General features: G+C 48.7%; 2 non-coding genes across 2 annotated transcripts; both read right to left on the bottom strand.

The window, feature by feature from the left end:
* Positions 1–45,699: 45,699 nt before the first annotated feature.
* Positions 45,700–45,774, bottom strand: LOC120962171 (small nucleolar RNA SNORD36). The gene has a single exon (XR_005753019.1). It is a non-coding gene; the product is annotated as a small nucleolar RNA SNORD36 (small nucleolar RNA).
* Positions 45,775–45,964: 190 nt separating this feature from the next.
* Positions 45,965–46,044, bottom strand: LOC120962168 (small nucleolar RNA SNORD36). Its single transcript, XR_005753017.1, has one exon. It is a non-coding gene; the product is annotated as a small nucleolar RNA SNORD36 (small nucleolar RNA).
* Positions 46,045–72,089: the final 26,045 nt, after the last annotated feature.

Here is a 72,089-nt window from a genome sequence, read left to right as displayed (position 1 = left end):
CTGCCTCACAATGTCGGCCACCGTCTCGCACAAGACACCGTCGACCTTCTCCTCCGGCAGGGCCGGGGCAGCCACGCACAGCTCCCAGCTCATTGCTAGCTATGGAACCTGACCCTCACCGGCACTCACTACAAAAAAAGACACATCCGTGACATTTTGGGCCGAACGAATTTTTTTTCTGTCATACTTCTGACACTTCTATGATGATAATTGTGAAAAAACCCGGTATCATCATAGATGTGGTGGGGTCCTACTTCTATGACAAAAAATCATGACAGAAAATGAGCTTTTCGTCCTGGGCGGGCCGGAGACGCAGCTCCATGACATTCTTTGGGCAGTCCATGACGGAAAAAACCGTGGTAGAAGCGAGGGCGAGGAAATTATCGGGGTGTTCCCGGTTACAGTGGGTGGTCAGAGCCGAGCGATGCGCGTTTCTCTCATACACGCACGCGCGTGGGTGCGAGGCGTTGGGCTCTAACTGAACCCGAGCGAGGCGTTGGGCTCTAACTGAACCCGAGCGATTGCACTGCAGGCTACGCATTACTGAACCCGAGCGATCGATCGATGGTTGTTAACTAAACCCGATCGAGCGATTCCTTCGCTACTGCTGCTAACTGAAGCCGATCGATGTTGCCTCTGGATGAACAGTGAGCGTTGCTGGGCGGGTTTGGATGAACAGTTCCCGGTGGGGGTGGATGAACAGGACCTCGTGGTGTTGCCTCTGGATGAACAGGACCCCGATAGATCGAGCTGGTTGGGGCTGGATGAACAGGACCCCGTGGAGGGCTGGATGAACAGGACCACCCCATGGAGGGAAGGATGAACTGTAGACGGTGGAGGGCTGGATGAACAGTAGCCCGTGGAGGGGTGGTTGAACAGGAGCCCGTGGAGAGGGCTGGTTGAACAGTAGCCGGTGGAGTAGCGCGCGGTGGAGGCTGGATGAACAGGAGCCCGTGGATGAACAGTCGTAGGTGGAGGCTGGAGGAGGTCGACGGTGGATGAACAGTAGCCCGTGGAGGCTGGAGGGGATCGACGATGGAGATGAACAGTATCCCGTGGAGTCCCGTTTTGCGGTACGCCACACCCCTCCCGATGAACAGGACCCCCGTTTCGACCGTAGTGCTCCAACACAAGTCTGTCTCCTCCGTTTTGCGGTATGCCACACCCCTCCCGATCAACAGGACCCCCGTTTCGACCGTAGGAGGTCTGTTTGCTCCGTTTTGCGGTACGCCAGACCCCTCCCGATGAACAGGATCCCGTTTCCACCGTGACCGGTCGAACACAAGGCCGTTTACTCCGTTCTGCGGTACGCCAGGCCTCGTTTCCATCGGCTGTTCCATCCAAGCCCTCCCGATGAACACGACGACGCATTCCGTTCCGACCCAGCCGGTTGGCTCCCCATGAACACGACGGCGACGCAGTTTCTCCGTTCCGACCCAGCCATGTACACGAGCCCTAGCCGTACGTATGCGCGAGTAGGCGTTCGAGACCCTGCCCGTATATACATATGTGGCCGTATTTTCTTTCTTGCACACTGGCCGCTGTACGTACGTGTACATGCTACATGCGCGCCTCTACTACGACACGTGCGCGCCTCTACATCGACCAGTATGTACGTACACGTTCGCGACTCGAATGACAATGCTACGTACGCTTCGACCAGGTGGGTCCCGACTGTCAGGCACTTCCTTGCCTGCGAAGATGTAGCTGGTGGGTCCCAGCAGTCAGGGGGGCGAATCGTTTTTTTTGCCCTGACGCACTTCCTTGCGTGCGAAGATGTAGCTGGTGGGTCCCAGCAGTCAGGGGGAAACTTTTTTTCACGAAATACGGTGGTCCGTCCGGTGGATCCCTGCTGTCAGGTGGAGGAATAATTATTTTGCGCGTAATAAGGAGGCACTTCCTTGCGGCCGCCGTGGACCCAGTTGTCAGTCTCTCCACGTACAGTACTCTTCCGATGGAAGTCGTTCCTTGACCACGTTGACCACAACGCGTCGAGAGCACCAGGGCGATGGACGACGGCGAGGCCTAGGAAGGGGATGACGCGGAGCCAGGGAAGACGCGGCAGTGGAAGCCCGCGCGGAGAGGAGTACGAGGGTTCACTGGTTCGGCTGCGGCGTGAGGCTGCCGTCGCCGCAGGGCCTGGCCAGCGGTGGGAATAGTAGGGGCGGTGAGGCCTCCGCGGCAGCGCAGTCGGCCACGGGAGGCAGGAGCATGCGGCACGACCGGCGCTGCTTTGGGCGGCTGGAGCAAGAAGACGAGAGGTTGAAGAAGCACTATGGCCGTTGGATGGACATCGTACGGTCACTGGAGCTAGAATCGTTCATATTGACTAAGTTGACAAAGCACTCTGTCCCCGTCAACTTAGTAGGCCCACAAGTCAGCCTCCCACCAAGGTGAGTCCCAACTAGCAGGGGGAGTATTCATTTTTTTGTGCGTAATAAGGAGGCACTTCCGGTGGGTCCGAGCTGACAGCGCGGGGAACGTATTTTTCGTGAAATACGGTGGCCCGTCCGGTGGGTCCCAGCAGTCAGGGGGAAATGTTTTTTCGCCAAATACGGTGGCCCGTCCGGTGGGTCCCTGCTGTCAGCTGGAGGAATAATTATTTTCCGCGTAATAAGGAGGCACTTCCTTGCGGCTGTCGTCGACTCAGCTATCGGCCTCTCCACGTACAGTACTCTTCTGATGGAAGTCGTTCCTTGACCACGTTGACCACGCCGCACCGAGAGCACCAGGGCGGTGGACGACGGCGGGCGGCGAGGCCTAGGAAGGGGACGACGCGGAGCCGGGGAAGACGCGGTAGTGGAAGCCCGCGCGGAGAGGAGTACGAGGCTTCACTGGTTCGGCTGCGGTGTGGGGCTGCCGTCGCCGCAGAATAACAGGGGGTGTGGGTGAGTGGAGGGATGGCCTGGCCAGCGATGGGAGTAGTGGGGGCGGTGAGGCCTCCGCGGCAGCACAGCCGGCCACGGGAGGCTGGAGCAAGCGGCATGACCGGCGCTGCTTTGGGCGGCTGGAGCAAGAAGACCAGAGGTTGAAGAAGCACTACGGCCGTTGGATGGACATCGTACAGTCACTGCAGCTAGAATCGTTCATATTGACTAAGTTGACAACGCCCTTGGTACGCGTCAACTTAGTAGGCCCAAAGGTCAGCTTCCGAAATGGTGCGCCCCAGATGTCAGGGGGAGGAATCATTTTTCGAGCGGGTGAAGCTAGAATATCCGACATTGAAGAAGAAGCACAGCATCCGTTGGATGGACATCCAACGGCCACTGCTGCTAGAACCGTGTGTTGACTATAATAAGTTGACAAAGCCTTGCATACGCGTCAACTTCTTTTTTTAGGGGACGCGTCAACTTAGTAGGCCCACAAGTGTGTGGCAGAGAACTTATAGCCCATTTGCGATTTGTAAGAATGTACAACCCATTTTTGAATTCTAATGGAATTTACAACAGCCCATTTATAGTTTGTTAAAAGTACAGTCCATTTTCTATCTAGGACAACGATTAATAATTTCAGCCAACCGTTCAAGACAGAATTCAATAAAATTTCCCACATTTTGATGGGATCCGAAATATTTTTATCCCAAAATTTCTAGTCAGATTAAATATAAATTTGTATTACGTAAAAATCTAACGAAACATTGCGCGCGCAACAATTAAAAATTAAGATTTTCAAAATCCATAAATAATATTTTATAAACTAATTTCGTGCTTGGTGCATTTTTTATAGTTACTGCCCAGTTTTTATAATGACATCCCATTTATTATTTTTAAAGCCCATTTTTCCTGTTAAGCCTAATGCATCCCTCCTAGGAAAGATTTGCAGCCCAGCGGGGCGGAGAATAACAAGTTGACCTTGCCTGGGTATTCCTCAAAAAACCTTATAGCTGGGCTAGCCATTTTCATCTTGAGAAAAATTAATATCTGGGCTGGATATCTGTCCTAGGCTAGACGGGCCACAGCCCGCCCAGTTAATACCCTGCTCTCCCCTTAACAACAACGAAAACATCGCCAAGAAAAACTCTGCAGTGCTCATGCCTCAAAAACACAAATACTGCTTGAGCTGCCTGGTCCCAGCTGTCGGCCGCACCTTGTGCAATTCTCTCGTTTATATTGACTACATAGGTTGACAATGGTGTGGGACCGTGATGTCAGGAAACCAGGAGGAAGCAAAAAAATATAGTTGTACATAATAAGGAGGTACTTGTGTACGTACGGCTATGGCCCTAGTGGGTCCCTACTATCATCCAGTCAAAATAAAGTCATTTCCTGAATCCTCATGTTCATTGACCATGTTAACAATGCTCGGCGCCGCGGCGAGCGCAACAACTCGAAGGACGACGGAGAGGGCCTCGTGGGCCCTACGAATGGTCTGATACAGCGCCCGCTGCTCATTGAGGAAGCCATGATCATGAGACACCTATGAGCACCTTCGAGAGACTAAGACGACATAAAACGGTAAGGCTACGCTTGGGAGCTCTGGTTTATTTCACACCTGTATTAAGATACAAGTGTAATTTACTCGTCATCGGAAACAACGGGTAAAATACAGGCGTAATGAAACCGGGGGCCCGAGGTCTGTAAGTAAAACCGGCGGGTTACGCGTGTAATTTGAGAGACCGGTGTATATTTTACTAGTCGAAATCGACCAACCAAGCGCTTCGCCCGAGACCATCTGGTTTTATTTACAAGCGTCAGTTTTACAACCGGTTTTGGTTGGAAAACAACGATCCAATCACGGCCTAAGATGATGAGTTGGTCGGAAGATCATATGGTTTCACGTCTAACCTACCCGACTTGTCATATAGGCTATGAATGAAACAGAAGACGATGAACTTCTTAAGCACGGAAACAACAGAAGAGGATGATCTTCCTAACAAGCAAATCACTGGCATTAGATCGACATGCAAAACAATACGAAGCATTATTCTCAGGAGGCACGGTGAACAGCTCGTGATGCGGCATGCCACAACATTCCAAGCTCAACTTTGCAATCAAACACAAGGCCTGGCATTACATAGATAATATCCAGAACAAACTCTTAAAATATCTTACATAAGTAAACATTCATGTGACTATGCATCTCAGCAGAGTAAATATTTACTTCTGAACTGAAGACAGGAATAGGAAAAAACGATCGACGTTGCTCACAGCAAAGGGCGTCCCACTGTCACGACCGGTTTTTCCCCGATGGCAGGCGAATGCATAGTGACTGGTGTATGGCACATGGCATGGGAGGTAGCGGTAGCGGCGAGTCTTCATCGTAGGAAGGATGTCCCGCAGACGAGCTATCGCCTCACGGGCAGCCATCTGCATGGCATGCCTCTCCGTAGGCATGGCCCTTCCCACAAAACGGAAGTGGCGAGCGGCAGAACGTCCTCCCTTGAATTGCACCACAGCTTGGTGCATAGACACGTCATCGCTGAGCTTGTGCTGATAAAGTGTGAACTCCGGGCGAGTCGCTGGTCCGAGCGCGAGCTTGGTGATGGAGACGAGGAGCTTGACAAACCCCTCGGGCACGTTCGTGAACACTCGATTCTCACAGCTGCTGCCAGCCATCTACAAAAGTAGGCAAAAATTCTGAGTAGTCATGTCATAAATTTATGATGACCAACAGAAAATAGCTACAATTGCAAAATGCTGAAAAAGCACAAAAGACGCTAATAACCGATTAGCGATCGCACCTAGTGGCTTCCTACAGTCAGCCTGGCTCTGATACCAAGCTTGTCACGACCGGTTTTTCAATAAAATATTTATTGAGAGACCAATCCCTTTTACGGACCAGTAAGGAAGGATTCCTTCTCACTGGTAGACAATATCTTGGTCACAGAAGAAAAATACCAGGAGTACTGAACACAATACAAGGTTGGGCGGAGACTGCTCAACAATTTATTCATAGGAATAATAGTTAAACTGGGTTTACCACTCGAGCTTGTTCGCCGGGGATAAAAATTCCACGAGGATAGATATGGATATACTAATTACTCTAATTGCTCATGATGACTTGAAAGGATTTGACTCTGCAGAGTTTGTACTTAACCACAGCCAACGGATTTCAGTAGTCACGGGGACTAGTTCCGTTTACGGTGTTTTGGAAGAAACACGTCTAACCAGTACACACCCATTCAACATTCCGAAGCCAGGGATCACCCTCGGCAACGTTCAAGAAAAACCTTGAGACGGGGAGGCTACAACCTCGCGTAGCATGGGATCAAATTTCTATACGCGCGCTCTAAGGGGGTGCCCCCTCTCGGTCCCAACCGGAAACACCCATGCCCCCTGACCGGATGACTGGCTTTAATCCTGGGCCAAGGAACCATCATCCCGGCCCCTCTGTTTGGTGTGTACACGGAAAGAGGTTACCAACTTACTAAACCGCATCCTGGCAAAGAAACATGTGGTAGCACGGAAGGGGAAAGAACGATAACGTGACTCCGTCCATGTTATGTCGGAATTTGTCGGATGACGCAAGGCTGGTATGCTACAACAGTACCACCTTGCTGCCCTTCATGTCACCACATGATTAGGCCATCCTTCACCAGAGATCATCACAACTTTGGAACATGCGGGTAGTTGCCTCACAAGCAACGGGGAACTCACCGATACTCATATGCCACGCACAAACTTTCACGCAAACATGCAAACACCTATCATATCAAAGGTTCAAACATGCTTGCCTGGTTCGGAGAAGTCGGAGTCTAGCTCGGCGAAGTTCGCGGCTCCGTCACCTCTTCCGGAACCTACGGCATAACGAAAACGGGCACTAACATGAAAACCAACGCGTGCATAAAAACTCCTCCAAAATTTTTCCAATTAAATCCTATAAAAAACTAGACAAAATTTTAAGACTGTCAGAAAAAGAATCACCCAAAAATCACTTTTCATTAAAATGTTATAAAGGTTTCTGTCCAGGGACTCATCTGTAATGAAACAGAAAAGTTCCAGGGGTTTAACTGAGAAAACAGAAAACGCTTGGGAAAGAAACGCGCAAGCTCAAAGGGAAAGCGTATTTGCCCGAAGGCGCCAACAGAAAACGGTTCGAGGGAGAAGAGAATAGAGGCTGACAAGGGGGGTCCACATGTCAGGTTTGAAAAGGCTCGCTGGCACCCGAAGACTGTGGTGGTCGCCGGCGTCGAACCACGGCGAGACAGAGAGATCGGAGTGTACCAAGAGCTTCAGCGTGTCCTTCCGCGTCGGTGGGTGGTGGACTCGACCGTCGGAGAGCACCACGTCGACGGTGACACTTTCTCCGGCGGACGGCGGCTCGGGTGATGGTGGAGAACTCCAGTGGTGAGCTGCAAACTTCGGATTGAAGCGCGGGTCAGAAGGAAGGATGCACTAGAGGGCTACTGGCAAGAAATGGGAGGCAGAGGCGCACGCACGGGAGCGAATCGAGCTGGATCCCGTGGCAGATCGCGGCGGCCGGAGTCGAGGAAGGAGACCTCCTCGGGGCTCTTCCGGTGGCTAGGCGTGCTCTAGGTGGAGTGCAGAGGTGGTGTGGGTTCGAGTTGAAGCTCGGGGCCTCTATTTATAGGCGGATCGAGGGGGTGGCCGTGAACGGAGAATCTCCGGCGAGCAATTACGGCGATGCAGTGGATTGGCAGGAGGTTTGAGTGGCCAGGCAGCATCAGTGGGAGTTACTGGTGTCGTTCCCCCGCTAATCCCGGTTGGTCTTGGCGAAACGACGCCGGTCCACGGTGGGGTGGCCGCACGGGCACAACGGCGGCAGAGAGCGCGCTCCGCGCCCAGTGGTTCACGACGAGAGTGGCAGCGTGTTCTGGAGAGTGGAAGGCCACGCGGCGACCTCCGGTGGCTTGGGCGGCGCTGGGTGGCGCCGTAGCGCCGCGCCTCTCTCTGGCGGCCGCAAAGCCGCCGCTGGCGTCGGTCACGGGGCGGCGCACCTCCTCCAGCACGTCGCCGACGTCCGCAAGCTGCCAGGCGTTCGTGCGGTGCAGGAACAAGGGGGAGGGGACGAGGAGCAAGGCGACATCGGGGCACTGTCGAGATCGACAACAAGTTCTGAAGAAAACGACAGTAGATCACTGAACTGTTCTCTGAATTTCTGAACTTGATATTGACAAAGCACTGCAGGTGTTCGACAGAATGATTTGGTGTGAAGAAAATTTTTCCTAGTGCTGGGTCTTGGTGAGGTGACCTCTCAATGCACCCAGGGGCTGCCTGATTTTACTCAGAATTTTTGGAGAGGGATTTGAATGGATTTCACCAAATTTGACAAATCTGGTCCAAACTTGCAGCAAGTGTAGTTTGAAAAATTTGAACTGAAGACCAGTGGATCTTCATGGATCTTGGTTGAGGGTTCAAAGGACTAGGAAGGGAAAAAGGTTTGAGGGCAAAAATCAAAGCAGAAAGAGTAGTTCCTTTGTAAATCTCCAAGAGCTAGAATAGAAGATAGAAATTGTTTTGATAAGGTTTTAAAGGAAAATTAAATATATGGAGAGGTCCATCTTGCTGGATTTGCAGTAGATCATGATCCAAAAATGAGGGAAGGTTTAGGAGAGTGGATTTGTAGTAAGGCCATGGCAAGAGAGAATTGTGGAAAGTGGTAAAGGATTATTCCAAAAGCCATAGTGCATTTTCAAAGAGATTTTCAAAAGGCATTTTTCTCAAGTGAAAAGCATTTTGGTTTGAGTCCAAATAAAAGCAAGAACCTCCAAGACAAAAAAACAAGTCTTGGGTGAATCCAAATAGAACTCTTGCCATAAAAAAATATTTTGAAAGGGAGGGTTCTTTTGAAGAAAAATTTAAATCACCTCCCTCAAGTCAAATAATTTTTTTTGAAAAATCCAAATAAAATTTTGGGTGTCACACCCACTCAAAAATATCAAATGCATGTCTTCTGGCTAACATCAATGAGCAAAAATTGACAAGTTTTTCCAATTCCAATATATTAAACTAATGTCAACTTTGACAAGCTTTTCCCATTCAAAATATGTAATGCCTATGATTGTGGAACGGGCAGGGTTTGTCATCAGTTTGTCGTCTGATAGTTCGGTGGCTCAAGGTGACGACGAATGATTAGAGAACCATTCGATGTATTGTGCATGATGAAGTATTATGGACATTTTGTGCAGTTCCACTAAAATCAAGCTGAGCATCCCTGTGGATTTCGTATTTATATGCTGCCAGAAAACAAAGACACATCAGCACACACATGAATATTGGCCCCAGTGTCAACCCACCAATCGGTGGACTAACAAACTGAAAGTACGGTAAACAGATTACCATACCCAGATGCCCCATCATTGTTGCTTAGAGTGACATTGACAGACTTGGAGTCATGTCCTGGCTTCTTGGTACTTGTTTGGGCACTTGTTTGCCCAGTGTTCCACCGAACCACAAGTAAAGCAGCCATCTCTCTTTTTGTCTTTCTTCTTACCCTTCGTAATGGCTGACGCTGGCAGCACCATTCAAACATATAGTCCGGTGGCTCAAGGTGACGACGAATGATTAGAGAACCATTCGATGTATTGTGCATGATGAAGTATTATGGAGGACACAAACCATCTGGACATTTTGTGCAGTTCCACTAAAATCAAGCTGAGCATCCCTGTGGATATCATATTTATATGCTGCAAGAAAACAAAGACACAACAGCACACACATGAATATTGGCCCCAATGTTAACCCACCAATCGGTGGACTAACAAACTGAAAGTACGGTAAATAGATTACCATACCCAGATGCCCCATCATTGTTGCTTAGAATGACATTGACAGATTTGGAGTCCTGTCCTGGCTTCATGTACTTGTTTGGGCACTTTTTGCCCAGTGCACTCCACGTGTTGTAGAGTTTCCTATGCTCTGCAGACTAGTCATGTCACCAGCGTCCACTAATACTCTGTAAAGCTTCTCGATCATTCCTTGTGTAATGCAGCGCAAACAGTGACTGCTTCTTTCTGCAAAGTGGTAAGACCAACTGGACCCACTAATGCAGCAGCTTGCCTTAGATACATTGGCTCCTTTTGTGCAGTTCAACTAAAATCAAAGTCGGAGGAATAAAACCGAGCTTTAATTTTGATATCCCTGTAAGCAACAAAAGGTATAAGGGAAACAATTACTGAGAAATAACGGTTGATGACTTGTACTCCCAGAAGAAAAACATCTACTGATCTACCTTATCTTAATGGGAAACAAAGCAGGAGAGTAGCAATTCTCAATCAGTGTGATTCATTCATATTAACTGAGACATTATCTTAACAATGCCTTGTTTCAACATGTATAAAGAACGACAAAGCAGAAGAGTATCATTCCTAAAACAATGCGACTGATTCATTTTAACAGAGACATTATCTTAACAATACCTTGGTTAAACATGTAGAAAGAACTACAAAGCAGGATAGTACCATTTGTAAAACACTGTAACAGATATATAATAACAGAGACATTATCTGAACAATACATTTCTTAAACATGTACTCCGGCCGATCCCTAACAGAAATGGTAATCCTGCCGATCCCTAACAAGTGTTGCTGTTTTGAACTAAGATTCAGTATTAATTCTGAGGAAAGTCAGTACTGACCTTTCAACACCAAGATTTGAAACAACTCGTGAGGAAGACCTGAGAGAGATCTCAACACATATATGGAAATCCGGTCTCATTTTGTGCAGTTCCACCAAAATTAAGCGAAGCAAAATGTTGCAATAGCAACAAGTTGAATAGATATCCCTGTTTTAACAAAGGCAAAAAAGCAATCAATTACTGGCCAATAAAGGAGGATGAAACATGCGGCCACAAAAATGGTAATCCCGCCAATCCCTAACAAGTGTTGCAGTTTTGAAATAAGATTTAGTAGTTAATTCTGAGAGTGGCATTGCTTTATTTTACCAGCGGCATTAAATTAACAAAAAGCATAAACAGTTCCAGGGGAGAGTGGGCGCAACAACAACATGTGCTTCCATCTACTTATAAAGGGGGTGTTCAGAGTTTGTTGTAACAAAGCAACAAGCATAATGTCTGGGTTGGTCCCATTTTGTTCACTACTTAATGGGAAAAGACAGCAATACAATAGCTTCAATTCAACATTTATTTAAAACAGTACCAATACAAGTAGCACATCATCTCAAAACACACTGCACGATCATGTGGATGAAGGCAAGTACCAACCAGTCATCACGCACACAAGATCACTTACGAATCTGCCAACACGAATATGAAATCCAATCTCGTTTTGTGCCGTTACTCTGAAATCAAGTAAAGTCGCCGGTGTGACAATTAAGTTTTCTATAGCAACAAGTTGAATAGATATCCCTGATTTAACAGAGGCAAAAAAGGAAACAATTACTGCCAATAAAGGAGGATGAAACATGCGGCCACAAAAAGAAGCACAGGACAGTAGCATTTCTAAAACGGTTGCATTGATTCATATTAACAGAGAAATTCTCTTAAAATAGTTCAGTAGTTAATTCTGAGAGTGACATTTCTTAAAATACAATAGCTTCAATTCAACATTTATTTAAAACAGTACGAATACAAGTAGTACAACATCTCAAAACACACTGCACGATCATGTGGATGGGACATGGGACATGCCAGCACCATGTGCGTCCACACGTATAAATGGGTGATGCAGAGTATGTAGCCAAGAAGCATATCTGCGTTGGTCCTATATTTGTTCTCTTTGAAACTTTTTCCGATGTGAGGGCAGCAAATCTAGTCCTGCACAAACTACCCGACCCCCCAGTTTCTTTCCCTTTTCAACAAAGAGTTCGGTTCCTTACAGATGTGTGTACTGGGTTACCCCCTTTTTCCCTTTTCGACCAACAAAGCGACTGGATAGCTAGTCTATACTACTTTCCCTCCCTCCTTTCCTCATTGAACCACGTCTTAGATTCATGCTCCACCCCACCACACCCTTCTTTCCTCTTTGAACCAAGACCTAGATTCGACTACAGAATCGAAAAAGATCAGCATGCAGCTAGACCAATGACGGTTTCAAAGAAACTTATACCTTAGGGTCGTCGAGATGTGGCAAGGCATGCGGCGGGAGGTCGGATCTTCCCACACTACGTATGACAGCGAGGAAGAAGGGGTCGGTGGCCCTCCCGCACAGGCACTGGGTGAAAGAGAAAAGCGCAGCCGGTAGTGGATTGCCTTCCTCGCCGAAGGCGATAGAGTGAACGCTGCACCTCCTCCCCTTCCCGGTGCGACGGAATCCGGACGCCTCCTTCGCCGGCTATGAGGGGGGGTGAGAGAGACAGAGCCACAACGCAGTCTTGTTTACATCTGGTGAAGAGGGTGAGAGACAGTGAATATGGCAAACCCTAGCAAAGGAACGCTGAGCCTCCAGCGTGTATATATGTGTAGTGCGGCGAGAGTGTAAACCCTAGCGAACAAGCGTTGAGGCTCCAGCTTATATATATACTGTAGTACGGACTGAGCTCCGGTGCCTTAACTGCACCTGCTTTTGCCTGTATGACAGATGGGCCAGCCACATTTTGGACCCACCTGTCATAAACCCAAAGGCAGGTGCACTAAAGTCAATAATGTTGCGTCCATATAGTACTCGTGTATACGACTAATAAATAGTGGAGTGGTTTTCTTATTCTCTCCATAACAATCATTTTAAATTGTGTAAGTACGAAGCGAAACTCTTTATTTAACGTACCAGTGAAGAAAACTACTACTCCCTCTGTTCCTAAATATATGTCTTTCTAGAGATTTCAACAAATGACTACATACAGAGCAAAATGAGTGAATCTACACTGTAAAAAATGTCTATATACATCCGTATGTGGTAGTCCATTGCAAACCTCTTGAAAGACAAATATTTTGGAATGGAGGGAGTACTTTTGATGAACTAACGATCCACGTGTCCTGGTGGCACTTCATGTCCTTCACGTGCGGTACACTACCCTCCCTTAAGTGAACAACCACACATGCGCCAAATTATCGGAAACGTGTGAGAGTGTGTACAAATAAAGAATTTTAATTTCAATTATGGGAAAGGTTTGAGAGTATGTCCAGTTTGCCCTCTCTAATAATTATGGTTTGTTGTGTTCGGCCTAAACTTGGTCAAACTTTACAAAGTTTGACTTCAGTCAAATCTAATATGCGAAATAAATAAAAATGGAGGGCTACTACGTCCATCCCGGTTTTTAGTCCACACCATTTAATCAAAGTTCATAGCTGGACAAATAAAATTACAGGGGGGCTGGAGACAAAGTTGTGAGAAGGCCTAGAAATCAAGACAAAACTTATGCTCTTAGTACCAACGTCAATCCTTCTTCGAGGAAACATTTGGTTCATAGCCAATTGTGTGATAAAATTGCACCAACGTGAAAGACGACTGCGTCTCCAACGCAACCAAGGTGAACTGACGCATGATATCATCTTTGTGGGTAACAAGCAAAGAGCACTGATGGAAGACATCTTGTCTTTCATTGAAAATCTATCAGCTTTACCAGCCGCCGCAACCATGAGGCGCAACCATGAGCATGGATAGGTCATCGTGGTGATGCATCATCCATTTGGCATCAAGTTTGGGTGAGGCACCTATGAAGTTCGACAAATCCTCACTGTGGTCTGTTTCTTCTCAGTGGTCAAGCTCGAGGAAGGAAGAACCACGTGGCAGAGGACAGTGAGGCGGAACAACAATGGCCATCCAATTTTGTGCAGTTCCACTAAAATTGAAGAAGACATGCCCGGGTATGGAGATACGCATCGCTGTTTCCAAAAATATAAAAAAGGGATATAGTGTTGTTACTTTGTTTTACAAGATTAACAATGACATCTCAATTGTCAATAAGAATTATGAAAAGTACACTAACAAACAGAAGCATCATGATTATCTTGATGGGAACTAAACCAGGATACCCGAGAAAAAAAGCATTTCTTCATTTAACCAGTGATAGTATTAGATTAGCAGCAGCAATAGGAGCATATGGACAATGACCGCACAACCACCATGTACTTTTTGTCGAAACAACATGTATACCTCCACCGAGGCATAAATCAGAACAACTTTTAGAGTGGCATTTCCTCTATAATAGTAGGTGATGTTGGACCATCTGACGAACCCTAGCTACTATACATGGGGAGCTGGGGAGTAGTCGCATAGAAGAAAACCCGCATGCAACGACCTGGGGAGCTGGACCAATACAAGAAGCTATACCTCAGGTGGGCGAGATGTCGCTTAGGCGGGCGGGCGCACGACGGCAGCGAACAAGGGCGCGGAGGACCTTCGTCCGCGCCAGAGCCGGCTTCGAGAGGACGGTGCGCATCGGCTTCCTCCATCGCTGACGGCGACAATATCAACACTGCACCTCCTCACCTCCCACAGCGAACGGGATTCGGCCGGATCTGTGACCACCGGCGAGGAGAGATAGTGTGGACACTGTCATCTTGTTTTGATATGGAGAGGGTGAGAGAGCGAGACGCGAGAAACTCTATTAAACAAGAGGCTATGATGGAGTAAAACAGTCTCTCCACAGCAGTGGTTTTAAATAGAATACGCGCGTTCCTATAAAAAAGAAACGAAAACTGGCGGACAATTTTCTAACGTACCAAGAAAGAAAACTCGATCAAAAACACACCCCCGCTTCCAGGTCGCGAGAGTCGTCGTGCACACACACATAGACATAGACATGCATATCCATGTTTAAGTAAAATTCCATTTCCATCTCCATCTCCAAATATATTTGTCCAACTCCCACATTATTTACGTTGTTAATTATATACGCGGCAATATTAACGTACAACATCTCTTGTTTGCGGGTGTCTGGACCAACCCGAACCCTCTTCATCACCCGCGCGTGCTTCCCGCCCGAAACGGTCAGTGCCGCATTCAGGCCCGGCCAGAGCGGACGCGACCTCTCACTAGCGCCGGCATTGAAGCGAGGCGCCAGCCGAGAGAGCATCGCCCGCACCGCTTCCTGGTGCACGCGACTGCTCCACGTTCAAAGGTCGCAATAGCCGGCCACAACATGCATGTAAAAAGTTCTTGGGAGTCCGTGCTACAGCTAGTGTCCTCCCCCAACTCGTCAATCTCTTCGAGTCGTACTAGTACTCCATGGCGCGATCCATTGACAAGCAGGCGGGAAACTTATCGTATACTCAGTTTGCGGTGAGTGGCATGCCGAGCGACCGTGTGGGGTCAAGCCGTGGAGGAGGGTGAGACACAAACGCGACATACGTGATTTAAACGTTGGTTTTGCTCGATGGCGCGATCCAACGAAACGAAACGTTGGTTTCTCTCCGTTTCCATTTTTTCTCCGGAAAAAGGGAAACTTTCCACTCCATTTTCATTCCTACTCCAAGGTTGCCCCGTTACAACATTCCATCAAATACAAAGGAAAACTAACACGCATGCTGATGCATCTCAATGATTCACAGATCATAGCCAATATTTACTTCACAACTAAAGACAAAAGTTGTGAGAGCGTGTACGAAAGAAAAACTACTGATGGGGTCACTACGACTTAAACCCTAAACCCTAAACAGGATTGAATTTCCTGGCCAGGTAGAACCTGTCGAAGGAAAGATGGATGGCACCCTCGGATCATACGATGCTTTTGTGCAGTTCCACTAAAATCAAGCTGAGCATCCCTGATGGCAAAGATATTGAAGAAGTGTGATTAGAATAATAGTACTGGCACTAGTTCATGAGACATAAACTCATCACAAGTAGAAGCCGGTAGAAGTAGAGAAAGATCGGCATGGAGATGGAGCTACGTGGGGAGCTGCGGCAGTGGAGCAAGCCGTCTCCAAAAGGAAGATGGACTACCTGGGACGTCGGGCTGTAGCTAGAAGGGCGGTTGGGACGCGGCATCGGCCCATACCACGGTGACCCCCGATTGGGACGCACCGACTGTGGATTTTCTCCCTCGCCGATGTCGACCGCGTATACGCAGAACATTGTTCCCTTCCCCAGCCGCGGGATCAGGCCGGATATGTGACCAGCGGTGTGGCCACCGTCGTTCTATGCTTGTGAAGAGAGCAAGCCAAGCAAGCAGGCTTGTAGCTTAGGCTCCTGCTAGTGTATATATAGTGGTTTTCTTTTTCTCTCCATATCAACCATTTTATATTGCGTACATGTCATTGAAGAGTGAAATGATGGTTGCTTCTTCCGACTAACTTACTGTGTGATTTGACTGCTCCTTTAGTGGCCCCTACACGTACTCCCCCTACGTGTATGTAACAGTCACATGTACATATGGACGCAAAAACGCGCGCGACGCCCTAATGCATGCATGTTCGAGCACACGACGGAACACACACGGTCACGCTCAAGTGCTCAACCTACACGTGCATGCACACACATACTCAGCCAGGGTGAGCTAGTGACCGTATAAACATCGGAAGATGTATATATTGAGCGCAATAAACGTATTATGAAGTCCACTAGCCATATTTTTACAAATATACAGTGACAGACAGTGTATTTATCTTGTTTGAAATTAAGCCATATTAACCGGAGAGGAGGCAGTATGGACTAGCATTACTTTGTTGTGTCCCGTCAACTTGCCAAACGAGGAGAAGCTTGCAGGACGGGAGAAGCTTGCACGCGGTGGCTCGCAGGACAAGGAGAAACTTTTGACTAATGCAAGCTGTCCTTCGCTCAGGCGGTGGACGTGCAACAGTTAATTCGGTGTCAGATTGCCAGAAGCATACACTATACTAGTAGTACTATTATTGTTGCACTTCCCGAAGAGGCGAACAGCCAAGCGCAAAGTTTACTAGTACTAGTACTACTACTATAGTCTATAGAGGTATGTACTACTATACTAGTACTAGGAACCGGATGGAGGAGCGTCTGCACTCTTATTATATTTTTAAAATGTGATAAAGCAATCTTCAACACATTTGGTTCTGTTCAAGGGTTCTCGCATGTGATAATGGAAGTTGATTGCATGGAACACTCGCCACAATTCTCGCTTAATTCTGGCTCATATCCTGTTACAAATAGGAGCTCTCGGTAATATTTCCTCTTTTTTTGTTATTCAGCATGTAAACAGGTCAGCAAACCTTGCGGCGCATCTTTGTGCGAATCGTGCTTGCTGCACTTTGAATGTGGCCGAGAGCCGGCTTGATGAAACACCTCGCTTCCTACTTCTTTTTTTGCGGGGTACCTCGCTTCCTAGTGACCAGTGTCTTGGCTGATCGTCCTAAGAATGCTTATATATGAATAAAGCTCTCTCATTTATCCGCAAAAAAGATTAAGCCATATTAACCGAAAAGGAGGGAGTATGGACTAGCACTACTTGTTGGTGTGTCCCGTCAACTCGCAGAACGAGGAGAAGCTTGGAGGACAAGGTGAAGCTCGCTTACGCCTTTTGACTAATGCAACGTACCCTCGCCCAGGCGGTGGACATGCATCAGTTCATTCGGTGTCAGATTGCCAGAGGCATACACTGTAGTACCGAACATGCAGAGTACCATCATTGTTTGACTTCACAAAGAGGCGAAGAGCCAAGCGCAAGGTTTAGTAGTACAAGTAGTAATACTACTAGAACCGCATGGTGGAGCCTCTGTACTCTTATTTTTCTTAATCTCTGATAAAGTACACATTTATTCCGGAGAAGGGCGGAAAACGGCAGCCCAACATGTAATGATGATATCGATCAACCATGCTCGAATATATCTTGGCCTCCGTGCGAGCCCGTCTGTGTGTTCTCGCTCCTCGTCTCTCTCAAGGAACGGCGGGTTGGCCATTTTGCCATCAATTGAGATCGGTTTGCTCACACTCCGGTCCCACATGTCAATGATATGCCAAGAGGAGGTGTGTTGACTGACTGGCCATACGCATACTTGGTTTTGCACCTTCATACTACTCCTCCCTCTGTCACAGTTTACAAGACGCGCTTCATTATGATGCATTTCTCTCAATGCATTTCCACCACCAGAGAGACTTTAGACGCGTTTGGTTTAATGCTCAATTAATTAGGGCGTGGTAACCGCAATTTTCTCTCGATGTAGTACTACGGAGTGGAGTAAGTGCATGCATGTGTGTACCCGGGGTGGCAGCACTGCATGCATGTGTGTACGCATTATTTCCTCTAGTAATAGACGCTGTGCTATAACTACCAATGCTATTTTTCAGGCCGATCGCTAGTCGCCTTGGTCCCAGAGATTTTCTCTTTTTCTGAAGCGCACTCTATAAACAGTGACGGATGGAGTAGTATGAGCGGATTCAAAGAAGAGCGTATTGATGGTTGCTTCTTCCGAGCAACTTACAGTGGCAAAGGTGGGGCTTATGATTTGACTGCTAATTACGCACTATTAATGCGGCGCAACGACTGGTCTGAGTCTCCCATGCGGCTGTGCACTACCTCCTCGGTTCTTAAATATACTCCGGAGTATTTGTCTTTCTAGAGATTTCAACGAGTGACTACTCAAATATTTGTCTTTTTAGATATTCAAATGGACTACTACATACGGATGTATATAGACATATTTTAGAGTGTAGATTCACTCATTTTGCTCTGTATGTAGTCACTTGTTGAAATCTCTAGAAAGACAAATATTTAGGAACGGAGGGAGTACACATACGAAGCAAAATGAGTGAATCTACACTCTAAAATATGCCCATTTGAAATTTGTAAAAAGACAAATATTTAGGAATGAAGGAGTATAATTTTGTGCATGGCACATGGACCCAGATGACGAAGAGGCTTCTGGCAATGCTATCAAGCTTCCAGCATTTGTTTACATAATTGACGTACTATACAAATAATTTTCCAGCGACATGAAATTGTACAATGGTTTGAGCTTTCAGCTTTTGTTTCGCGTGTCTTGCCATCGATGCTCTGTCGGAAACAATAAAAAACTAACTTCCTTGCTAATCAGAACTAATATTTACATCACAACTGAAGACAAAGTTGTGAGAAGGTGTTAAATTAAAATTGATCCATGCTTTCGTTGGCAGCAACATCCCCCCAGCTCTGTCTAAATCAACAAGGCATGTTGGGAAAAAAAGTTGTTGTCTAGAGCATGCAACATTCCGATCATTTTGTGCAGTTCCACTAAAATAGAGCTGAGTGTCCCTGTTCCAAAGATATTAAGTGTGATTACAATAATAGAGGACTACTGATGAAACAATAAACACACAAATAGAAGCCGGTCACCTTTGCAGTCTCTCTTAAGACTAACTAGTTGGAGAAGATTTGGCTCGGAGTTGGATGAGGAGGATAGAGCAAAAACAATCTCCCTTTGTGCAGTCGCACTGAAATGTAGAGACGTTGTGTGACATTTTGGTAGAACTGCACAAAACACTCTTAAGAAAAAAGTGATTTGTGCAGTTCACCAAAAGGCCGCAATAGCAACGAGGTGAAATGGATAGCCCTGTTTGCAAAAAAGAGGTAGAAAGGAAACAATTACTGGCCAATAACAGTTGATGACACATGCGATGACAAAAAAGTAGCATATTCCTTGTCCTAAGGGAAGATAACAACACGGTTGTGTTTGTCTAAAACGGTGTGAGACGAGATTGCAATATGGAAAGTACGCCAGACGAGCTACATTTTGGGCAAAGAACTATGGGAGATCCACATGCAGCGACGTGGGAAGACGGGCAGTGGAGCAAGGCCGGAGGGGATACCTGGAGGTCATCGGGATGTAACTAGGTGAGCGGCGGCGGGCGGAATCTGCCCATACTACGGCAGCGAGCAGGTGGCGTAGGCCCTACCACGCCGGAGCTTGGTCAGAGAGAACGGTGTGTACCGCAAATTGGGACGTGCTGCCTCGGCGCCGTCGAACGGAGAAACGATGCACGTCCTCCCTTTCAGCCGGCGGACGGGATGCGGCCGGATCAGTGACCAACGGTTAGAGAGAGAGAGGCCACCGCAGCCTTGTGTGAGATACTCTAAAGAGAGACAAACTAGGCAGGCAGGCTCCATTGTATATAGTGGAGCGGACTACCTTTTTCTCCATAAAAATCATTTTATATTCTGTGTACGTGCCATTGAGTGATATAAATTTATTTAAAAATAACGCGCCAACGCATCAAGTCAAACTTTGTTTTGTGCACGCATGGTACACGACCTCCGTAGGTAAACAACCGCTACACGCGTTCAAATTAGCACGTGTGCTGCCATTTCGTACAGAAATGAGCTCCACCGTGTACCCGCGTGGGTGTGGCTGGGCACGAAGCGTGAGTACGTGCACGGTGCATCGATTCTCTTCTTGTATACGTACACCACCTACGTGGGGTTGTGTGAGAGAGATACAAACATAGAGAGATATAGTGTGTGGGTTCATGAGAGTTTTTGGGGGGGTGGGGTCAATCAAAAAATGTAACATATGCAATGTGTGTGAAATAAAGTCCTGGATATATCATATATATAGAGGGGGCGATCCACGAGAAGAGGGTGGAGGTATCATCGGCTTGAGGTGTCCATAGAATCGAAGAGAGGGATGATGTGTGTGTGTGTGTCTGTGCGCGCGCGGTCGATAAAGAGTGCCATCGAATTTGTGTGTGCCCACGTCTAAGATATAGAGTGGCTGGCCTACTAGAACGTGAGAGGGGACAGGTGCAGTTTGTCTCTGTGGCATGGATACCTACCTACAGCGCTCGACTATCGGTGTGTGGTGGGGGAGGGAGGCCTAATTAACTATAGAGGTACAATGGCTGGTATATGTGTGGAGGAGGAGAGAGTCCTACCTCATGTATTAAGGGAGATCGATCTACCTCATGTATTAAGGGAGATCGATCGGCATCCATGCATATGTGTAGGAGAGGAATAAGGTTGGGAGAGAGACAGAGCTAGAGTGTTGGAGGGGGTGGTAGTGGAGTTGCTTCTAACAAATGGTGGGATAGGCTTGCTAGACAACTGGAGGTCACGCCTGCAATATCAATAAGAGAGGGGATGGCTGCCTGTCTGTGCAATTGCGTGTGAGAGATGGGTCAGGAGGCATGCATGAATGATGCGATATGGCTGTGGTAAGCAGACATAACTACATAGGAAGATCAATCGTCCTTTGTCAGAGAAAGGAGAGACATAACTTGTGAGGTAACGTCAATCGATGGGGGGGATAGTTAAAGTCGACCTAGGTATATGTTGGGAGATCGATCGGTATACATGCATGTGTGTGTTAGAAGCAAATGAGGCACGGTGAGAAGGATAGAGAGAGAGGGATGCATCTAGGAGGTGGTGCGAGAGTCATACTATATCGGGGGGGGAGGAGTGTGCGAGTATGAGATCGATGAAACGAGTGGTGGGAGTAAGGCATGGACGGTGATAAGAGAAGAGGGGAAGCTTGTGTTTGTGCTAGGCACACCTGGCTAGAGAGGCATACCGATCGATGTGTGCCGTAAACAAGGAGCTGGGGGGCCTACACACACCGTGGGTGAACGACCTAAAGTGAAAAGACGAATTTGCGCGATGGAGCTAGAGAATGCTGAGGGAGGGTGAGAGGGATGTGGGTGTGTGCATGCATGAGAGAAAGTTAGCGCTAGCTAGCTACAAAGATAAGAGGATTGTGTGGGTGTAAAAGACGAACAGAGATCATACTTCATTATAAAAAAGCGAATTCGGATATTTGAAGAATTTATCATAGTGTTTTAAACCGACGCATGTGTGAATATATATAATGATGATACACATGGTGTGGTTATGAACATGTTATACTACATATAATATATTTTATATCTACTCTTATAAAAAACGGAGTTGTTGTTGATGGTGTGCCTGCCATCCTGCAATATAGGCCGTCGGATTTATATCTGACGGATAGGAAGAAAACTATGGCAATTTTGAAAAAAGATACCCACAACCCTGTCCATATTTGCAAATTAGGCCTCCCCTTGATCATGTTGATGTTCTGTGGAACGCATGGGCATCTTGCTAGTACTACGTATAATATATAGAACGTTGATCATAATTTGGGCTAATGTGTGGCTTTTGCAACTCAGGTCTAAATACTTGTCATAATGTAGGGGGCGGGGCACTATACTATGTGTGATAAACACGGTGTACATGTATGGAACATGGTTTAGATTATGAATATATAGTTAGTACATCAAATGTACTATTATTTGGAATCAACATCAAGTGTATTCAGAAAATAGAATTCGAGTTCATGTAGTACACATAGTTCATATCTATCTCTATAGTAATCATGTGGTGTGTTATTAAGGTAATACACGAATGATGGTTGAAGTTGGCAACAATCATGATTGTAGATTGTTATTGAAATAGAGAAACGAATTCAAATTCAGTTCGAATTGCAGCGGTAGTATAGACATTTGGAATGCACTAAAATGTTGGTATGAGTAGGCTACATGCATTATACAGCAAGCGAAAAAATTTAATTGGAGATAACATGGATTCATACTCCCTCCTTCCATCTATATAGGGCGTAATGCATTTTTTTAAGACCGCCTTTGACTATTGACAAGATTAATAGTACATGACATGCACAATGTGAAAATTATATCATTGAAAGAACCTTTCACAGAAGAATTTAACGGTGTGCTTTGTGTAAGTTGCATGCCATATATTATTGCTCTAATATTTGGTCAAAGTTAGCATCGAAAAACGCATTAGGCCCTATATTGATGGAAGGAGTGAGTAGCTTTGAATAGCATTTTTATAGTAAAACGGGGCAAGACTCTCTCTTTGTGTGGTGTGAATAGTTTTATTTTTTTGTTTTCTTTTTGGTTGAGGGAAGTGCGAATTGATTTGGTACGTACAAGTACAATATTACACCTTAGGCTTGTCCCTAAAATTCAACCCGCGCCTTGTTATATCCCAAAAATTCAGATATCGTGCTCCCAAAACTGGCGCCTTCACAACCCGCGCCTTGCTATCTCGAAATTACAACGCGCGTGAAAACTCCCTCCAGCTGCCAAATCCCGACACGCGAAATCCCCCTTCTAACCCTGAGCCGAAAGGGCCCTTAGTTCAAATTGGTGGGGGGTAATTTTGTAACACACCCTACATTTTGGACAAGCGCGTCCCTAAGTCATGGTTCACCCCTCCCATCGCCTCCTTTTCGCCATTCGAAATCCCAGGCCACCATAACCTCTCCGCTCCAGCCGCAAAACCCCACCCTCCTCCGTCCGCCACCTCACCGCTGCCCAGCCGGAGCCTCTTCCCCGATGACGTTGTCCACTTCAACAGCTCGATGTCCCTCGTCCACCTCCCCGGATGAGGATCCATCGTCCATCTCGTCGTCCCGCCGGTTCAGCTGCCCCGTCCTCCACCTCCAAGGAGCTGCTCCGACGATCGCCTCATCTATCGCGGCTGCTGCATCCCCACAGCACCGCCTTAACCTGCTCCACCGGAACCGCAGCATCCTTACCGACTCCTTGGACGAAGCCGAGGCCTACTCGGCGCCACCAAAGAGGTTGTACACTCATCGCATCGGACCTTCTCCTTAGCTCGACCGACCGGTGCCGACGGTGCTCCATCCCGCACCCCCATGGAGCGGCTACCTTGAAGCCGGCGCCACGGGAGACATCTCCACGGCGGCTATCCCCCAGTGCGAGGCCCCTTCGGCGGCGGCGTCCATACCAGCCGGATCTGCTGCTGCTGCTCTGGCTCTCGCTCGCTCGCACTGCTGCTGCTGCTCCGGCTCTTGCTCGATTGCTCGCTCGCCCAGCTGCTGCTGCTCCGGCTCTCGCTCGTGCTGCTTGTCGGGTGGTAGGTGCGACATATGCCAACGGGTGGCTTATCATTGTGGGAGCCAGTAAGACATCACCGGTGCCTGGAAACGGGATAAGGCGAAGACATGCACGCCGGCAAATCTTACCCAGGTTCGGGGCTCTCCGTGGAGATAACACCCCTAATCCTGCTCTGCGGTGTCTCCGCATGATCACTAGATCAATACAAGTAGCTACAAGAGGCTCCTTGAGCTGTTTGGCTAGAGGAAGAAGAAGGGCACGGCTAGCTCTCCTTTTCTCTCTATGTGGTGTCTAGAACTATATGAGATCGACCCTTTGCATGGGTGCCCTGGGGGGTTTATATAGGCCTACCCCCCAGGGGTACAATGGTAATCCGGCTGGACGCGGGTCCTAGCCGTCAGTGTCTATATTTGACGGCTTCTCCGCCGACCGCTGGGGCCCGCCGACTGGTGGGTCCCGCCGGCTGCCGGGCTCATGGCCGATAGGCCGGCCCCACCGCCTCGGGGCTTGCCGGTGGCTGGTTACTGTAGCCTCTCCTCTAATGACGAGGGCTTTGTCGAGGTAACCATGGCCACAGTGCCACCGCCTTGCGGGCTTTCACTGTAGCCTTACCTCGTCTTGTCTCCTTAATGATGCACATACTTCGAGGATGGGGGATAGCCGGCTGCTGGGAGCCGGCTATGCCCCATGCTGACTGGGGGAGGCCTGGCCGCCTTCGAGCATCTCTCTGGCTGAAGGGGCCCGCCGCCTGCGGGCCGTACTGGCGCCTGTCGTGGGTGGTGTCATGGTCTACATGGCAACAGTGTCGCGCCGTACAGGGGATGGCCGACCCGTACGGCGTACTGTGGCCATGCGTGCTCCAGGATTCGGGGGTGGCAGGTTGTACTGTAGCCACGCCCCGTCTCATCACCATTATGTGGGTGCAGCCTTGGCCGGCTTTCTGGGAGTCGGCCTTCTTCATGGCCGGCTTCTTGGAGGCGGTCCCTTTGGGGCCGGCTTCCTGGAGTTGGCCATCTTGGAATTCTCTTCGGGAAGGTTTTTGAGGCTGGGTCGCCTTCTGGTAGCCGGCCTGGGTGATAGCCGGCCAGGGGAAGGCGGCCCTGTGCTCTGGGTGCTTGAAGGCTCGATTGGCCTGGTAATTTTTTAAAGAGCCAGGGGGAGTCGGTTAGGCTACCCGTGGCCATTTACTCCGACAGTAGTCCCCGAAGCTGGTTGGGCTTCGAGGCTGAGAGGAGGTCGAGAAGCTCGGTCAGCTTCTTATCTTGAATAGCCAGCAGCTAGGAGCCGGCTTTGGTTGGGTGCACCGTCTTGGCGAAATTTTTGATGTCTGAAGGCGGGAGCCAGCCGGTGCGCTCGCCGGGCTGCGGGACGGCCGCTCGCCGCCCGCGCGCCACGTGGCACCGTCCGGCTGAAAAAAGCCTGCCAGCCCACGCGCGCGATGGGACGCCGCCGCAGGCCGGGGCCCACCACTTCCACGCCTTGGTCCAGGCGCGGATTTTCTGTGGCCCAAAGCGGGCCACTCGCCTTCCGATGGCAGTTTCTGCACGTCGTTAGGGCGCTATAATTGCGGGACGTGGGGGGAGTGGGCGCAGTTAATCCCACGTTCCCCCCCCCCCACGCCTCGCCTCCTCGGCTTCGCCGCACGAGTCTATAAGTAGTGGGAGGAGGTTCAGCCTCTTGCCGCCGCGTCGTCCCACCAATCTTCGCACTACCCCGCAACCTTACCGCCGTGGGGCCGTGATTTCTCCGCCGTCGCACCCTTTCTCGTCAGCTTCTCGCCATCATGCAGCACGGTGGAGACTGGGACGGCTCCAACGTCCACTCGGACCACATCGAGTTCCTCCGCAAGACGCGGCGGTTGCCCAGCAAGGACTAGGTGCAGGTCCATCTCGCGCCGGAGAAGGAGATCACGCCGGCGCCGGAGGAAGGCGAGCGGGTCCTCTTCCGCTCGCACTTCTTGCGTGGCCTCGGCCTGCTAGCTAGCTCCTTCTTCCGCTCCTTTCTTGAGTGCTACCAGCTCCAGCCGCACCACCTCACTCCAAACACGGTGGTGCTGCTGTCTGCCTTCGTCACTCTGTGCGAGGGCTTTCTTGGTGTTCTTCCCACCCTCGAGCTCTGGGGGGAGTTCTTCCAATCCAAGCTCGACACCCAGATGCAGGGTGTGCCGGCTCAGAGCGGCGCCTTCATCGCGATGCGGAGGTCGGCAGCCGACAAACCCTTCCATGTCATCACGCTGATCCAGTCGGTGAAGCTCTGGCAGAAGTCGTACTTCTACGTGAAGAACGTCGCCCCGCAAGGCGACTACGTTAACTTGCTGGCTTACGTAGCCGGCCCGCCGGCTGGGAGGCGGCCCCAATGGTCCTTTCGGGCCAGGACGCTGACGCAGGCTGGAGCCGCCGCCGTCGCCCGACTCCGGGTAATGATCCAGTCGGAGGGCCTGACTGGGTCCGACCTGCTGGCCGCCTTCGTGGTGCGCCGGGTGCTCTCGCTTCAAAGCCGTCCTCATTTGATCTGTCAAATGAGCAGCCAACACGACCCGAGTCGGATGTGCACCAAGGAGATGCCTCATGACGAGGTAGCTCACATGGTGAATTATCTCGCTAACTGCAAGCTCTCCGAGGAGTGGCAGTTTGGCAAGGAGCCGTACTCCCGTGCCAATCCTCCGCCTATGGTATGCTTTCTAAATCTTCTCTTCTTTAGTACTTTAGTCACCAAGTTTTTCTTGGCCGACTCTGACCAGTCGGCTCGTCTTGGCAGAACCCTCTCCTTCGGCCGGCGGCTGGGTCAGCGGGGGTGGATCGCCAATTTCTCCCCGACCGGGCGGCGCACGACTTGGGGGCGGCTGCCATGGACGACAACACCGAGGCAGGAGGCGGCGAAGCAGGCGGCAAAGCAGGTGGCTCCGGGCTTGGAACCAGCTTCGACGACTGGCCGGATGACGACGAGGCGGAAATCGTCCCGCGCCGCCAGCCGGCGTCTGATCAAGGCGCGGACTCATCTGCCGCGCCGGCTGCCCGAGGCGGCGCGCAGAAGCGCCAGGCCGCGTCGGGCCTTTTCGGCAGTCGGTCGAAGAAGCCCAAGAGCGGGGCGGCGGCGACCAGCCGGGACGAGGCGGCCGCGAAGGCAGCCCGCTTCCGTAAGGTGGTGAAGCAGCCGCAAAAGGTTTCAGCGTAAGTGTCGGTTCTCTCGCGTATTCCTTCTTCTTTTCTAGTCGGTTTCTGAATCCTTGTCTAGACTCAAAAAACAGGGCTCCGCTTTCCCTTGAGCGAGTCGATGCTGCCTCCGTGGTTGGATCGCCGGGAGGATCCGGGAGCACCCGCTGCGTGGACCCCCGCGCCAAGCTTCAAGCGGTGACGGAGCAAAATGCGCGGGAGGAGCGGAAGAGCTGAGGGCAGCTGCCGCCAAGGCGGCGTAGGAGAAAGCGGAGGAGTCGGCGAAGGCACAAGCCGACGCGGCGGCCAAGGCTCAGACGGAGGCTGCAGCCGCAGCGGCCGGGGCCTTGCTTGTCACCCCCCTGCGCGCCGTGGAGCCCGAGATCCCGGAGCCCCCGCCGGAGGAAGCCGGTGGTGACCTGCCGGGGATGGAGAGGGAGGAGGACGACGTCGTCGTCCAGGAGAGGGTGGCGGCACCGCCATTGCCGACTGGGGCGGCCCAAGGCAGCCGGCCTAATGCGCCGCCTGCGCAATCGGCTGGAGGCAAGCCGGCCGCGAGGACGGACCTGGTGGTCAGGTCGCCATTGCGCCAGCGCGCGAGGAAGGCAACTTCGGCGCCGGACCCGCAAAAGGCCGCGGGCTCCAGCTCGTCAGCCCAGGACGTGGAGACGGCCAACGCCAGCTCGGGGTGGACGCTGGGTGGTGGGACGGCCGTGGTGAATGTGGCGGCGCAAGAAGTCCGGAGCCGGCTTCAGTCCCAGGCCGCCGTGCTGAGGCAGTACAATGACGAGTTCCTCGCGACACGGGCAGCCATTCGGGTGAGTCTTCCCGTTTTTTGCTTCTTGATCTTGGTTTCTTCCGTGGGGGCGCGTCAGCGCACCCACTGGGTGTAGTCCCCGAGTTCCGAGTCGGCTGCTGAGCAGGCGGCTTGGAACTTCTTGGTAGACTTTGTTTGCTATCTTTGTTCTTACTCGCTTCTCTGTCCGACTTGCAGGACTACCACAACCTCCTTGCGGCTGCCTTCAACTCCCAGGCTCGGGAGCTGTCCCCGAAGACCGCTGATCTAACGGAGAGCCGGGGTAGGTGCTTCCTTTCTTTTATCTCATGTGGGGGCGCGTTAGCGCACCCACTGGGTGTAGTCCCCGAGATTCGGGCCGACTGCTGAGCAGTCGGGCCAGATCTTTCCTGGCGACTTCTTTCTTATTGCTCTTTTCTTCTCTGCCATATCTGCAGCGGCCAACGCCAAACTGAGGGAGCAGCTGGGTGGGACCCAGGCCGCCCTTCGCGCTAAGGAAGCCGAGTTCGACGCCTTGGCTCAGGAGCGTGACCGCCTGGCCAAGAAGCTGGCCGACCAGGAGGAGAGCCACAAGGCGGCCCTGAAGGCGGTGCAGGACAGCGAGGTTGCCCTCCAAGCCGAGTACGAGACCGAGGCGGTGAGCTGGGCTGAGGCGAGGCAGTTGTTGATCAACGGCTACGGCCAGATCAAAGACTTGGTTGACGGTAGGCCGCCTTCTTCTTCATTCCTTGCTTGCCGCTTGCCATTTGGTTCATTCTCTAACTTTGTATTTTTCTCTTCCTTCTCTCTCTTTCTTTCTTGTGCAGAGTACTTCCCTGGTTACTCTACTACCGCCAACCAGGTTGTCGAGGCCCGCCGCGAGGCGCAAAGGCAGGCCGGCGCCGAGATCGCGCCGAGATCGCTTGAAGAACAGCTCCTGGCGATTCAAGCCCGCCTCCAGCCGGCTCACCGCATGCTCCGCCGGCTTCAACGTGTTGGGGCGCAGGTGCTGGCCACTCTCTGGCCCGGCGAGGTGATTCCCCGCACTCCCAGTCGGACTGCCGACTGGCTGGAGGTAGCGGCCGGCTGCTTCGAGGCCTGGAAGGCTTCTGCAGCTCGGTCAGGCGCCAGGCGGGCGCTGGAGTTCGTCAAAGCCTGGTATCCAGAGCTGAGCTTGGACCAGCTGGCCACCTGGCGGCAGGAGGCCGACACGGAGCTGGAGCCGGCACGGACTGCTATCATCCAGCGTGCCTCGGCGATCGCCGACTACACCGACACCAGCGCCTTTGCTCCTGAGGTGGATGACAACGGCGTTGCTCAGCCAGAGGAGTGGTTCGGGCTGAACCCAGCAGATGGCGAGGACTCGGCAGAGGAGATCGACTCCAGCGACGAGGGCGACGAGGAGGAGGAGGACGGCGAAGACGCCGCGCCATATGGTGGAGCGACCGGCCAGCCTCAACTTGATCGCGCCTCCAGCAACGAGGCGCGTGCGAGCACGCCGCCTGCGGCCGGTGATGATCAAGCCGAGACTCGCCAGCCGGCCACTCCTCCAGCTGGCGCTACCGTCTCCACCGACCAGCCCGGCTCGCCTGCTGCGCCCTTGGCCTGATCTGCCGCCTTTGCTTTGCTGTCTATTGCTTTTTGAACAATATTTTGTTAAATTTGCGCAGTTCCACCCACTGGGGGTGTATTCAAACTGTGTTAAGTGCCGGCCTTTCGAAGGCCTTTTGTGTAAATATAATCATGCATGTGTTTGGCTTCCCATTGTTCTTGCTTTTCATCCTTTGGCTATTTCCTTTGCCGCCCTCCCTTCGCCGCCTTCCCAGCCGGACAGCTGCTCTGCATTCTGTGGCTGGAGAAGTGCTTGGCCGGTTGGGAGGGCAAGTACTCTAGCTTTCTTGGATTGTAGCAAAGTGAATGGGTAGCCGGCCAGCCGGCTGTTCTGACAGCCGGTAGGCGTGCAGGGAGGCCGGCTTGTGTTATATAGGTTCATTAGTCCTTAGCCATTTTCGTGTGGGCATCCTTTCCTGCCTTTGGCTCTTGCCAGTCGGTCAGTCGGTTCTTCGAGCTGCGACTTTCAACAAGAGAGGGCTCGGGTACTGGCACACTACTTGTCTGACTGCAGGTAGAACTTTAATATAACTCAAGGCAGCAAGTCCCCGGGTCGACTAGTCGAACCCGGTGCCGGACAGAAAATCCAATGTAATAATACATTCATAGGTATGACACTCGTCATACATAGATAAAAGAGGGTAGTCCCCGAGTACACCTCGGGGGGCCCGTTGTCTTGTACTTAATACAAAAGGTAGCGTGGTACATACTGCTTTCAACTGTAAAATCTTCTGAGGAGATTGGCGTTCCATGGTCGTTCCGACTCCTTGCCGGAATCGTCTCTCTTGCGTGCCTTCGGCTTGTGTGCGTCGATCAGGTAGTAGGAGTTGTTGCCTAGGGCCTTGCTGACGACGAAGGGGCCTTCCCAAGGGGCCGAGAGCTTGTGCTGGCCGGCTGTTCGCTGGATCAGCCGGAGCACAAGATCGCCTTCTTGGAAGGATCTTGGCTTGACCTTCCGGTTGTGGTAACGGCGCAAACCCTGCTAGTAGATGGCGGACCGGCTGAGTGCTAACAGCCGGCCCTCTTCCAGTAGGTCGACGCCGTCTTCTCGCGCTTCCTTGGCCTCCGCCTCCGTGTACATAGTGACTCGAGGCGAGTCAAACTCGATCTCAGTTGGGATGACCGCCTCGACACCATATACAAGGAAGAAAGGGGTGAAGCCGGTTGACTTGTTCGGGGTAGTACACAGACTCCAGAGGACAGCCGACAGCTCATCGAGCCAGCAGCCGGCCGAACGCTCCAGTGGTACGACCAGTCGGGGCTTGATGCCAGAGAGGATGAGGCCGTTTGCTCGCTCGACTTGGCCGTTTGACTGCGGGTGGGCAACGGACGCTAAGTCCGGTCGGATGCCCTATGTCGCGCAGAAACGTGCCAGTGCTCCCTTGGCAAAATTCATGCCGTTGTCGGTGATGATGCAGTGTGGTATACCATACCGGGTGGTGATATCTGCGATGAATGTCACAGCAGTCGACCCATTTAGCTTCTTGATTGGCTTTGCTTCAACCCACTTGGTGAATTTGTCTATGGCGACAAGCAAATGTGTCATGCCGCCGCGCGCCGTCTTGAATGGTCCCACCATGTCCAGCCCCCAGACGGCAAAGGGCCAGGTGAGGGGGGTGGTCTTGAGTGCAGAAGCCGGCAGGTGTTGCTTGGAGCAGAAGACTTGGAACCCTTTGCAGCTTTTGACTAATTCCTTGGCGTCTTCCAAAGCAGTCGGCCAGAAGAAACCATGGCGGAAAGCTTTGGCGACAAGTGATCTTGAGGCTGCGTGGTGGCCGCATTCGCCTTGGTGGATATCCTTGAGGATTGCTATGCCCTTCTCTGGCTCGACGCAACACTAGAAGACTCCAGTGACGCTACGCTTAACAAGTTCTCTGTTTATTATTGTGTATGCTCCGTCTCGGCGTTGAATTTATCTTGCAGAGATCTCATCAGTCGGCAGCTCTCTGTTGACTAGGAAGTTGAGGATGGGTTGGGCCCACGATGGAGCTGCGACTTCTTCTATCACCAATACGGCTACTGCGAACAGGGTGGGTGGGTTGGGTGGTGAAGAGTTGGAGTCGGCCACCGCCTGTTGTGTCGGTGCAGTCCCTGGGCTGACTGCTGCAGTCCCCGGGCCGGGTTCTGAAGTCCCTGAGCCGGGTGCGACTATGGCAGTCCCCGGGCCGCCTGTCGAAGTCCCCGAGCCACCTGCTAGGTTCCCCAAGCCGGATCCGATTGCATCAGGGGCAGGCGGTACGAAGATGGAGTTTGATTCTGGAGACGGCTTGACAGACGGTTTGAGGAGGCGTTGAAGAGAGACGCCGGCTGGTATAGCTTGTCGGGTGGAGCCGATTCGTGCCAGGGCATCTGCTTGCTCGTTGTCGGCCCGTGGAACGTGGAGGAACTCGCACCCTTCAAAGTATCCGCTGATTTGCTGGACGAGGAATCGGTAGCTCGCCATGTTTGCGTCCTTGGCATCCCAGTCGCCGGATGATTGTTGGACTACCAGATCCGAGTCGCCATAGCACAGGATCCGGCGTATGCCGAGCTCTTTGGCTAGCCGGAGCCCGTGTATGAGCGCCTCGTACTCGGCCACATTGTTGGAGGCGGCAAAATGAATTTGCAATGTGTATCTGAGTTTGTCGCCCTTGGGAGAGGTGAGGACGATGCCGGCTCCCAAGCCGGTGTGCATCTTGGATCCATCGAAGTGCATCCACCAATGAGTGGAGTCGGGAGCCGGCGGTAGGTACTGGGTCTCGGCCCAGTCGACAAGGAAGTCGGCCAATGCTTGGGACTTGATGGCGGTGCGGGGCTGGTAGAAGATCGTGTAGGGAGCCAGGGCAATGGCCCACTTAGCCACCCGGCCGGATGCATCCCAGCTGCCTATGATCTCGGCAAGCGGGGCAGTGCATATGACCGTGATGGGATGCTCTTGAAAGTAGGGCTTCAGCTTCTGGGCAGCAAAGTATACTCCATAGCACATCTTCTGGTAGTGCGGGTAGTTTTGCTTCGAGGTGGACAGTACTTCGCTCCAATAATTACCGGCCTCTGGACTAACTGAGCTCGGCCTTCTTCTGGGTGTTGGACCACAATCACTGTGCTGACCACTCGGCTAGTTGCGGCAATGTAAAGGAGCATGGGCTCTTTCTCAGTCGGCGCTGCCAGGACAGGCGGCGTGGTCAGCATCTTCTTTAACTCATGGAAAGCTTGGTCTGCCTGGTCGTTCCACTCGAAGTGGGTGGACTTCTTCATGAGTCGGTACAGGGGGAGAGCCTTTTCTCCTAGCCGCCTGATGAAGCGGTTTAGGGAGGCCAGGCACCCGGTAAACTTCTGGATGTCTCGCAGCGTGGTAGGAATCTCCATTCTCTCAATGGCCTTGATCTTCACTGGGTTGCATTCAGTGCCGCGTTCGAGACCAAGAAGCCTAGAAGCTGGCCGGCTGGTACTCCGAACACGCATTTCTTAGGGTCGAGCTTGATCTGGAATCGGCGCAAGTTGGCAAATGTTTCTCTGAGGTCTTCCAGTAGGGTGCCGCGCTTCTCCGTCTTCACCACAACATCGTCTACATAGACATGGGCATTTCTGCCGAGTTGCTTGAGGAGGCATTTCTGCATGCAATGCTGAAAAGTGGCACCGGCATTTCTCAAGCCGAATGTCATAGTCAGGTAGCAGAAAGCTCTGAATGGTGTGATGAAGGCGGCCTTCAGGCGGTCGGCTGGATCCAACTTGATCTGCTGGTAGCCTGAGTAGGCATCCAAGAAACTCAACAGCTCGCGTCCGGCTGTGGAGTCTGTAACTTGATCAATTCGGGGTAAGGCAAACGGATCTTTGGGGCAGGCTTTGTTGAGGCTAGTGTAATCTATACACATGCGCCATTTGTTGTTCTTCTTGAACACTAGGACCGGTTTGGCAAGCCATTCTGGGAAAAACACCTCCATAATGAAGCCGGTTGCCAGGAGCCGGGCTATCTCTTCACCCACTATCCTTCTCTTCTCCTCCGATAGTCGGCGGAGAGGTTGCTTGACTAGCCTTGCGTCTGCTCGAACATGTAGCTTGTGCTCGGCGAAATCCTTCAGAACACCTGGCATGTCCTTTGGGGACCATGCAAAGATGTCCCGATTCGCACAGAGGAAGTCGACGAGCTCGCCTTCCTATTTACTGTCTAGGTTCACCCCAATGACAGCAAACCTCTCCGGGTTCTCCTGGTCCAATGGTATCTTCTTGGTTTCCTTGGCGGGCTAGAAGGAGCCTTGAGCGTCATAATCCTTGGGATTGGGGGACAGGGTCGGCTGCTTGCCGGCCATGGCCACGACTCGGTCCAGCATCTTCTTCTCCTCAGCAATCATGAGGGACTCGGCTAGCCGGCTGCTGGCTGCAGCACACTCGGAAGATTTCTTGTAGTCTCCGGCTAAGGTGATGATCCCCTTCGAACTCGGCATCTTCATCTTGAGGTAGGCGTAGTGGGGCACAGCCATGAACTTGGCCAGGGCAGGTCGGCCAAGCAATGCGTGGTAAGGGCTCTCTAGATCCACCACTTCAAACCAGATCGCCTCTCGGCGGAAGTGATCCTTGTCTCCGAAGAGAACATCCATCTTGATCTTGCCGATTGGGGAACAGGACAGGCCGGGTACGATACCATGGAACACAGTCCGGCTTGGCATGAGTTGCCTCGTCTTGAGGTTCAGCTTCTCCATTGTGTCACGGTACAGTATGTTGATATTGCTCCCGCTGTCAATCAGCACACGGGAGAAACGGGCAGCTCGCCTTTCTGTCGCGAGGGTGGCGTCCAACACCAATGCATAAGAGCCAGGAGACAGCATCACCTCTGGGTGATCAGCCTGGCTCCAGCTGATGGGCTTCTCAGACCAATGCATGAACTCTGGGTTGTTGGAGGCGACTTCGTTGACTTCTTGGTGCTGTCGGCGCTGACTGTGCTTGTCTTCGATTTGGCTTGTGAAGACGACATAGGCGGCATGATCATCTAGGAACTCATCTTGAATGGCTCCGACTGCGGGGCGAACAGGCGGCTGCTGAGGGGCTGGAGGCGGCGGGCTAGCAGGTGGAGGCGGCACCAGCCCCTCGCCTTTGGAGATTCGTGTGAGCCAATGGCACTTCCGTGTCGTGTGGTTGGACGGCTTTGCGCCGCTGTGGAACTTGCAGGGGGCGTCTAGGGTTTGCTCATAAGAGAAGGTCGGCTGCCAAGCCGGCCTGCCGCCCTTCTGCTTCTTGGGAGCGGGCCGCTCTTTGGGTTGTTCGTCTTTGACTGTGGCAACTTGCCGACTGAAGGAAGGCGGCATGGGGGCCTTGCGCTTGTTGTCGTTCTGGTAAGGGCGTCGGTTGGAGTCGCCAGCCGGCGTCTTGGGAGCCGGAGCGAGCACCCTCCCAGAGGCATCCACTCGAAGCTCGGTCTTCATCGAGGAGTCGGCAGTGGCGTACTTGTCTGCTATGATCAGCAGCTCATCGAGGGTAGTCGGTTCGTCGCAGAGGAGTCGGTGCTCGAGGAGGGTGCCCTCTCGGCACCCGTCGGTGAAGTACTCTATGGCCTGGACCTCGTGTACCCCCTCGCAGGAGTTGCGGAGCTCGGCCCAACGCGTGAGGTAATCACGAGTCGATTCGCTGGGCCCTTGGACGCACAAGGAGAGCTGGCGGGGCTTGGGAGGCCGCTTGTACGTGCTGGCGAAGTTGCTGACGAAGACTTCCGTGAAGTCTAGCCAGCTGTTGATGCTGTAGGGCATGAGGCTGTTCAGCCAAGTGCGTGACGTGCCTTGAAGCATGAGCGGGACGTATTTCACGGCAACGCGCCTGTTGCCATTCGCTATGCTGACTGCGGTGGAGTAGTCGATCAGCCAGTCTTCCGGTTTCACGGACCGTTGTATTTTGGTGTGTCTCTTGGGAGCGAGAACCCTCTGGGGAAAGGCTCGTCGCGGATGCGGGGGCCAAAGCAAGGCGGGCCGACAGCATCTTCTTCTTCTAGCGCCAGGGATCGCGCTAGGCGGTCGATCCGGTGGCGGGCATCATTCTCGCCAACTCCCTCGCGGTGGCCTAGTCGGCCGCCGAGGGTCGGATGCGTGACAGGCGGCGGGGTGGGATATCCCTCTCCACGAGGCGGGGGAGGAGGCGGATTGCCTCGTCGTTCCATAGCTCGGGGGCGGCCTTCTGCGTCGCGCTCGATGGTGAGCCGAGTCCGGCTGCAGCTAGCAGCCGGCTCCTTCTCCTTTCTTGCGCGGGCGCCGTCTGCAGTCGGCGTCCGGGATGTTGCGCCGTGCTCACGGCGTGGGTGAGGACTCTCAGCGCGGGCGCTGGCTTCGTGCTGCCCTGCAGCCGCGTCGATCAGCTGCTGGATGTGCTTAGTCATCTAGGGGAGCTCGTCAGCCCCCAACCCGTTCAGCTCGTCTGCGGCCGCCTGGGTGGCGCGCAGGTTCTCGAGGGGCGTGGCGTAGACTGGGCGATCTGCCCCCAGCATGCTGGCGATGGCTGCGCCGCGCTTCTTGACGAAGTCGGCTCGGCTCGGCCCGCTAGGAGGAGGCGTGCCAAAGGCGGCGCGGTCGACTTCGCGCTGGTGAGCCTCAGTGAGGCGTCTCATGGATGCTATCTTCCGGCCTTCCGCGACAAGGGCGAGGCGGCGTGCCTCCAATGTCTCGGCGTCGGCGCCTGCTGGGTTGGGACGGACAAGTCGTGCAACGCTGCTTGTAGGGCGTCGTGGGCATTCTAGCCAGAGACGGCGCCGTGGCTGATGACCAACACCTCAGTGACAGCGCTGCTGCCACTGTCGGCTCGAGGGAGAGGGTCGTCGATGATCACCACGTTGGTGGGGAAGGTGTCAAGTGATGTCGTGTCGGAGTCGACCAGCATCGGGTCGGTGGAGCCGACCAACTCCAAGTCCACAGCAAGCTCGCTGGAGACGTGGAGCTGGTCGAGGAGGCTGACGAGGCGGTGCTCGGGGTAGTCTGTGCCCACGTCGAACGCAGGCTCGTCGGAGATGCGAGCCTCGCCAAGAAGATCGGCGAGGCAGCTCGCCGCGCAGGCGTCGTCGACGCCTTGCAGCGCGTCGGGGCAAGCGCCATCGAGCGTGGCGGGCTGGCTACGCTCGCGGGGGAGGATGGGCGCCAAATGTCGGGTGGTAGGTGCGACATATGCCAATGGGTGGCTTATCATTGTGGGAGCCAGTAAGACATCGCCGGTGCCTGGAAACAGGATAAGGCGAAGACATGCACGCCGGCGAATCTTACCCAGGTTCGGGGCTCTCCGTGGAGATAACACCCCTAATCCTGCTCTGCGGGGTCTGTGCATGATCACTAGATCAATACAAGTAGCTACAAGAGGCTCCTTGAGCTATTTGGCTAGAGGAAGAAGAAGGGCACGGCTAGCTCTCCTTTTCTCTCTATGTGGTGTCTAGAACTATATGAGATCGACCCTTTGCATGGGTGCCCTGGGGGGTTTATATAGGCCTACCCCCTAGGGGTACAATGGTAATCCGGCTGGACGTTGGTCCTAGCCATCGGTGTCTATATTTGCCGGCTTCTCCGCCGACCGCTGGGGCCGCCGACTGGTGGGTCCCGCCGGCTGCCTGGCTCATGGCCGACAGGCCGGCCCCACCGCCTGGGGGTCTTGCCGGTGGCTGGTTACTGTAACCTCGCCTCTGATGACGAGGGCTTTGTCGAGGTAACCATGGCCACAGTGCCACCGCCTTGCGGGCTCTCACTGTAGCCTTACCTCGTCTTGTCTCCTTAATGATGCACATACTTCGAGGATGGGGGATAGCCGGCTGTTGGGAGCCGGCTATGCCCCATGCCAACTGGGGGAGGCCTGACCGCCTTCGAGCATCTCTCTGACTGAAGGGGCCCGCCGCCCGCGGGCCGTACTGGCGCCTGTCGTGGGTGGTGTCATGGTCTACATGGCAACAGTGTCGCGTCGGACAGGGGATGGCCGACCCGTACGACGTACTGTGGCCATGCGTGCTCCGGGATTCGGGGGGTGGCAGGTTGTACTGTAGCCACGCCCCGTCTCATCATCGTTATGTGGGTGCAGCCTTGGCCGGCTTTCTCGGAGTCAGCCTTCTTCATGGCTGGCTTCTGGGAGTCGGTCCCTTTGGGGCCGGCTTCCTGGAGTCGGCCATCTTGGGATTCTCTTCGGGAAGGTTTTTGAGGCTGGGTCGCCTTCTGGTAGTCGGCCTGGGTGATAGCCGGCCAGGGGAAGGCGGCCCTGTGCTCAGGGTGCTTGAGGGCTCGATTGGCCTGGTAATTTTTTGAAGAGCCGGGGGGAGTCGGTTAGGCTACCCGTGGACATTTACTCCGACACTTCTGCTGCTGCTCTCCCCCTCGCTTGTGCTACTGCTCTGCTCCAATTTAGCTACACTTCAGTCGACTGAATCGACTTTTGGGTCAGTCAATTTTCAGGGGGTGGGGGGCTCGCCGGAGTTAAGGAAGAACCACCCGCAGCGGGGACGGGGGCTCGCCGGAGAGGTACCCCACTATCTATCTTAGGGTTCAGGGTGGGGCGGGGGGGCTATAGGGCTGGCCGAGGCGGCGGCGGACCGGCGGTGGGGAGTTGTTTCCGGGCGGTGAGGCAGCGCTGGGGCCGGTGGTTCGGCCGGCGGTGGCTGGCGGCTCAGGGGGGTGCAGGTTGAAGATGAACTACAGGCCCTCCCTAAACTACATGTCAAGTGCCTCTCTGCTACCATTGCGTTCAGTTTCGACAGTAACATTCAGATTCCACAGTAAATTTCAGTTTCGATAGTTAAGTTCAGAGTCAACGGTTTTTACCTCATCTGTTGTAGTCAGGTGGTTTTTGGTGATGTAAATTTTACATCTATTTTACATCATCTATTGGAGATGCTATTAGAATCCCACTTGAGATTGACGATGTCTGTCTTGTGCTGCTTCAGCCTTGACGTCTTACGGCTCACTCGGGCTGCTCCAACGACAGAACGATCCATCACAACAGAGCAGTGCCCTGGACGCCGTCTACAGATTCCTTAGATCTTCCTCCACACCTCCGATTGCCACCTCTGCCTCAACTACTTAAGGGACCAACCCAATGATGTTGAGGTCGACATGGCTACGGCAAAGAGGTTGTAAACTTGCTGCATCACCTATTACTATACATTCATGTCGATCCATTAGGGCTATTTTGGTTCAATGGAAAAACATAGCAATAGGGAATTTTCCAATGGCACTCTACTATTCAATTATTCATGCATTTTGTTGAAAGGAATGAAGCAAAACATCCACCTGGACCTAATTTTCAAAATCCTATGCATGAAAACATGACCAAGTGCATTAGTGGCAGAATAACATTCTAACTGTACACACTTTCATATGGTTTCACTTTATTTTGACCATGTTTCTTTGCATTCCTCTGCTCTTCCAATTCATGTAAACCAAACACCCAAGTTGACAGAAATTCTGTGTTTACAAATGCTCTGTTTACCATGTGCATTCCTATCCTATTCCGGTGTTTTTCCTATCCCTGCATTTTTAGAATCATGCAAGCCAAATGAGCCCTTACAGAATTACTTCAGTTACACGTAGGTGTTGAAGGGAACTTTGTGTAGTTTGTCCTGCTCCTACCGCGACGTCGTCCACCTCACCTAAGCTGCTCCATCGATAGAAACATCCACCAAACCAGACATCACGACTCCTGACCGTCTTTCGCCGCCTCAGATCTCCTTCCCTGCCGCCGGCACCCACCGCAACGGCATCACCATCATCAACTCAGCAGATGAACCTTAGGAGTACACGGGTCCACAAGCGAGGTCGCACTCTTTTGATTCTGCTTATGTTATGCATTGCTTAAAATTACCTACTACTTTATCGTCCTGTTCACCTCTTGGACTCCAAGTCAGGTCCAAATTAATGTTCAAACTTGAGTTCTAAATTAGTTGTGGGGCACATATCAAGGAAGCAATGAATAGTATCTCTGTCTAATATCCGGTTCACCTAGGGTATGCCTATGTTGTTCATCTTGGGTGGGAAACAAATAGTAAAGCAATAATCATCTGTCTTCTTATTAAATTAAAGCAATCATCAGCCTGCTATCATTATTTTTGGATCCATCCACTGGTTGTTACCATCACTCTAAATTTCTGCTTGCTCTCCTTACATAATCTCACCATATTTTTTTCGTATGCATGTCAGATATTGTACACAGTCATGTTGAACATGTAGAGAAAAAGAGAAGAGTTTTGCGCGGCAATACAATGTCATGCAGACGTCGCTCCATGGTGGGTTCAATGGCAAACCCTCCCCACCCCTCTCCAGATTGTAATCCAGAGGAAGATATCTGTTCAGAGGCGGATTCAGACGCCGCTGACCACTCCTATTTACCCCCCAAGGTGTTTGTTCTACCTTGGCATGATGATGTTAGTCATATCATGCATATGTTGCCTTGCAGTGCCTACTTTTGACATCATATATGTCATCTGCTTAGTTTAGACATGTTCTGTCGCCACCTGTTTGGTTTCTATATCATATATGGGAATTATGCAGTCTCATGTCTTTTAGCCAGCCATAATATATGTGAAATGTGCAATGCCATCCTGTTTAACTAGGCATCATATATTTGAATGATATCTTGCCCATCCTTTTCTTCATTACATTTCCATTTTTCGACAATGTTTGTACATTAAACTACTCTTCCTGTGAATCAGCCATTTGGGTGGGAGATTGAAAAATCTGGAGTGAAAACAAGGCCTTCAGAGCAGACAGTGCTACCTGTCGAAGCAGATCTCTTGTTGGGTCCCGATAGCTCCTCAGAGATGGATTCAGAGACAGATGACCAGTCCTATTCCCCCACCGAGGTGTATGCTCTAACTTGGCACGACGTTTTAGTTATTCGTCATATCTTTGAATTATGTTATGTATCTAGTTTAGATAGACATCATATATGTGAAATTATGTCATGCTATCCGTTTTAGTTAAACAATATACAAGTCAACTATTTCATGCCCTCTTTTTTCCACACTATCTATTGCATCTGTCTCTCATACAATGTCTGTACATTCAACTATGTTTCCTGTTTATCAGCCATTTGAATTGGAGTCGGTGATGCCAGCATCTAGCGGACTAAAAACACGGTCTTCAAATAAAACAGTGCTACCTCTTGGTGGAGATAGCACCCCGGTTGTACATGCACGAGAACCAGCCCTACCACATATAACCCAAACTCTCGCAGATTGTACCCCTACTGCGATGGATAGAGAACCAGCTTCACCCAATCTAACCCCAGCCCCAGCAGATAGTAACCCAGTTCCTATTGACACAGCACCATCTCCACCACAGAGCTCTCAAACAAGAGCAGTTAGTAAGGCAGCTCCAGTGCCCAAAGGGCCAGTACTACCACGGCGAACCCCAACTCCACCAGTTAGTACGCCTATTCCTGTGGAGGAAGCACAACCAGCTAGTCGTAGTTTAGCATCTATCGCATTTGATGTTGTTAAATCGTATGTGCGTATCTTCCCCTGAAGATGAAGGAAAATGCCAGTTGCAGGTGTTTGTCCAGGAGTTATGTGTAAGTAATGTTATTCATGGCAATTACTTTGCTTTGTCCCATACATCCTACCTCCATGATGGTTATAATACAACAAATTTTCCCATTTTTCTCTATAGAGAAGGACCGATTTGGAAACTCAGGATGAGGTAACCTGTGCTAATACCTCTGCTATCTTCAAGAATGCTTGGTGGCAGTATCGGAATTACCTGAAGAAGACGTACTTTACCGGCAAAGAAACTCATCAAATTCCCTTACGTTCTCCTGAGACACATTTACTGGACGATGACTGGGAACGCCTTGTTCTGTACTAGTCCCGAACCAAGAATGTGGTAAGATCTATGAGCTTATTTTCTATTTTAAGTAGTATATTCTTGTGTCTTACTGTACTTTGTTCATGTAGAACAAGTGCCTAAACCTGAAGAACAACTGTTCTAATTTAAGATTCAAGTGCTATCATAGTTCCAAAAAGCGCTAGGCGTTAATTGTGCGTTTTGCCACCGCCTTGCGCTTTACTGACCAAAGCGCATGCTTATGCGCAGTTATGCACAGATTAAGTGTAGTTATGCGCAATGCGTTTCGCCAACGCCTAGAGCCTAGGCGCGCCTTTTTTTAACTATGATTGCTATCGTGCATACTGCTTTGCTCTTGTATCACTGTATTTACTCATACAAACTTATTTTTAAATTGAAGGATCCAATCGAAAATCCAATGGCACAGCAGGTATGTTCACGCAAGTTTCTTTAATAGGCTTGCTCTTATCAATAGCTCTGTTGATTTCAATTTCAATTGTGTATACAGTTGATGTCTCATATCATGCACATTACTAGCATCACAACAGAGCCAATAGTGTTGTTGTACATATCGACCCGTGGTATGCATCTGAAATCTTGTTGTGCCGTGTAGTTTCCCACGCTTTGTATTCTTTCACTGCTGCTTTGTCTTGAATTGATATGATGTGAACCGTGCCTCTATTTTGATTTGGCAAGACAATGCAGTGACCATAGGACATAGATATATGTTTGTTTGATGCTTTTATTATGTACTAGTACTTGGCAATAGAAGACTTGGTAGTTTAATCCTGTCCACCTTACTAATGAACTGGTTCACCGAAATGAGTTTCATATACTAGTACATGCTAAACCTGTTATGTGTCTGCTTGTTTCTTCTTTTAGAATGCTGACAGAATATTGGGAAAGAGTGCCTTATTAAGCAATGGTAAAGGAAGTAATGCAGATAAGGTTTAGGATAGTGACACATCCTTGTTGGTCTCCAACAAAGCTGATAAAATAGGTAAGGAAGACTATCTCGAAGACAGTGAGACAACACCAAAGTCCTGTCTTGGTTTAGTGTTGGAGTTACTCGCCACTACCGCTTGCACAAGCTATTCAAACTCACTGTCTGAATCAGTTTGGTTTCTTGAGTCTCAACTACAAGCTGAAAGACATCGATCAGCTGTGTTGCGATAAGAAGTGGAAGGACTGCGGAAGTCCCTGGAGCATTCAGATGCATACTTTCTGGTGCAACAGCAAGCGTTGGAGGATTTTAGCGAAAAACAGGACAAAGCTAATAAGCTTGCAAAGCTTATTGCCAGCATGGTGGATACCACGTTTCTTGAGCTCTTCTGAAGTTGTTTCGGTTATGCTCTTGTTTTGCTGTCGCGTTTATTTGCACTGGTGGCCAATTTTGACAGCCAGTGTATGTAATATGCTGCTTTGTTCCCTATATTTGCACTGGTGACGAACTTTGATGCCCAGTGGATGTAATATGTGTAATAGCGGTAATAGGCTAGCGTTAATTGCTTGCTTATTTATTTCCTTATTGTCTTGTTTAGTTGTTTGCTTGTAGTCACTGCAGTTCTTTTTCTGTGTTTTTCTAGTGGCCACAATAACCTATTTTTGGAAACTAGGCCAAAATAATCATGGCAACACACGGACTGTTGTAACCATGGGCCTCTTGCGGGCTGTATGATCCATGGGCCTTCTACGGGCCGTAGGATCCATTGGCCTTCTATACGGGCCGTAGGATCCATGGGCCTTCTATGGGCCGTAGGATCCATGGGCCTTCTACGGGGCGTATCATCATTTCGCCAATCATGGGTCGTACTATTCATGGACAATAACGGGCCGTTAATAGGCCGTATTTGATAACTCTATGAAAACAGCCCAACGGGTTTTTTACATGAAAACGGCCCCAACGTATTAACGGGCCACAAACGGGCCGACTGTAACCACGGGCTGAATTTGGCCCACAAGCAGAAAATGACAGTAATGGGCCGTAAGTAATCGAATGCTGGAAATGAGCCCAAGAATAAATGGGCCCTGAGAAGGCCGAAAGATAACATGGGCAGGAAACGGCCCAACGGAATAATGGGCCGTTAATGGGTATAAAGTAATACACTGTTCGTTACGGGCCAATTTTACCATGGGCCGTTAAGGGGCCGAGGGTTACTAAGGGCCTCATATGGGCCGAAAAACGTCATGGGCCATACATGGGCCGGAAGTTAAAACAGGCTGGAATTATATTGGACGGCCCAGATGACGCTACTAGGCCTAATTCGGATAGGCCGTAAACGGGCCCTGGGTTAGCGGTCTATAAATGGGTTATATGTGAACATGTCGTTAACAGGCTTGCCGTGGGCCAGCCCACCACCTTTTGACCAAGTCAAACGGGCCGGCCCTTTCAGAGGAATGGGCCTCTGTTGGGCCGTGCCACGTGTTGACGTATCATAGGCGCTTTGGGTCCAATGAGTGGATGACATCTGTCCCAACGGCGAGCCGACACGTGTTTCCTCCAGCCAATGATGATTTCACACGTGGAAAATCCCCATTGATCGGGGCTGTTAACAGGTTATCGGATCCAAAACTGGACCCGATAGCTTAACGGCGTTCCGTTACGGTGGATGCCACGTGTCGGTCACCCTTGACGAAAGCACTTCTGTGACGCGCAATTTATCGTCATGGTAGTGGACACTTCTGTGATGATAATTTTGTTAATGTCATGGAACACTTCTACGACAGCAGAGGTATGACTATCTTGATTCTGTCATAAAATTGTCATGGATGTACATGCATGACAGAAAACGTGACCTACTATGACAAACACGTATCATCACGGAAGTGTATTTTTTTGTAGTGACTACAAGAAATATGTCAACTTGCGACCATCACTATTGTTCACTAAAAGGTCATTTTTTTTCATTTGCGACCTTTTTTGACCAAAAACAGATGGTCAAAAGCTAACAGTCGTAAACTGAAGTTAACGACCTTCTCTGTGAAAAGGTCGTGGAAGGCCACGACCAAAACAAAAGGTCATGGATTCTATGACCTTCTATTTTTGTCGCTTGCTGTTTGCCCAGGCCACGTCGGATCCGACGTGGCAAGCTGACGTGGCAAAATTGCGACCAAATGAAAAGGTCATTACTTAGATTCAGCCCCGTCCAGTTCGATGTATATCTGGGCCGATCCCAGTTATTCAGCCCATTTAATATATTATTTTCTGTTAATTTTTGTTAGCTACATGGGCCTGGCCCAACAATTCGGCCTTTTTATATTCTAGGTCATGGCCTTTTAATATTCAATTTCTTATTATTTTCGCCCTTCTCTAACGTGTTTTTTCCATTAAATAAATAGCTCCAGTCCAACTTTGTTTGGGCCATGGCCAATTCAGGCCCAGTACTATTTTCTGTCATATTCAACCCATATGAAGTAGCATGTACACAATTTTCATAATCTTCATGTCATTTAAAGCAGCATGTACACAGAGAATACAACATTTAATTACACAGGAATACATCATCTACACAATTTGCCTTAACTTACTACTACATCACATTGTTCCAACTCATATTAGCACATCTGATGTGCTCTAGAGGCGACAACTTGCCTTCCTATAAGAACACTCCAATTCTATCTACTCACCCCCATTCACATGCAACATAAGAAGCTAGTGTAGAATGCCATCTTAACCACATCCGCAGCACCATAAACTGCTGTAGAGTGAGAAGCTTCAGCAAGGAGGCATAGGCTCCACCCTTGCGTCCGGTGGCACCTGCAGGGAGGGAAAGAGACTGAGAAGCAAGCAAATAAAACACTGAAGTTCAGGGCAACCAAGCTCATGGTAGTGATCAACCAAGCAAGCAAATAAAGCAGCTAGTAAAAAGCAAATTAGTTGCTCACAGCAAAAGGCGGATAAATCAGTTGCCATCTCATAGCAAAAGGTGGATATATCAGCTGCCATCTCACAGCAAAAGGCAAATTAGCTATGCAAGGGACATAACAGAAAATGTATTTAAAGATCACAATATAATGGCTCAATGCCTGAAGCTTTTTCGCTTACGATAGGAGATTATACAAAAAAGAATACAAGATTCCTCTGAACAGGAGCAGAGCAGGTATAGAGCACCTATGTTAATGTTGCCCATACAATTTATTTAGCTCTTAGGTTCATATTAAATTCAAATAATCTGGGACAGTTCAACAAACAAAAATGTGAAGCAAATAGCATCTTCAGTTCAGCAACAGGTTCTACATACAGTAAGAGCAGCCCCGGAAGGCAAAAACAGTGAGCAAAAACCAAATGAGTTGCTTTAACTCTAACTAGTTGGTAACAAATTGACATAATCTCGGACAGTTCAACATATCAAAATGTGAAGCTAACATCATATGCTCAGCTGACAAATGATGCATATGTAACTCCTCTACATTATACAGTACCACACTAACAGAACTACATCTCTAGACACAAGAACAAAGCGGTACGTTGATGACATGCTAGGCATCAGTTTTAAAAAGCTCGATTTTAGATCATCAACAACCAGAAAGCCTCAGCGGTCTAAATGTTCAGCACACCATCATCAGATCACCGACGAGCAGGACCCGATACGACCCATACACAACAACTAGGAAAAAAATGGGATCAAGCAGAGAGGGAGGTGGGTACCTTCTGGTTGACAAGGTCGAACGCCCTCTTGTGCACCCGCATCTCAAACCGATCCCAGGTGTTGGTACCTATTTTACCAAAACAGGATAACATAGTTACACTCTGTTTACTTTCAAATCATCATAAGAAACTATAGCACAGCAAGAGTATCAGATGACTGATTTGTGATGGGCTGAGTATCAGGTTTAAATAGCTCGATTTTGAAACATCAAATGTATCAGAATAATCATATGAATCATCATTTGCTCAGCCCATCTACCAAGTGCAACTACTTCATCATTCTAGGTAAATTAAGATGTTAAATGACTATAACTAGTAGTATGCTACAATCATATGGTACTGGTTAAAAATGTGACCAGAGGACTACACTTGAACACATCACTTGCAATGCCTATTGGAAGGAGCAAGTGTATAGAAGAAAACAAACATTAGACAGGCTGGCCATCAGTCTTAAAAACCTCAATTTTGTATTCCTCAAAGAGAATCTCAGGAATATGTTGTTGTAGCATCATCTGACCAGCCAATCCATCATTAACACACGTGCACACACAGAGCAGAGAACGATTTGAAAATCAAGTGCAAGAATTGCTGCAACACATACAACTAGCATGTTACGGTTGTGGGTGATGGGGAAAATGCATGTGAAGTGCATAAATCACAGAGGGGTGTGTACAATACACACCATCTTTGACAGCAAGCAAAACAGACAGGAATAGAGCATGTCAACTACTGTAAAGCACAATCACTAGCATGGTGGTGAGAGAAGTTTCCAGACGCCAACCATTCTTCTTGCATGTCAAGTACAGTTACTGCTAGTCTGCTACCCTGCACCACATCAAGGGGCACGAACCCCATATGCAGAACCAAATCATGCATGTCAATCATCAATCAATCAATCAAAAACAGAAGAAAAAAAAGATGGAGTGATGCATGCATGTGTACCCATGCAGGAGCATACTACTACTAGCTTAGCTAGGATGGCATGCATGGTGTGCCCTCCTTGTGCAGCTAGGGCGATGAGCTCGTCATGCGTTCAGATGAGAGTTCACTACAAAAAAACCCATATGTAAAACAGAATTGCACACATAGAATTAAAGTCAGCGACAGCAAACACGACAACAGACAGTGGTTTGTATTTTGACAGCGGCCGGTAGCTTAGTAACGCTGCCGCTTGCTTGTGTTGGTGGATGCGATGGACACACACACGCAGAGGCGAAGTTGCGGATCAAGTGGCTCTAGTTGCAGCAGAAAAGACAAAGATTACCAGCCATTAGAAACTGATCCCACGCCATTAGAATCATATTGGAAGCTAATAACTAGTCAATGCAACATCAAGTCTATTCATTGCTACCTGTAACGCATGGACTAAGGGGCAGGAACCAAACCATGCATGGAGAGAAGCGTCGACGGTAACAAACAAGACAGGGAGAGATGACCTTGAGGTCGTCGGCAGAAGGAGAATGGTCGGAGGAGTATAGCCGGCCTCCGTCGCAAATCTGGAAGCACTAGTCTCGCCATGGCGAATCTGGCGCCGCCTCGATCTAGGGCCTCCCGGCACGAGAGGGAGAGAAGGTGAGTGGAGGGCGCAGCGTCAGAGGGCACCGACCGCACGGCCGCGTCGTCGTCATCGTCGACCACACGGCAATGGACGAAGTAGACGAAGCCGTGGTGGACCTGCGCGCATGTATTGGGAGGGGAGGGAGGAAACCGCATCAGCAAAATCGAAACCAAGCAACAAAGAGAGACCATGAGGGGGAGAGAGAGGAAACCCTAACCTTCCATGGCCGTGGCTGCCCTTGCGCGGTAGTGGATCCGGCGCTATGAGCAGAGGAAGGGCGGATCTGGAGCGCCATGGCCGCCGGCTCACGTGCAGCCCTCTTCCCCCAAAGGGGATCGAGATGTGGTTCAGTGAGAGAGAGGGGGGAGCCGAGGCCGTCCATCTCGGCCTTCTCAGGAGAAGGGGAGCCGGAGGAGGTGGTGATCCGGCTCGAGGACGGCGGTGTTGGGCGGTATCGATGGGGGCGGCGGCGCATGAAGGAGGGCGTAGCTAGGGTTTGGACGAGGGGGTGAGAGGAGAGATGCGCTGATCAAGGAGGGGAACCGGGGATGAAAGGGATGAGGGGTGAGAGGGGGAGGGGGAAGAGGGCTGCCGTCGGGTCCGGGACTATCCAACGGTGTTTGATGCATGATCCGCGTGAGGTGCTCATGGACCAATCAGGACGCAATAAAGGCCTTGATGAAGTTGACCATATAAATAGGTCGTAATTGATTAAAAAAAGTATTTTTACATGAGAAAAGCATTTATTGGAGTAAAAAAAGTTTGTTGTGAAGAACCTACCAACTCTATGTGTCAGACCAAATTTTATATAATTGACCAAATGGTTTCATGTAAAATGCTCTTGATCCACGTCTCGTCAAATTGATAGATTACCACCGATTAAGCGAGAAGCGGGCCAAATTTGAACTACAGCTCCCTCATAGTTTGTTTTATTTTTTTTTCAAAAATCATTTCTAGGTACATAAGTATCTATTTAATTATAGAAACTCCAAAAGTTTTGCAGGATTCAACCCCTAGCTACGAATGGTCATACTCGTCGTTTTGACCACATTTTGAAACGGGTATAAGAAATTCAAAAAAAAATAAAAACCTTTGCACTGTGTCATAACATGTAACCTGCTTTCCAGGAAAAATAACAAATTTGCACAATGGCTAATGTCTTAAAAAATGTTCTCAGAAACGAGCTATCATGTATGAAGATCCATGGCTTTCAAGGCAAATGGACAATGTTATGGCAACATTCATGAAATAGTTTGTTCAAATGATATCATAGTTCACACAAGTTTGCATATTGGAATGGCAAACAATGTTGCCTAAGGAAGTTTTCATTTTCTTTGGACGAAAAAATCATTTTCCATTTTTCCGAGTGCCCAAAATAAGTTTTTTTTTGAAGGACCTACCAAATAATTGTAGCAAAATTGGACCAAATCAATTTTCTAAAATGTTAGTCCATATTTAATGCAAAATTGACCAAATGGTTTGGTGTCGCAAGCTTTGATCCACCTCTCGTGAAAAAGACAAATTTCTGCCGATTCAGCTGGAAGCGGGTCAAATTTGAACTGCAGCTGCCTCATAGTTTGCTCTTTATTTTTCCCAAAAATCATTTTTAGGTACAAAAGTATCTACTTAATTAGAGAAACACCAAAAAAATTCTAAGATTCAACCACTAGCTAGGAACGGTCAAGCCCGTCGTTTTGACCACATTTTGAAACGGGCATAAAAACTTCAGAAAAATTCAAAAAAATGGAAAACCTTCGCATTGTGTCATTATATGTGGCCAAGTTACCAGGAAAAATAATGAAATTGTAATACGATAATTATTTTAAAAAAGTGTTCTCAGAAACGAGCTATAATGTGTGGAGATCAATGGCTTTCAAGCCAAATGATCAATCTTATGGCCACATTCATGGCATAGTTTGTTCAAATGATATCATATTGTGCACAAGGGTGCATATTGGAATGGAAAACAATGTTGCCTAAAGAAGTTTTCATTTTCTTTGGACGAAAAAATCACTTTCCATTTTCCGAGTGCCCAAAATGAGTTTTTTTTTGTGAATGACCTACCAAATAATTGTTGCAAAATTGGACCAAATCAATTTTCTAAAATAGTAGGCCATATTTAATGCACAATTGACCAAACTTTTGGGTGTCACAAGCTTTGATCCACCTCTCGTGAAAAAGACAAATTTCTGCCGATTCAACTGGAAGCGGGTTAAATTTGAACTTCAGTTGCCTCATAGTTTGCTCTTTTATTTTCCCAAAAAACATTTTTAGGTACAAAAGTATTTATTTAATCAGAGAAACACCAAAAATGTTCCAAGATTCAACCACTAACTAGGAACGGTCAAGCCCACCGTTTTGACCGCATTTTGAAACGGGCATAAAAAATTCAGAAGAAAATCAAAAAATTGGAAAACCTTCGCATTGTGTCATTATATGTGACCAAGTTACCGGGAAAAATAAACTTGTAATACGGCAATTATTTTAAAAAAAGTGTTCTCAGAAATGAGCTATCATGTGTGAAGATTCATGGCTTTCAACTCAAATGCTCAATCTTATGGCCACATTCATGGCATAGTTTGTTTAAATGCTATAATATTGTGCACAAGGGTGCATCTTGGAATGGCAAACAATGTTGCCTAAGGAAGTTTTCATTTTCTTTGGACGAAAAATTCATTTTCTATTTTTCGAGTGCCCAAAATGAGTTTTTTTTGTGAAGGACCTACCATATATTTGTTGCAATATTGGACCAAATCATTTTTATAAAATACGAGGCCATATATAACGCACAATTGACCAAATGGTTGGGTGTCAAAAGTTTCGATCCACCTCTCATGAAAAAGACAAATTTCCGCCGATTCAGTAGGAAGCGGGTAAAATTTGAACTGTTGCTGCCTCATAGTTTGCTTTTTATTTTTTTATTTTTACCAAAAATAATTTCTAGGTACATAAATATCAATTTAATCAGAGAAACACAAATTTTTTTCCAAGATTCAACCACTAGCTAGGAACGGTCATGCCCGTCGTTTTGACAACATTTTGAAACAGGCATAAAAATTTCAACAAAAATCAAAAAATTGGAAAACCTTCGCATTGTGTCATTATATGTTACCAAGTTACAAGGAAAAATAATAAACTTGTAATATCACAATTAATTTTAAAAAGTGTTTTCAGAAACGAGCTATCATGTGTGAAGATGCATGGCTTTCAAGCCAAATGATCAATCTTATGGCCACATTCATGGCATAGTTTGTTCAAATGATCTCATATTGTGCACAAGGGTGCATCTTGGGATGGAAAACAATGTTGCCTAAGGAAGTTTTCATTTTCTTTGGACGAAAAAATCATTTTCCATTTTCCGAGTGCCCAAAATGAGGTTTTTTGTGAAGGACCCACCATATATTTGTTGCAAAATTATACCAAACCATTTTTATAAAAATACTAGGTCATATTTAATGCCAATTGACATAATGGTTGTGTGTCCAAAGCTTTTATCCACCTCTCGTGAAAAAGACCCCGTCGATTTAGTAGGAAGCGGGTCAAATTTGAACTGCAGCTGCCTCATAGTTTGCTCTTTATTTTTTCCAAAAATCATTTCTAGGCACATAAGTATCTATTTAATCATAGAAACACCAAAAAAATCCAATATTAAATCACTAGCTAGGAACGGTCATTCCCGCCGTTTTGACCGCATTTTGAAACGGGCATAAAAATTTCAAAAAATTGGAAAACCTTCGCATTGTGTCATTACATCTGACCAAGTTACCAAGAAAAATGATAAACTTATAATACGGGAATTCTTTTAAAAAGTGTTCTCAGAAATGACCTATCATGTGTGAAGATTCATGGCTTTCAAGCCAAATGATCAACCTTATGGCCACATTCATGGCATACTTTGTTCAAATGATCTCATATTGTGCACAAGGGTGCATCTTGGAATGGCAAACAATGTTGTCTAAGGGAGTTTTCATTTTCTTTGGATGACAAATCAATTTTCCATTTTTCAAGTGCTCAAAATGAGTTTTTTTGTGAAGGATCTACCATATATTTGTTGAAATTTGGACCAAATAAACTTTATATAATACTAGGGCATATTTAATGCACAATTGATAAAATGGTTGGGTTTCAAAAGTTTTGATCCACCTCTGGTGAAAAAGACAAATTTCCGCTGATTCAGGAGGAAGCGGGTCAAATTTGAACTACAGCTACCTTATAGTTTGCTCTTTATTTTTTCCAAAAATCATTTCTGGTTACATAAGTATCCATTTAAGCAGAAATACATGGTTTGGTGGTGATACGTCGAGGTTTGGATGGTGGCCCAGGGCCCCAACTCCAAAGCGCGTTAACTCGCATGCCCGCCGCGTGGTCACCGCGTGACCTTGGCGTTGACATGCGTTCTGGGAGGCCTAGGCATGTCTAGTGGGTTGGGCACTCCCCGGGTAGGTGCTAGGAAGAAAATGACAACAGAAGAATCTCATGAGGCGATCGAACTATGCTGAAACATGAATTAGCGGCCAAGTGTTTGATAAGCGGTACCGGAAATGCACATGGCCAATGGGCGCGAGTTTTGGCTGAAGATGATCATCTACTAAGAAGACTGTCTTCACAAATTTTCAGCTCAAAAGGAGGAGCTTAGATGGTACTTTCTTTGCAAAGTACCACACTGGACAGAAATATAAATGTTGAAGCTGGGCTCAAAATAATGAATGGATTGAGCTGAAATTTGGTGGAGGATGGTTATTTGGGCATTGGAAAGCACTGTAGAAAATTGATACCATTTGGACATGCCAAAGTGGTACTTCCTTCACAATGCTCTTCTCTGGACAGAAACTTGGGAAAATTAGTGAGAGAAATTGGATAAATAAAATGAGCTCAAATTTGGTGTAGATAAGTTACATAGGTATGGTCATGCCCTGGTAGATTTTTAGATCATTTGGGTAAGCCTAGCTAGTACTTACTTCACAAAGCTTCTCTCTAGATAGAAACTTTGGAAATCTTCTGAGGAAGATTTACCAGGAAAATGGAGCTGAATATTATCATGTGGCAATGATTTGGGTATGGAAGACTGCCCAAAAAGTTTGAGGGTAATAGGAGGGGTCTAGATAACACTTGCTTTGCAATGTGCCAATTTGGCCATAAAATAGAAATTGAACCTGGCTCACATAGATGATTTGACTGAGCTGCAATTTGGAGAAGGGTGATAATTTCGGCATATGAAGGAACTGTATAAATTTCATGTCATTTGGGTATATAAAAATGGTACTTCCTTCACAATGCTTCTAGGTGGACAAAAACTTCGGAAATTTGCCGAGGAAGATTTACTGGGCAAATGGAGCTGAATTTTGTCATGAGGCAATGATTTGGATAGGAAAGAGTGCCCAAAATTTTTGAGGGCAATCAAGAATATATAAATAGCACTTCCTTCACAAAGTGCTGTTCTGAACAGAATAGGAAAATGAATATTGTTGAATTATTTTGAACTAGGCAAGGAAGGATTTCTACATATTTGACGTAGATATGACCTAAAGAATTTATGAGATTTTTGGGGGAATTTTGGGAATGACAGAAATATAGGTTGCTTCACAACCTAGGGTAAAAATTGACACATGGACATGACACATAGGCAAAACTGATGAGGTGGCGCCTAGTCATAGCAATCCACCACAATTTACAAGGTTATGACCATCTATATTGGTCGTGATAAGCTCGAAATAAGGTAGCGGGCCAGTGTTGTCTGCTTTATGACCATTTCGTGTAAGGAAATTACGACCTTTTTGACCAAAATGGTCGATATAGTATAGGGTTTGGAGCCCCCCGAATAGCTTTTGACCAATTGGTCTCAAATGGTCATAGATTTATGACCAATTCTTCCAGGGTCACTGACGGAAGGTCACAAGTTGACATATTTCTTGTAGTGCGGGCAATGTGACCCACCCCGGGAAGTGGCGGCGGCAAAGCACACCAAGCACCTAGTTGGGCCTGCGGACACCACTGCCGTATTTCCAACCCCTGTAGTATGACAAGGCTAACACATTAGATATTAATTTGAAGAAACATGAAGGACAAAGGTTAAAAAAGAGTAAATGCACTTACTTCTCCCCGTTAGGCTCAATCAACCACCTCTGATCGCGGGTCGCCGGCACGGCCGGGAGCTTCGCACCACCACACTGGTAGACCTTCTTGCCCTGCTCAACCAGCTCGCCCTCGCTAAAACTATCGTCAAACCAGGTATCCTTACCATCAGCATGGCCACTAGTCTCCGGAGTCATGTGGGACGAAGACTCCGGGACCGGAGTCTCGTGGGACGAAGACTCTAGGGCCCGAGTCTCATGGGACGAAGGCTCGGCGACCCGAGGCTCGTCGGCCCGAGGCTCGTGGACCAGAGTCCGAGACGGGTCCAAGTCTGATGGGTCCACCTGAGACGGAGCACTCCGGTGGTCTGGAGAATCAGCTGGGGTGGTGGCAAGGAAGGCGCAGCAGCCTTCCTACCTCTCCCGCCGCCACGTCCACCTCTAGCTGCACCCATCTTCGTATTCCCCCGACCTCTCCTGGCCAAAGAAGAAGCGCCCGCCGGTGTCTGCATGCTGTCTACCAGCGCTCTCCAAAGGTGCTGGGGTGGAATAAAAGCACCCCTCCTAGCACGCGCCGAGGACGAAGGAGGCTCGGAGCGCTCTCGACCCGCGCCCACCATCTGTCAACACCTGCAATGACAAAGAGTAAACTAAATTAGTACAACATAAACATAACAAAAAAATTAAGTGTGTATCATCATCATGAACATAATAAAAAATTGAATACCTAATAACATGAACTAATTAATAGTATATATATACATAATAATAATACATGTGTCGGGGTCGGGGTATCGGGGGTGTCGTGTTGGGGTGCTGTGTCGGGGTCGGGGGATGTCGTGTCGGGGTCGAGGTGCTATGTCGGGGTCGCGGTGTTGGGGTGTCGAGGCAGGGTCGGGGTGTCGGTGGTGTCGGGGACCGGCGATCTCTCCTCCTCCTCCTCCTCCTCCTCCTCCTCCTCCACCACCACCTCCTCCTCCTCTTCTTCTTCTTCTTCTTCTTCTCTTCTTTTATTCTCCTCCCCCTTTTCTTCTTTCTTCTCCTCCTCCTCCTCCTCCCCCTCTTCTTCTTCTTCTTCTTCTTATTCTCCTCCTCCTCCTCTTCTTCTTCTTCTTCTTCTTCTTCTTCTCCCCCCTTCTACTTATTCTACTTTTCTTCTTCTTTTTTCATCTTTTTTCACTTCCTTTAATTATGACTATTTAACTAAAACCTAACACTAATCTAATCTAATCTAATCTAATCTAGCTAACCATATATCTAATATATCTATTATCTAAAACAGAAAAGAAAAAACAGAAGAAGAAAAACAGAATTCCTCCTCCTCTTCTTCGTCTTCTTCTTATTTTTCTTCTTCCTTCTTTTCCTTTTTCCTCTTTTCTTCTCATCTTCTCCTCTTTTTCATCATCTTCTCCTCCTCCTCATCATCATCATCATCATCTTCTTCTTCTTCTTCTTCTTCTTCTTCTCCTTCTTCTTCTTCATCTTCCCCCTTCTACTTATTAAACTAATTAAACCTAAACCTAAACTAAAAAACATAAACTAATTAAACTAAATAACCTAAACTATTAAACCTAAACTATTTAAATGAAATAACCTAAACTAATTAAACTAAATAACATAAACTAATTAAACCTAAACTAACTAAACTGAAAAAACTTGAACAAAAAACCTAAACTAAACAGAAAAGAAAAACAGAAAAAAACTAAATCAACTTCTTTTCTGCATCTAAATCAACTAAAACAGCAAGAAAAAAACGAACAAAAAGTAAAGGGCAGAACCTCACCACGGGGCGGCGCGGCGACGGGCGGCGGCGGGGGCCGGCGGACGGAGAGGCGTCGGGCGGCCGGGGGTGGAGCGGCGCCGGGTGGCGGGGCGCTGGAGCGGCGGGCGGCCTTGGGGGTCGGGGGCGGTGGGTGTCACCGGCGGCGGGGGCGGCTCGAGCACAGGGAGGGCGCAGTGAGGGGAGAGAGACAGAAGGGAGAGAAAGAGGATGGCGCGGGCGCGGGCGCTAAACTTTTTTGTTAGGTCAAATCTCTTTGTCGTCTGTTAGCGGACGGCAAAGGGCCTAGGTAGTGGGGTGGGGCCGAGGGGAACGACCGTGAGGTGGGCCACTTTCTTTACCGCCCGCTAGCGGACAGCAAAAAAGCTTTGCCGTCTGCTAGCAGACGGCAAAGAAAGTGGCCGTTAAGTTCTTCTCATTAGTGGGCCATCCACCCTCTTTGCCGTTTGCTAGCTAACAGCAAAGCTTCTATGTCGTCCGCTAGCGGATGGCAAAGAGGTGTCTGACGACAAACACCCTCTTTGTCGTTCGCTCTTTCTTTGCCTTCAGCTTTCTGCAAGTGAAAGGATCGATATAGTTGACTAGAGGGGGGTGAATAGGCAACTAACAATTTTTAGCTTTTCTTTACCAATTTAAACTTTGCATCAAAGTAGGTTGTCTAGATATGCAACTAGGTGGGCAACCTATATGATGCAACAACAACTAGCACACACGCAAGGAAGGGATACAACACAATATAAGCGCGCACAAGTAATGGTAAGAGATAACCAAGAGTGGAGCCGGTGGGGACGAGGATGTGTTACCGAAGTTCCTTCCTTTTGAGGGGAAGTACGTCTCCGTTAGAGCGGTGTGGAGGCACAATGCTCCCCAAGAAGCCACTAGGGCCACCGTATTCTCCTCACGCCCTCACACAATGCGAGATGCCGTGATTCCACTATTGGTGCCCTTGAAGGCGGCAACCGAACCTTTACAAACAAGGTTGGGGCAATCTCCACAACTTAATTGGACGCTCCCAACGACACCACGAAGCTTCACCACAATGGACTATGGCTCCGCGGTGAACTCAACCGTCTAGGGTGCTCAAACACCCAAGAGTAACAAGATCCGCTAGGGATTAGTGGGGGGAATCAAATTTCTCTTGGTGGAAGTGTAGATCGGGGCCTTCTCAACCAATCCCGGGCAAATCAACAAGTTTGATTGGCTAGGGAGAGAGATCGGGCGAAAATGGAGCGTGGAGCAACAATGGAGCTTTTGGGGGAAGAGGTAGGTCAACTTTGGGGAAGAAGACCTCCTTATATAGTGGGGGGAAAAATCCAACCGTTACTCCCCACACCAGCCCAGCAGAGAGCGGTACTACCGCTTGGCCAGCGGTACTACCGCTCCCCCTCGCGGTACTGCTGCTGGGCCCAGAGCGGTACTACCGCGGTGGTCAGGGCGGTACTACCGCATATGAGCGGTACTACGGCCCCCACTGCCGCGGCTAGTACCGTAAAACCCGACACGAAAAAAGACCCCTCGAATCGAGGCAGTACTAGCACAAGACCGCAGCGGTACTACGGCTGGGGGCTACCAGCGGTACTACCGCTCTAGAGCGGTATTACCGCTTGTAGCACCCAAGCGGTACTACCGCTCCGGCCCGCGGTACTACCGCTGGGACTAGAGAGGGCACACTGAGAAGGGGAACGAGCCCATAATTGAAGCGGAAAGGCTCGGAGGGGGGCAAAGGAAGTGTACGTGATGATTCCGCCCAAGCCTTTCCAAAGCGGACCCCCTCTTGATAGTACGGTGAACCCTATGAAACTAGTCCACCAAACTAATTCGAAAGGACTACACCGTCTTCGCTTCAAGCTCCGAGGGGAGGGAATCGTCTCATGCCAAAAGGATGAATCTCTGAAAACACTCAATGCACACGATTATTCCGCAAAAGCGTGTCATCAATCACCAAAACATCTTAGGGATAAATATGCCCTTACAATCTCCCCCTTTTTGGTGGATTGATGACAATACGGGATTTGCACAAACGGGAAAAGACAAAGGACATAAGCAAACCCCAAATCTCTAAAATATAGACGGGCTCCCCCTAGATGTGTGCCATCAAGATAAGTGCTTTGGACTGCATGACACACATACTAGGATCAACACTCCCCCTGTATTTTAGAGACCAACAACCTAAGCGATATTCAAGAGAGCAGGATATATATAACATAATAAGCATGCAACTCATGAGATACCAAATGACTAGAGACATAGATAAAGATATGATAAGGATAAGGTAGCATATGTCTCACACCATATGGCTGGAACTAAGGTCTCACTGAACACAAAACCAAACAAAGCACAAGGTAGCAAACACAACGAAAGCACAAAGACAAAGACACACTCGCAACACAACGACGCAAATCCCTAAACTCTCTCCCCCTTTGGCATCGAGACACCAAAAGGGGCAAAGAGCTAGCCTACGGCTCCAAGTGAGAGCATGCTGAGGATCGAGAACATCAGGACTCTTCGTGATCATCTGCACCGCCGTCCTCGGCCGGAAACTGCTCGGCATCTGAATCGGTCCACGGACAGTGCTGCTGGATCCACTCCTCCTCCTCAGTGATCTGACTCTCAGAGCCGCTGGTGACTGTCGCACCCAACTGACGCATAAGCTCCTTGTGGCGTCCCCTTGCCTTCTTCTCAGCCACATGAGTCATGTACTGACCATGAGACTCCATGCAGAACAGCTTCTTCATCTTGTGTTTGAGCTTCTTTGCCCAAGAGGGCTCTGCCGCAGAAGGCTCCGTCCCAGAAGGCACATAATCCTCATCGTCATCATCGGCATCAGCCTCGCCCTCGGTCTCCATGGCAGCAGCAGAAGATGGAACTCCAGATCTCGGAACGGATGTGCCCCCAATTATCCTTCTTCCTCAGATGCTTGATCTCATGAGAAACCAACTCTCCAGTTTCCAGCTGCTCCTTAGGATAGGTACGTCTCCAGGCCTTCTCAATGAGCAACATAATGAACGGACCATAAATCGGGCACTTGCGCTCAGAAATAGCAGCAAGAAGTTTAGACCACATAACATGAGAGATGTCCAGGGACTCGCCAGTGTTTGCGTCCTTCTCACGCTGGCAGAAGAGAAGCATGTCCAGGAGATAAGAGTGTATCATGTCCAGATTCCCGATACGAGGGAAGAGAGTCTCGCGGAAGATACGGTGAAGGATGTCCAGAAAGGCAGACAACTCATAGGTTTCCTTCCTGGTCTCAGGGTTGACCTTCCGAGTACAGTAGGGCTAGAGGGCTTGCTTGTGAGTGGAGGTAACATTGCGGTGAGGACGAAATCCGACTGGAGTCTCGAGCCCTTGATCTTCCACCTCAAGCAACTCCATGAAGGCCTTCCACTTGACAGCTAGCAACTTCCCATTAGTCATGCAAGTTAGAGTCCTGTCTTCATCAGTTCCTAGGTGGACAGTGGCAAAGAACTGAGCTAGAAAATCTGCATCAAAGTCCTTGTTGAACTGCATGATCCTGAGAATGTTCAACTGAGAGCACCTCTGAAGGGCATCACCAAAGTACTCAGGGTCCTTCTCCATAGCATCCGTGTTGATGGAATAAACATTGACAAAGAGGTTCTTCTTAGCCTTGATCACGTCAAAGTAGGTGGCATACTGAAACCGGTTCCAGAACGGGTGATTGACAAGGTTGGATTCTTGGTCTTCCTCATATGGGTTGCGGCGACGCCTGTCCCAGAATTCCTTGCTAGTCATCTCAGTAACCTTCTTGCCACTTGGCTTCGGCATGTTGGCAGTCTTCTTCTTGAGAGGAGGATTAGCACTTGAGGAAGCACCTATTGGCAGCGGTGGAGCACTGGAGGAACCACCTGCAGGCTCAGATGAGCGGTACCACTTTGACGTTGAACGCCCGGGGTTGACATGGCGGACTTGCTGCTCAGGATGTTCATCACCTGGAACCAAACACACGGACACACGAAACAACCAGAAGGAACGATCAAAACCAAATAAACACAACAAATATGGATCAACATGTGGTAGGAAACGATGGAACTGGGCATCCGGCGGTAGTACCGTGCCTGCACAGTGGCAGTACCGCACCAGCGGTAGTACCATGCCTCCACAGCGGCAGTACCGCTCCAGCGGTAGTACCGTGCCTCCACAGCGGCAGTATCGCTCCAGCGGTAGTACCGTGCCAGATGGGCGGTAGTACCGCCCGAGACGGGGCACGGAGGATCCCTACTGCCGTGGTCAGATCCGGCACTACCGGGGATGCCAAATTCAAAAATAAACCTACCAAACATCAATCCAAAGAGTCTAGTTGCCTTCTCCAACCTACTCAAGCCTAGATTTGGCCAAAAATCTAGAGATGCAACCACTATTGCCCCTAAAACACGAGATCTGAAAACTAGACAAGAAGAGAAGAGGAACGGGGGCAATACCGGCATCCATGGCAAGAGAACGAAGTGTGGATCGACTCCACCGAAGGAAATGGAGAGGAACGGTCCGGAGACGGAGGGCCGCCGGAGCCCTCCCGCGGCGAGATGGCGCTGGAGAGAGGAAGAGGAACGAGGGGACGAAGCAAATGGGTATGGGGGAGGAAACCACCCTGCCCACGACTTAACCCCCTGGCCCCGCCCCTCGGCGGTAGTACCATGGTGATTGGCGGTAGTACCGCTTAGCCACATGAGCGGTAGTACCGCTCCCGTATAGCGGCAGTACCGCTCCAGCGGTAGTACCGCGCCTTCACAGCGGTAGTACCGCCCAGCGCAACTCAAAATAGACTCAACACCTATGGCACAAAAAGAAAAGAAGGGAAACGACGGCAAGAAGAGAAAACCAACACAAAGCAACAAGAGCACTAGCAAGAGAACAAGAACCACACACCTCTACACGAGAGGGCGGTGGCCGAGGCCACCTATGTTTGAGTCTATTGGTATGGCACCGCCAAGAATTTGTTGGAAATATGCCCTAGAGGCAATAATAAATTGGTTATTATTATATTTCCTTGTTCATGATAATCGTTTATTATCCATGCTAGAATTGTATTGATAGGAAACTCAGATACATGTGTGGATACATAGACAACACCATGTCCCTAGTAAGCCTCTAGTTGACTAGCTCGTTGATCAATAGATTGTTACGGTTTCCTGACCATGGACATTGGATGTCGTTGATAACGGGATCACATCATTAGGAGAATGATGTGATGGACAAGACCCAATCCTAAGCCTAGCACAAGATCGTGTAGTTCGTTTGCTAAGAGCTTTTCTAATGTCAAGTATCATTTCCTTAGACCATGAGATTGTGCAACTCCCGGATACCGTAGGAATGCTTTGGGTGTACCAAACGCCACAACGTAACTGGGTGGCTATAAAGGTGCACTACAGGTATCTCCGAAAGTGTCTGTTGGGTTGGCACGAATCGAGACTGGGATTTGTCACTCCGTGTAAACGAAGAGGTATCTCTGGGCCCACTCGGTAGGACATCATCATAATGTGCACAATGTGACCAAGGAGTTGATCATGGGATGATGTGTTACGGAACGAGTAAAGAGACTTGCCGGTAACGAGATTGAACAAGGTATCGGGATACCGACGATCGAATCTCGGGCAAGTAACATACCGATAGACAAAGGGAATTGTATACGGGATTGATTGAATCCTTGACATAGTGGTTCATCCGATGAGATCATCGTGGAACATGTGGGAGCCAACATGGGTATCCAGATCCCGCTGTTGGTTATTGACCGGAGAACGTCTCGGTCATGTCTGCATGGTTCCCGAACCCGTAGGGTCTACACACTTAAGGTTCGATGACGCTAGGGTTATAGGGAATAGATATACGTGATTACCGAATGTTTTTCGGAGTCCCGGACATCACGAGGAGTTCCGGAATGGTCCGGAGGTAAAGATTTATATATGGGAAGTCCCGTTTTGGCCACCGGACGAGTTTCGGGCGTCACCGGTAATGTACCGGGACCACCGGAGGGTTCCGGGGGTCCACCGGGAGGGGCCACCAGCCCCGAAGGGCCCTATGGTCTGTATGTGGAGAGGGACCAGCCCCTTAGTGGGCTGGGCGCCTTCCCTCCCAGGGCCCATGCGCCTGGGGGTTTGGGGGAACCCTAAGGGGAGGCGCCCCCCCTGCCTTGGGGGGCAAGGCAACCCCCCTGGCCGCCGCCCCCTCCTCAGATTGGATCTGAGGGGGCCGGCCCCCCTCTCCCTTGCCCCTATATATATGTGGGGGTGGGAGGGCAGCGGCAACCCAAGTTCTGGCGCAGCCCTCCCCCTCTTCCATGTCCTCCTCCTCTCCTGTGATGCTTGGCGAAGCCCTGCAGGATTGCCGCGCTCCTCCATCACCACCACGCCGTCGTGCTGCTGCTGGACGGAGTCTTCCCCAACCTCTCCCTCTCTCCTTGCTGGATCAAGGCATGGGAGATGTCACCGGGCTGCATGTGTGTTGAACGCGGAGGCACCGTTCTTCGGTGCTTAGATCGGAATCAACCGCGATCTGAATCGCTACGAGTACGACTCCTTCATCCGCGTTCTTGCAACGCTTCCGCATCGCGATCTACAATGGTATGTAGATGCACTCACCTTCCCCTCGTTGCTAGATTACTCCATAGATTGATCTTGGTGATGCGTAGAAAATTTTGAATTTCTGCTACGTTCCCCAACAGTGGCATCATGAGCCAGGTTTATGCGTAGTTTCTATGCACGAGTAGAACACAAAGTAGTTGTGGGCGTCGATTTTGTCAATTTACTTGCCGTTACTAGTCTTATCTTGATTCGGCGGCATCGTGGGATGAAGCGGCCCGGACCGACCTTACACGTACACTTACGTGAGACAGGTTCCACCGACTGACATGCACTAGTTGCATAAGGTGGCTAGCGGGTGTCTGTCTCTCCCACTTTAGTCGGATCGGATTCGATGAAAAGGGTCCTTATGAAGGGTAAATAGAAATTGGCATATCACGTTGTGGATTTTGCGTAGGTAAGAAATGTTCTTGCTAGAATCCCATAGCAGCCACGTAAAACATGCAACAACAATTAGAGGACGTCTAACTTGTTTTTGCAGGGTATGCTATGTGATGTGATATGGCCAAAAGGATGTGATGAATGATATATGTGATGTATGAGATTGATCATGTTCTTGCAATAGGAATCACGACTTGCATGTCGATGAGTATGACAACCGGCAGGAGCCATAGGAGTTGTCTTAATTTATTGTATGACCTGCGTATCAACGAAAACGCCATGTAATTACTTTACTTTATTGCTAACCGTTAGCCATAGTAGTAGAAGTAACAGTTGGCGAGACAACTTCATGAAAACACGATGATGGAGATCATGATGGAGATCATGGTGTCATGCCAGTGACGAAGGTGATCATGCCGCGCCTCGAAGATGGAGATCAAAGGCGCAAGATGATATTGGCCATATCACGTCACTTTATGATTTGCATGTGATGTTTATCATGTTTACATCTTATTTGCTTAGAACGACGGTAGCATGAATAAGATGATCCCTCACTAAAATTTCAAGAGACGTGTCCCCCCTAACATTGTACCGTTGCGAAGGTTCGTTGTTTCGAAGCACCACGTGATGATCGGGTGTGATAGATTCTAACGTTCGAATACAACGGGTGTTGACGAGCCTAGCATGTACAGACATGGCCTCGGAACACATGTGTAACACTTAGGTTGACTTGACGAGCCTAGCATGTATAGACATGGCCTCGGAACACAAGAGACCGAAAGGTCGAACATGAGTCGTATAGTAGATACGATCAACATGGAGATGTTCACCGATGATGACTAGTCTGTCTCACGTGATGATCGGACACGGCCTAGTTTGACTCGGATCATGTATCACTTAGATGACTAGAGGGATGTCTATCTGAGTGGGAGTTCATTAAATAATCAGATGAACTTCATTATCATGAACATAGTCAAAAGGTCTTTGCAAATTATGTCATAGCTTACGCTTTAGTTCTACTGTTTAAGATATGTTCCTAGAGAAAACTTAGTTGAAAGTTGATAGTAGCAATTATGCGGACTGGGTCCGTGAACTGAGGATTGTCCTCATTGCTGCACAGAAGGCTTATGTCCTTAATGCACCTGTCGGTGTGCTGAACCTCAGCGTCGTCTGTAGATGTTGCGAAACATCTGGCATACACGTTTTGATGACTACGTGATAGTTCAGTGCGTAATGCTAACGGTTTAGAATTGTGGCACCAAAGACGTTTTTGAAACGTCGCAGAACATATGAGATGTTCCGAAGACTGAAATTGGGATTTCAGACTAGTGCCCACGTCAAGAGGTATGAGACCTCTGACAAGTTTCTTAAGCCTGCAAACTAAGGGAGAAAAGCTCAATCGTTGAGCATGTGCTCAGATTGTTTGAGTACGACAATCGCTTGAATCGAGTGGGAGTTAAACTTCCAGATGAGATAGTGATGGTTCTCCATAGTCACTGCCACCAAGCTATTAGAGCTTCGTGATGAACTATAACATATCAAGGATAGACATGATGATCCTTGAGCAACTCGCGATGTTTGACACCGCGAAAGTAGAAATCAAGAAGGAGCATCAATTGTTGATGGTTAGTAAAACCACTAGTTTCTAGAAGGGCAAGGGCAAATGGGATACTTCATGAAACAGCAAATCATTTGCTGCTCTAGTGAAGAATCCCAAGGTAGAACCCAAACCCGAGACTAAGTGCTTCTGTAATGAGGGGAACGGTCACTGAAGCAAAACTACCCTAGATACTTGGTAGATGAGAAGGCAGGCAAGGTCGACAGAAGTATATTGGATATACATTATATGAATGTGTACTTTACTAGTACTCCTAGAAGCACCAGGGTATTAGATACCGGTTCGGTTGCTAAGTGTTAGTAACTCGAAATAAAAGCTGCGGAATAAACGGAGACTAGCTAAAGGTGAGATGACGATATGTGTTGGAAGTGTTTCCAAGGTTGATGTGATCAAGCATCGCATGCTCCCTCTACCATCGAGATTGGTGTTAAACCTAAATAATTGTTATTTGGTGTTTGCGTTGAGCATAAACATGATTGGATTATGTTTATCGCAATACGGCTATTCATTTAAGAAGAAGAATGGTTACTCTTTTTATTTGAATAATACCTTCAATGGTCTTGCACCTAAAAATAAATGGTTTATTGAATCTCGATCGTAGTGATACACATGTTCATGACAAAAGTAATGATAGTACCACATACTTGTGGCGCTGCTATTTGAGTCATATTGGGATAAAACGCATGAAGAAGCTCCATGTTGATGGATCTTTGGACTGACTCGTTTTTGAAAAGATTGAGACATGCGAACCATGTCTATTGGTATATATGCATGAAGAAACTCCATGCAGATGGATCGTTTGGACTCACTTGATTTTGAATCACTTGAGACATGCAAATCATACCACATGGGCAAGATGACTGAAAGGCCTCATTTTCAGTAAGATGGAACAAGAGAGCAACTTGTTGGAAGTAATACATTTGATGTGTGCAGTCCAATGAGTGCTGAGGCACGCAGTGGATATCGATATGTTCTTACTTCACAGATGATTTGAGTAGATGCTGAGTGTATTTACTTGATGAAACACAAGTCTGAATTATTGAAAGGTTCAAGTAATTTCAGAGTGAAGTTGAAGATCGTCGTGACAAGAGGATAAAATGTCTATGATATGATCATAGAGATATCTGAGTTACGAGTTTGGCACACAATTAAGACATTGTGGAAAGTGTTTCATAATTAATACCGCCTGGAACACCAAAGTGTGATGGTGTGTCCGAACATCATAACTGCACCCTATTGGATATGGTGCATACCATGATGTCTCTTATCGAATTACCACTATCATTTATGGATTAGGCATTAGAGACAACCGTATTCACTTTAAATAGGGCACCACGCAATTCCGTTGAGACGACACCGTATGAAATATGGTTTAGAGAAACCTAAGCTGTCGTTTCTTAAAAGTTTGGGGCTGCGACGCTTATGTGAAAATGTTTCAGGCTGATAAGCTCGAACCCAAAGCCGATAAATGCATCTTCATAGAATACCCAAAACAGTTGGGTATACCTCCTATTTCAGATCTGGAAGCAAAAGTGATTGTTTCTAGAAATGGGTCCTTTCTCGAGGAAAAGTTTCTCTCGAAAAGAATTGAGTGGGAGGATGGTGGAGACTTGATAAGGTTATTGAACCGTCACTTCAACTAGTGTGTAGCAGGGCACAGGAAGTTGTTCCTGTGGCACCTACACCAATTGAAGTGGAAGCTTATGATAGTGATCATGAAACTTCGGATCAAGTCACTACCAAACCTCGTAGGTCGACATGGATATGTACTACTCCTGAGTGGTCCGGTAATCCTGTCTTAGATATCATGTTGTTAGACAATACTGAACCTACGAGCTATGGAGAAGCGATGGTGGGCCCATATTCCGACAAATGGTTAGAAACCATGAAATCCGAGATAGGATCCATGTATCAGAACAAAGCATGGACTTTGGTGAACTTGCCCGATGATCGGCAAGCCATTGTGATAAATGGATCTTTAAGAAGAAGACGGACATGGACGGTAATGTTACCGTCTATGAAGCTCGACTTGTGGCAAAGAGTATTTTCACAAGTTCAAGGAGTTGACTACGATGAGATTTTCTCATCCGTAGCGATGCTTAAGTCCGTCGGAATCATGTTAGCATTAGCTGCATTTATGAAATCTGGCAGATGGATGTCAAAACAAGTTTCCTTACCAGTTTTCGTAAGGAAAGGTTGTATGTGATACAATCAGAAAGGTATTGTCGATCCTAAGGATGCTAAAAGGTATGCTAGCTCCAGCGATCCTTCCATGGACTAGAGCAAGCATCTCAGAGTCAGAATATACGCTTTGATGGAGTGATCAAAGTTTTTGGGTTTATACAAAGTTTGTTAGAAACTTGTATTTACAATAAAGTGAGTGGGAGCGCTACAACATTTCTGATAAGTATATGTGAATGACATATTGTTGATCCGAAATGATGTAAAATTTCTGGAAAGCATAAAGGGTTGTTTGAAAGGAGTTTTTCAAAGGAAGACCTGGATAAAGCTGCTTACGTATTGGGCATCAAGATCTATAGAGATAGATCAAGACGCCTGATGATACTTTCAAAGAACGCACACCTTGACATGATTCTGAAAGAGTTCAAAATAGATCAACAAAGAAGGAGTTCTTGGTTGTGTTACAAGGTGTGAGTATTGAGTAAGACTCAAGACCTGACCACAGCAGAAGAGAGAGAAAGGACGAAGGCCGTCCCCTACGCTTTAGACGTAGGCTCTACAGTATGCTATGCTGTGTACCTCACATGAAGTGTGGCTTGCCATGAGTTGGTCAAGGGGTACAATAGTGATCCGGGAATGGATCACATGACAGCGGTCAAACTTATCCTTAGTATCTAGTGGACTAAGGAAATTTCTCGATTATGGAGGTGGAAAGGAGTTCGTCGTAAAGGGTTACGTCGATGCGAACTTTGACACTAATCCGGATGACTCTAAGTAGTAAACCGGATTCGTATAGTAGAGAAGTTATTTGAAATGGCTCCAAGTAGCACGTGGTAGCATCCACAAGATGACATAGATATTCGTAAAGCACACACGGATCTGAAAGGTTCAGACCCGTTGACTAATAACCTCTCTCACAAGCATAACATGATCAAACCAGAACTCATTGAGTGTTAATCACATAGTGATGTGAACTAGATTGTTGACTCTAGTAAACTCTTTAGATGTTGGTCACATGGTGATGTGACCTGTGAGTGTTAATCACATGGTGATGTGAACTAGATTATTGACTCTAGTGCAAGTGGGAGACTGTTGGAAATATGCCCTAGAGGCAATAATAAATTGGTTATTATTATATTTCCTTGTTCATGATAATCGTTTATTATCCATGCTAGAATTGTATTGATAGGAAACTCAGATACATGTGTGGATACATAGACAACACCATGTCCCTAGTAAGCCTCTAGTTGACTAGCTCGTTGATCAATAGATTGTTACGGTTTCCTGACCATGGACATTGGATGTCGTTGATAACGGGATCACATCATTAGGAGAATGATGTGATGGACAAGACCCAATCCTAAGCCTAGCACAAGATCGTGTAGTTCGTTTGCTAAGAGCTTTTCTAATGTCAAGTATCATTTCCTTAGACCATGAGATTGTGCAACTCCTGGATACCGTAGGAATGCTTTGGGTGTACCAAACGCCACAACGTAACTGGATGGCCATAAAGGTGCACTACAGGTATCTCCGAAAGTGTCTGTTGGGTTGGCACGAATCGAGACTGGGATTTGTCACTCCCTGTAAACGGAGAGGTATCTCTGGGCCCACTCGGTAGGACATCATCATAATGTGCACAATGTGACCAAGGAGTTGATCACGGGATGATGTGTTACGGAACGAGTAAAGAGACTTGCCGGTAACGAGATTGAACAAGGTATCGGGATACCGACGATCGAATCTCGGGCAAGTAACATACCGATAGACAAAGGGAATTGTATACGGGATTGATTGAATCCTTGACATCGTGGTTCATCCGATGAGATCATCGTGGAACATGTGGGAGCCAACATGGGTATCCAGATCCCGCTGTTGGTTATTGACCGGAGAACGTCTCGGTCATGTCTGCATGGTTCCCGAACGCGTAGGGTCTACACACTTAAGGTTCGATGACGCTAGGGTTATAGGGAATAGATATACGTGGTTACCGAATGTTGTTCGAAGTCCCGGATGAGATCCCGGACGTCACGAGGAGTTCCGAAATGGTCCGGAGGTAAAGATTTATATATGGGAAGTCCCGTTTTGGCCACCGAAAGAGTTTCGGGCGTCACCGGTAATGTACCGGGACCACCGGAGGGTTCCGGGGGTCCACCGGGAGGGGCCACCAGCCCCGAAGGGCCCTATGGTCTGTATGTGGAGAGGTACCAGCCCCTTAGTGGGCTGGGCGCCTTCCCTCCCAGGGCCCATGCGCCTGGGGGTTTGGGGGAACCCTAAGGGGAGGCACCCCCCTTGCCTTGGGGGGCAAGGCAACCCCCCTGGCTGCCGCCCCCTCCTCAGATTGGATCTAAGGGGGTCGCCCCCCCTCTCCCTTGCCCCTATATATATGTGGGGGGTGGGAGGGTAGCAGCAACCCAAGTTCTGGCGCAGCCCTCCCCCTCTTCCATGTCCTCCTCCTCTCCTGCGATGCTTGGCGAAGCCCTGCAGGATTGTCACGCTCCTCCATCACCACCACGCCGTCGTGCTGCTGCTAGACGGAGTCTTCCCCAACCTCTCCCTCTCTCCTTTCTGGATCAAGGCGTGGGAGACGTCACCGGGCTGCACGTGTGTTGAACGCGGAGGCACCGTTCTTCGGTGCTTAGATCGGAATCAACCGCGATCTGAATCGCTACGAGTATGACTCCTTCATCCGCGTTCTTGCAACGCTTCCGCATTGCGATCTAAAATGGTATGTAGATGCACTCCCCTTCCCCTCGTTGCTAGATTACTCCATAGATTGATCTTGGTGATGCGTAGAAAATTTTGAATTTCTGCTACGTTCCCCAACAGAATTATCCTTGGGCCCATGACCAAAACTCGTCTTTGAAGCACAAGTACCATCAAAAATGGCTAATGTGAAAGAGTGAGATTAGTTTATGCATTATGGGGGGAGGAAGAGTTCATTGAGAGAACAACACTCCCCCTATGTCCATGCCTACACCTAGACAAGAATGCATGATGAATGTGAGGGGTGTGCAAAGGTTCAAACCACATTGGTCGAATCAATGATATTTAGCTCATGCCTTAACTCACGAAATCTTGCTTCATCCAATGGCTTCGTGAAAATATCTGCAAGGTTATCATGAGTGTTGACATAGTTGAGCTCGATCTCCCCTCGCCTAATATAATCCCGGATGAAGTGATACCTAATCTCAATATGCTTCGTCTTGAAGTGTTGCACCGGGTTGAGAGAAATCTTGATGGCACTTTCATTGTCACACCAAAGAGGCACTTTGTTACAAATGACACCGTAATCCTTTAAAGTTTGCCTCATCCATAAGAGTTGTGCACAACAACTCCCGGCCGCCACATACTCCGCTTCGGTGGACGAGAGAGACACACAACTTTGCTTTTTAGAAGACCAACTTACCAAAGAGCAACCAAGAAATTGGCACCCTCCGGAAGTGGATTTCCTATCCACTTTGTCTCCCGCCCAATCGGAGTCCGAATAACCTACAAGCTTGAAGTTTGCTCCTCTTGGGTACCATAAGCCAAAGTTTGAGGTATGAGCCAAATATCGAAAGATTCGCTTGACCGCCACAAAGTGGCTTTCCTTAGGTGCGGCTTGAAACCGTGCACAAATTCCCACATTCAACATGATATCCGGTCTAGATGCACAAAGGTAAAGCAAGGATCCAATCATGGAGCGATATACCTTTTGATCCACCGCTTTACCATTGGGATCAATGTCAAGTTGGCACTTGGTGGGCATTGGAGTGGAAGCCGGCTTGACATCACTTAGCTTGAATCTCTTTAGCATGTCTTGAGTGTATTTGGCTTTGTTGATGAAGGTTCCTTCTCTTCTTTGTTTGATTTCGAATCCGAGAAAGAACTTCAACTCTCCCATCCTAGACATCTTGAACTTTGAGGTCATGAGAGCGGCAAATTCTTCATTGAAAGCTTTGTTAGGGGAACCAAAAATAATATCATCAGCATATAGTTGGCACACAAACAACTCCCCTTTGACCTTCTTAGTAAAAAGAGTGGGGTCGATTTTCCTGATTTCGAATCCAGGATCTTGTAACAACTCCGTAAGATGCTCATACCATGCACGTGGGGCTTGTTTAAGGCCATAGAGCGCCTTATGGAGTTGATACACATGATCGGGGAAATAGGGATCTTCGAACCCGGGGGTTCTTTGACATACACCAACTCATTTATGGGTCCATTAAGAAAAGCACTCTTCACATCCATTTGTTGCAACTTAAAGTTGTGATGAGAAGCATAAGCAATCAACAAACAAATAGATTCAAGGCGAGCAACGGGAGCAAAGGTTTCACCGTAGTCGATACCCTCGACTTGGGAGTAGCCTTGTGCCACCAATCGTGCCTTGTTGCGGATGATGGTCCCATGAGCATCTTGCTTGTTCTTGAATATCCACTTCGTTCCAATGACATTGTGGTTCCCCGTTGGCCTTGGAACTAATCTCCACACCTTGTTGTACTCGAAGTTGTTGAGTTCTTCATGCATGGCATTGAGCCAATCCGGATCTTCGAGAGCTTCAAATACCTTTGGGGTTCCACACAAGAGACAAACGTGTGATGTTCACAATAGTTTGCCAATTTTCTACGAGTGCTTACCCCCTTTTGAATGCTTCCAAGTACATTCTTCATGAGATGACCCTTGGTGGAGAGCTTGGAAGCAATCTTGGCGGCACAACGCTCCAATTCCTCCTCGGAGGTGAGTTGAGGAGCGGTCACTTGATCATCTTGAGCGCCGTCTTGAGCTTGTTCTTGATCTTGAACTTGCTCGGAGGAGAGAACTTGACCTTGGGCATCACTTGGTGTGTCTCCACTATCTTGATCATGATTTTGCCCTTGGTCTTGTTCATGAGGTTGAGGGCCTTCACTTTGTTCTTCGGAAGCGTGTGGGCCTTGGGTTGGTGATGGCTCCACTTGAGTGGACCATTGTCCTTCTCCTTCGGCCACAAGGGGTTCCTCAATGGGTAGGATAAAACCAACACCCATTCTTCTTATGGCTTGAGGAGGAACTTCATCACCTACATCACAAGTGCCACTTTGCTCCACTTGGGAGCCGTTATTCTCATCAAACTCCACGTTACACGTCTCCTCAATAAGTCCCGTGGATTTATTGAGGACACGGTAAGCATGAGAGTTTGTAGCATAACCAACAAATATGCCCTCATATGCTCTAGCCTCAAATTTATACAATCGAACACCTTTCTTGAGAATGAAACACTTACACCCGAACACCCGAAAGTACTTGAGGTTGGGCTTGTTACCGGTGAGTATCTCATATGGAGTCTTGTTCAAGCCCTTGCGGAGGTAGAGCCGATTGGATGCATGACACGCGGTGTTGATGGCTTCGGCCCAAAAGTTGTATGGAGACTTGAACTCCGCCATCATGGTCCTTGCAGCATCCATCAACGTTCGGTTCTTCCTCTCCGCAACACCGTTTTGTTGAGGGGTGTAAGGTGCGGAATATTGATGCTTGATCCCCTCATCACCAAGAAACTCATCCAAGGTGTAGTTCTTGAACTCGGTGCCGTTGTCACTTCTTATTGTCAAGATCTTTGCATTGTGTTGACGTTGGGCTTCATTTGCAAAGTCAATGACGGTTTGTTGGGTCTCACTCTTCCTCTTGAAGAAATACACCAAAGTGTATCTTGAATAGTCATCCACAATTACCAAGCAATACTTTCTACCCCAAGACTATCAAAGGATGGAGGCCCAAAGATATCCAAATGAAGGAGATCCAAAGGCCTCTTCGAGTAAATGAGAGTCGTGGGAGGGTGAGCCTTCTCATGAAGCTTTCCTTCGATACAAGCACTGCAAGCACGATCTTTAGCAAAACTAACGTTCGTTAGTCCACGGACATGGTCCCCCTTGAGAAGACTTTGCAAAGATCTCATATTGACATGGGCTAAACGGCGATGCCAAAGCCATCCCACGTCAACTTTAGCCATTAGGCATGTCGCGGTCTTAGTGGGTCGCTCCGAAAAGTTAATCACATAGAGACCGTTCTCGACATGCCCAACAAAGGCTACTTTAAGAGTCTTGCTCCACAAGAGGGCCACGGTATCAATATCAAAGAAAGTGGCAAAGCCCATGATAGCAAGTTGACGAACGAAAAGTAAATTGTATGCAAGGGACTCAACTAGCATGACCTTCTCGATCGTGAGATCATGAGAAATGACAACTTTGCCGAGTCCCAATACCTTAGAAGACGAGGCATCACCCCACTCGACATTGGTGGGCATAGATGGAATCTTGTGCACGTCCACCACCAAGTCCTTGCTTCCGGTCATATGATTTGTAGCTCCACTATCGAGCAACCATGATCCCCCACCGGAAGAAAACACCTACAAGAGATCAATGCTTGGTTTTA

This window comes from Aegilops tauschii, chromosome 3, assembly GCF_002575655.3.
Source record: "Aegilops tauschii subsp. strangulata cultivar AL8/78 chromosome 3, Aet v6.0, whole genome shotgun sequence".
Classification (NCBI taxonomy): Eukaryota; Viridiplantae; Streptophyta; class Magnoliopsida; order Poales; family Poaceae; genus Aegilops; species Aegilops tauschii.
This window is presented reverse-complemented; position numbering and strand designations above follow the sequence as displayed.